General features: G+C 43.4%; 2 protein-coding genes across 2 annotated transcripts; both read left to right on the forward strand.

Annotated features, from left to right (window-relative positions):
- Positions 1-15,019: 15,019 nt before the first annotated feature.
- Positions 15,020-26,851, forward strand: Gpr33 (G protein-coupled receptor 33). The gene is given in 8 exon segments (XM_055608585.1): positions 15,020-15,071; positions 16,226-16,293; positions 26,020-26,118; positions 26,120-26,397; positions 26,399-26,469; positions 26,472-26,610; positions 26,612-26,661; positions 26,664-26,851. Coding segments are annotated over 8 exon segments (945 nt in total).
- An 18,127-nt stretch (positions 26,852-44,978) lies between these two features.
- Dtd2 (D-aminoacyl-tRNA deacylase 2) lies at positions 44,979-52,244 on the forward strand. Its single transcript, XM_055608622.1, has 3 exons — positions 44,979-45,110; positions 46,558-46,627; positions 51,518-52,244. The coding sequence occupies exons 1-3, from the start codon at positions 45,000-45,002 to the stop codon at positions 51,841-51,843; spliced, it is 507 nt and encodes a 168-aa protein (XP_055464597.1). The 5' UTR covers positions 44,979-44,999; the 3' UTR covers positions 51,844-52,244.
- The last annotated feature ends 19,845 nt before the right edge of the window (positions 52,245-72,089 follow it).

Genomic DNA, 72,089 nt, shown 5'->3' on the forward strand with positions numbered 1-72,089 from the left:
TGCACACCTGTAATCCCAGGAGGCAGAGGCAAGCGGAGCTCTATGAGTTTGAGGTCAGCCTGGCTACAAAGCGAGTCCAGGACAGCCAAGGCTACAACAGAGAAACCCTGTCTCAAAAAACTAAATATATATAATGAAAATTAGAAAAGAGCATAGTGATTTCCTAGAAAGCTCATAGTGTGTGTCTACATTCTGATACAATAGTTCTACACTATCTAAAAGTATAATTTTAATTTCATACAGATGAATAAATGTTTTTAATACGTAAAGGGGATGTTTCAAGGCTCAAATTTTCAATCAGCTTTCCAAAAGTATTTACATGAGAAAACACTGATTTCATATACAATGACATTGTCTTTGCCATGAGTTATTCTGAATCTAAATCAATTAGAGATTCCCCAGTATATTCATAAGAGGCTTCTAAAAATCAATGTTAATTAAAAACTATTTTATCATTTTAAAATTCACTCACTTTAATGTTAGATTGATTCATCTTGAACAGAACAGACACCCCAAAATAACTATATGGTAACCATAGTATATGTGTTCATTGCTAGTTACCTTATAAAAGAAGAAAGTTATTAAAAGGCCATTTGTTGATTATAACAACTGTGATTAACAGTTCCAGCTCACCATTTGAGTGAGCAGGAAAAATAATTTTACCTTCCTGCAAATGGAGTCCGTTTCTACTTTCAAGCTAATTCTGCCGTTGTTGACCTGGTACCACTTGTGCTCTTGGATAATGTGATCAGCCATCAGTTAAACATTCCCTTGACTATTAGTCCAAGGGGTGAGACAAAGAACCTTCCATGAAAGAGCCACCATTTCTTTCCTTGCTTCTTGCCTCTCTGACAACCCTGTGAAGGGAATCTATGAAAAATCCACAGCTAATGTAAACCAAGGGAGTGGAATGTAGACAACCACTTCCCCAGGATTGTGAACAAGAAAAAGAAATAAAAGTAATCTAGACCAAGGTGTGGTGGCTTGTAGCCCAGCACTCAAGAGGCTGAGGCAAGTGGACTGCAGTCCCTGAGTCTCAGACCAACAACAGCAACATAGTGACGCCCTGTCTCAAAAAGTGCCACTGTCATCCAGGTAATAATACCACACTATTATTCAGGATCACACTTGAAAATTCAGCGCCAGGAGGTTTACACTGGAGAATCACAAGTTCAAGGATAGCCTAACTTGTGTATGTGTGTGTTTGCATGTGTATGAATTAACACAAACTGTTATTTCCCTAAGATCAAGAGCAAGACCAGTAATAATTTCTACTGGGAAAAAAGTGAAATTATTTCCATTTGCAGATAGTATAAGCTCATAAGAAATCATAATAAATCCACTAAAAACTACCAGAGCTAGTCAAGCTTTTCAGCTGGGTATCAGCACGTAAGATCAATATAAAAAAATCAACAGCAGTGTTTGCCTAGCATGCACAAGCTCCCTCTTTGCAAGCCCTACACAAGATAAATAAATAAAGATAAAATGTAGCCTACATTCCGGGTATATGGAATGTGAGACAGAATGATTGTGAGATCAAGACCAGTCTGTGCCACAGAACAAGGCCTATTTCTAATCCATCAATCAATAATAAATAAATGAAAGTACTTTACGCTAACTATAAACAATCTAAAATGAAAATTTTACACTTCATTTCTAATAGCATCAAAACAAAATATTTGGACGAAATGTGTGTTTTAAATGTTGATAACGTCATGCATGTGTAATGCATGATGTTCGCGCTCACGCTCCATTGTCCCGCTGCTCCCATCCCCTGCAGGCGTGCTGCGGCCTACCATTGAGCTCCTCTCCCACTCTGACGCCCTGTGCAGGGAAACAGAGCCTATGTGTGTCCATGATTGCAACAACCAGGTCACATCCAAAAGACAGCACTTGCCAGTACTCTTGAAATCCACCAGCTCTTACAGTGTGTCGCCTTCTTCTCCACGTGTTTCGCTGGCCCTGGAGGGGATGATGTAAGTATTGCATTTTGGTTGAGCACAAACAGTCACTTGGTCTCAGAACTGTGACCAGTTCTGAATATTTGCAATAATAATCCACCGCAAAAAGAAGCTTCTCTGACAAGGGGAGGCTATGGGTATGAACATACACATTTGGAAAGCAGCTTGACAAGTCCCTTTAGCAAAGCATCCACAGTAAACTATCCGCTAGGGCCTGTGTCCTTCTTAACCACGGGACTTTGATTTTGTTTTAAGTAGGAGAAGCGTACTCCCTCCTATGAGGCGGGCCCCAAATGCACCCACCAACAAAGACGCCAGTGTTGCTCCAGGGAGCATATCTTGCCTGGCAGATTGGCATTGTAGTGGGAAGAGTCCACTGAGGGGTAGGACCACTGATGGCTTTTCTGCCCCACAGCCTGCAGGGCAGCTTCCAGCACTGTGAATACCAGCTGGGGGAGGGGCAGGCCTTCCAGCTCAGGTCCAGCTTGAATTCTCTGGGTCTCGTATCCAACACGTGTTGCGCCTTTAGCAATCGGGCTTTAGAATGATGGCAATAGCTTGTGCTCATCTGTAAGCCTCTGGCCTAACACATAGGGAAATAATCCAGATCTAGCACTGGGATTTCATTCAAAATACTCTGTCTTCATGGAGGACATTATTTAACCATACAGAATACCTCCAAGTCAAGCTTTAAAAAAAAAAAAGTCTAGTTAGCATATAAAGTAATACGCTTTGATAGGACTTTTTCACACATTCGTAGTTTTGATTAGCTTCCCCTAAACCTTCACCTTTCCTAGTCTCACAGTTCATTTTATTTAAGTATTTCTATACCTAATATTCTCTCACTTTCATATCACGGGTTGTTTTACATATATATATATCACTGTTTTTACATATATATCAGACAAAACTTAGCACTCTCCCCTCAATCATGGTGCCCTCCTCGCTTCTTGGCCTACAGAGACAATCATTCCAGTTGAGGTGCAGAAGTCTAAAATGTCAAAGCTAGGATCTGCATATGAGATAGAACAGATTGTCTTTATGTCACTGGGCCTGGCTGCAATTTCATTTTTATACAACTGAATAAAATTCCATTATGTATTTGTACCACATTTTTAAAATCCATCCACTAGCTGATGGGCATCTAGGCTAAGTCCATTTCCTTACTATTGTGAACATGGACATGCAAGCATCTCTGTAGTAGGATATGGAGTCCTTTGGATATATGGCAAGGGGTGGTATAGCTGGGTCATATTTTAAACTCTCTTAGTAACCTTCCCATAGTTCCACAGTGGCTACACCTGTTTCACCAAGGGTGGCTAAGGGTGCCTTCCGCAAATCCTCACCAACATTTGTTGTCATTTGTTTTCTTGATAGTAGCTGTTCTACATGGGGTCAGATGGAATCTCAAAGTAGTTTATTATGCATTTCCCTGGTGGTTAATAATGTTAAACACTCTTTTAAATGTTTACTATTTCTGTTTCTTCTTTGAGAACTCCCTATTCAGTTCCATAGCCCTTTTCTTTTTAAACTGGGTTGTTTTCTTGATATTTTGTTTTCTTCAGCTGTTTGTATTTCCTAGCTCTCATTCCTCTGTCAGATATTATAATCCTGATCAACTTGACTACATTAGGAATCAACTAAAACCCAAACTGCTGGGCACAGCTCTCAGGGATTTTCTTAATTATTTGAAGGAGAAAGGCCTATCCTAAATCTAGACCATACCTTCTGATGGCAGCAGATATAAAAGCAGTCTTTTTGTCTGTTTATTCCCACACTTGCTGGCAAGTTCACCTATTCTGTTGCTGCAGCTGGTATTAAATCCAGCTTTGTCAGGATTCCAATATAGACTGAAGACTGGCAACTCTCCAGGAATCCTCCAGGACTCTAGTACCAGAGTAAGACTGCAGAAACATCCAGCTAGGTGGACTGAGAAACTAGTGGATTCTTGGCCTTTGTCATAAGACAGCTGTTGTTGAATTACCCCAGATCACATCCTAGAAGCCACTCTGATAAATCCCATATATACATATATACATACAAATATACATATATACACACACATATATATGCATATATATTTTCCTATCAGTTCTGTTTCTTCAGAAAACCCTAACTAATACAAACATGTAGAGAAATTTCAATTGAGAACGTGGCTATTTTTGCAAGAAATCACATCCAAAGACCTTCTAGGTCTGTGTGATCCAGCTGGAGTACAAACACTCCTTTAATCCAGGATATAAAGGCAAGCAGATCTGAGTATAGAGCAAGTATCAGGTAAAGAAAAGTTTAGGTCCAGGTGTGGTGGTCCACATCTTTAATCCCAAACAATGAAGAAGAGAGGAAAGGGAGGCTACTTAAGGGGCATTGCAGAAAGAAAGAGAGGCAGGTTACAGAAAGAGAACTCAGGTGAAGACTGAGTGAGCTAAAGAATGAGGAGCTAGGAGATTAGAGCTGATTGCTGGAGTTAGTTGGAGGCCAACCAGAGCAAATTAAGAGGCCAAGAGAAAAGCCAGATTGTATCAATCAGCTGGCAAAGGAGTTTGAGCCAGAACGACTGAGTTGAACCAGCCCACCCAGCTCTCCGTAAAAACAAGAGTGAGCTTATTAAGCAGTAAGTCTCAGAGGCTGAAAATATTTTAGGCCTAGTTAGATTGTACAGAGGCCAGAAGTTTCCAGGCCTAGGCCTAGGTTAGCAGAAGGAGGCAGTAAGTCTCAGAACTGAAACAAGCAAATAAAAACTCCTTTTACACAAATACAGCTGAAAATTTGTTTTCTCCCCTTCTCTGGGATGCCTCTCCTCACTCTATTGATTCCCAGAAAATGTTTAATTTCCAAGATCCCATTTTCCACATGCTGGCCTTACTCTCTAGATGAAAGGTGTTCTATTTAGAAAGTCCGATGCCTGTGTGTTGCACTCCCTACGCTTATCTCTAGCGGTTTCAGGTTTTACGGTGGAGTCTTTTTATCAGCTTAGAGTTGGTTTTCGTGCGGAGCAAGAGATAAGAATGTAGGAGCACTCTTCTCCTTGCAGACAGTTTCCCAGCATCATCTGCTGAAGATGCTCTTTTCTTCAATGTAGCTGCTAGTGAGTCGCTCATGCTCGGAGGAATCCCTCCTTCATGTTCATGCCGTGGTGAGGGGACAGCGCCAAGTTGTCTGTGTGTGTGTGTCACAGCAAAAAGAAAATAACAACAACAAAGAGACTTAAAAGTAAGGTGGGCACCAGGAGGAAGAGAGAGGGGCTGGTGTCAGGGGAAGAAGAATAAAAGATGTTAGAGGGATAAGTGTGATCAGAATGCATTGGATCTACGTATAAGAGCAACTGTAGATCATGCCTGAGGTCTCTGGTTCAATTCTCAGTCCCACAAAATTGTCAAAGAATAAATTAGGTTAAAAAAAAAAGATGAATGGAGTTGCATTGGCTTCTACATGGGTTCTCTGAGCTATCTATGACACCGACCTCCATGTCTGCTGGGGAGCCAGTGCCATGCTGTTTATATTACCGTGTCTTTGTACGATAACTTGAAATCAGGTATGGTCATATCGCCAACATTTTTCTCTTTGCTTAGGGTTGCTTTGGCTATCTGGGGGATATTTTGTGCTTCTATATAAATTTAAAGATTGCTTTTACTAATTTTGTAAAGAACAGCTCTGAAATTTTGATCGGGATCGCATAGATCGATAGATTGCTTTAGGTAGCATAGCTGTTTTCACAATATTGATTTATATGAGCATTGGGGGGCCTTCCACGGTCTAGTGTCTTCCTTCATTTCTCTCATCGGTATTTTACAGTTTTCATCACGCTATAACCAAGCCAACTTACAGAAGAAGAAAGAGTTTGAGACAACGCTTGCAGAGGTGGCCATGGGCACCACAATGGGGCATGGAAGCAGGCAGGCATGGCGCTAGAGCAGCAGTTGAGAGCTTTGCGTCTCGGCACACAACAGGGAAAGAACTGGAAAATCATATGGGCTTTTGAAATCTCAAAGTCCACCCCCAGCGACATACCTCTTCACAAGGCTCTCACCTCCTCATCCTTTCCAAACAGTTCCACCAACTGGGGATCAAGTATTCAAATATATGATTCTATGGGAGCCATTCTCATTTAAACTACCAAGCAGAATACTTTAAGAAACCTTGGCTTTGGGCTGGAGAGATGGCTCAGAGGTTAAGAGCACTGGCCAAAGGTCCTGAGTTCAATTCCCAGGAACCACATGGTGGCTCACAACCATCTATAATAAGATCTGGTGCCCTCTTCTGGCATGTAGGCACACATGCAGATGAACAGTGTGTATATAAAAATAAATCTTAAAAAAAAAAAGAAAGAAAGAAACCTTGGTTTTATTTTTCCTTGAAGTTCTGGTAGAATTCTGCAGTGGCTCTAACTGTCCTGGGCATTTTAGTGGAAAGACTTCTTTTACTGTTATTATTGCTTCAATCCCATTGCTTGTTGTAGACCTGTTTAAACTTCTCATGAAGTTGTTATGGGTGTCAGTGACATTGGTAGGTAATAGCATTTACAGTTTCATCCATTTGCCCCTTTTAGAGTTTTCAGCTTGGAAAATCTGTTTTCAAGGTATGTCTTTAGGATTTTCTGAATATCAGTATCTCTTGAAGTCTCTGCCTCTTTTGTTCTTCATCTCTAATTATTACTTTTTGGGTCTCAGCTCTCTTTGTTTTGATTAATTTGTCTGAGAGTTGTCCACTCTGTTTATCTTTCCAAAGAACTAACTTCTTATTTCATTGACTCCTTTTGTTGTTTTCTTCATTCTCAGTTCCCTGATTTTATTTACTGCTTTGCATCTACTATTTTAGGGTATTATTTGTCTTTGTTTTTCCTAGTCATATGGTTCATCATAAAGTCTCTGATATTGTAATGTAGGCACTTGGAGCAATGACTCTTCCTCTCAGGAAGAGTGTCAGTGAGCTCTGTTGTATATTCATTGTCATCCAACTCAATTTCATTGCTCCTCAATTTCTTCAGTGACACACTCATCATTCAGTAATGAAGTGTTTAATCTCTGTGAGTTTGTGTGTTTTCTGTAGTTTCCCTGACTGTAGATTTCTGCCTTTATTTCATTGTTGTCATATAGAATAAAAGAAGTTTTTAATTTTCTTATATTTCTTGAGACTTATTTTGTGACCTAATTTGTGCTCTTTCGAAGTGTCTCCTGGACCACTGAGAAGAATGTGTGTTCTGTAGAGTTTGGGTGGAATGTTCTGTAGATATCTGTTAAACCCATTTGATCTATGGTGTCATTTAGCTCCAAAGTTTATTTATTTTTGTCCAGGAAACCTTATTAGGAGTAGAGTACTGTGCTGGAGAGATGGCTCAGAGGTTAAGAGCACTGGCTACTCTCTGGGGTCCTGAGTTCGATTCCCAGCAATCACATGGTGGCTCACAACCATCTAGATCTTCTGGCAGACAGGTGTACATGCAGACAGAACATTGTATGCATAATAAATAAATATTAAAAAGAAGAGTAGAGTGCTGAAATTATCCACTATCAGTGAATTGGAGCTGACCTGTAATAACTTGAAGTATTTGTTCTATGAGCTTGAGAGCACCTGTGTTTGGTGCATATACAAGAACTGTGTGTCTACTTGATAGATCTCCGCTTTTCAATAACTTTCTCTCTCCTGACTAGACAGAACAATCCTTGGGTTTTACACAGCAATGACCCCACTCTCCAAAGCAATTTCTTTTCCCATAGCTGTGGTAAAACACTTCAGCAGGGACAGGCATAGTGTCCAACGCCTTTAATCTCAACATACCAGAGGTAGATACTTTCTGTCTCTGTGAGCCAGCCTGGTCTACAAATTGAGTCCAGGCCAGGCAAGGCTTGTTAAACAGAGAAATGTGCTGTCTCAAAACAACAACAACAAAAATTAAACAAAAGCAACATTTACTTAACTGCCAGTTCAAGGTATAGTCCATCATGTCAGGGGAGTCAAGCCAGCAAGATCGTGAGGCAGCTGCTCATGTCACACCCACAGTCAGAAAGCATCGAAAGATGAATCTATGCATGCCTTTCTCCATCCGCACCAATGGGAGTCAGCGTGGCAGCTCGAGCAGAAACCACAGAGAAAGGCTCTTCACCAGCTTGCTGTGTCATGTCTGCTCTCTTGCACAGCTCAGGCCCCCCTCCTAGGGGTGGTGTCATCCACAGTGGGCTGGGCCCACATCCACGAATAAGCAGTGTGAGAGCGTACCCACAGACGTGCCCACAGCCAGTGTGATCAAGGCCTGTCCCCAGGTTAGACTCACCTAGATAACCCTGGGCTGTGTCGAGGTGACAACTGACAACTAGCCAGGGGACAAGGTCATCCTGATTCACCACTGATGGTTGTTCCAGAGACAAATATTACTGTGTTCGATTTGATCTGTGATGTCATAACTTGAAGTATTTGTTGTATGGAATTGAAAACACCTGTGCTTGGTGCATCTATGTTAAGAAGTGTAACGTCCACTTTTTAGATTTCCCCTTTGTCAATATGAGCTGACCTTTGTTATCTCTACAGACTAGACATAACAATTCTCAGGTTTCATTCATTGGACCTGAGCTGGACCAATGAAGAAATAAGGATTCCAGCCAAAAAAAAGTCCAAGCTCAGACTGGCTGTCATTTCTGTTACACAGATGAAAGAAGACGCTGATCTTCAGAAAGAAAGAAAGGCAATGCTCAGGAGACTGATTGCTGCCCGTCTGAGTCATCTGACCCAGCTGCACAGTCGCAATCCTGCACGGCTCCTTCGGCTTCTGCTGACCTAAAGGAGCTCTGCCACTTGCACCAGAAGCGCTGTGATTCAATCATATTTGCATTGTGGAGCATGAATTCTCCTCACAATGCAGAAGGACAGGCCAATGAAAGAAGAGAACAGAAGCTAACAAGGCTAGTCATGAGCTCATTGGAAGGATCCAGGAGTTAGAAGCTGAGTGTGCCTGGATATGAGCTGAGCTATGCACGTGGGTCATAGGAAGTAGCGCATAGATGTCTGTGTCCCAGATCCGCTCCCACCTCTGTGTCTGCCTCCAGTGTTCAGCCTAAGTGCCTAGGAGGAGAGTCCCATACTGCACTTCCCTTGCCCTCACGATGCCTGCTGTGCCGCCTCTGGTGCTGGAACACAGCGGCATTCAGTGTCTGTTGACTTGATGCACAATAGTTTGTTTTGATTGCTCGAAATAACACATCTTGTCAAACGGAACAATCAGAATACCATTGTATAGAACCACATTTTTAGACAAAGAACTGGAAGGATGCTTTCCCACTGTAATCTTGTTTGACTTTAAAGGAACTAAATCCTAATAAAAGATCATTCTCTTCCTGATAGGAAGAAATAAGTAGCATATAGGACCCAGAAAAATAAATATTCTTTTCATTTATAAATATATGTGAATCTGAAACTGCTCTGCAAATATCAGTACACAATACTCGAAAGATGTCTGTCTTTTGAAAGATAAACATCCAAACACATATCCTGACTCAAAAAAAAGACAAACTAATCAAAGCCAAGAATGGAGTCTTAGAAACTGCTCCTGCTGTTGAATGTAAATATGTGTTTTAAATATAACTATGAAGCTTGGGAGAAATTAATTCCTCCTCTCTACAAAAACTGTTTTCATTGACCATATGGTATTATTATCTTCATATATCCATAATATGTAATTATATGTAATTATTATATAATTATTATAATATGTACTATAAATCTAATATATTTATGTAAATATTGCTCATATTGTAAATATGTAAAATTGCACATATTAGAAAGTGCAGATGTGGTCATCATATTTTAATTAGATACTTTAAAACTTGCCCTAACAAATTCTATTGTTAAGCCTATGGTCCTCAAAGACTGCCAGGAGCTGGACCATATATGCAAGTGCAAAGAGCTTTATTTGGGCTTAAGCTCAGTCTCTCTATCCACTAACACAGTGGATCAGAAAGGAGAGCCCCGAGCAGCTACATAGCAGGGTTTTTATTGGGGCTTGAGCAAGAACCCGGATTTCCCAGCTTAGCAGTTACAGGAGTGGGTGACTTTCAGCAAGTACAAGCATGTTACAAAGTGATTGGCTAACTAACATAGCTAACATTGAGTGAGCAATCTATAGACTTCAGGAATGTCAGGTCGGTGGGCTGCGCAGCACAGATGCCCCACTCTGAGATACGATACCTTCCCATTCTAGTGGTTACCTCCAGGCTATTCCTGGAAATTTTATGGTTTTATTCCTGGAATTGATGACCTATGGCCTGGGACTGATGACTTTTTTTTGGGGAGGGCAAGGGGGTTCAGGCCTGGTCCTCTCACAATTGCTACTAGTTATAAACAACAACAACAAAATGGCCAAGCAGTTTTTATTAATCTTAACAAAAGAAAAAATTAACCACATTTCACGCATAGCTATCTGTGTTTATTCACAGACCTTTGGACATTAATCAAAGAGGAATAAACCTAAGAAGAAACCCTGTGTGAAAATGTAGGCCACACTTTGTAAAAATGTGATCTGAGAGACAAAAAACAAACAAACAAACAAACAAACAAAAAAACCTGCCAACCACAATGCCCATGGGTACATTTTTTGGAGTTAAGAATATGTCTAGGGGAGGTCTATTAAAATGCAGGCATGCATACTGGGTACTGTGGAATTGCTCAAGAGGTGATGCCAGAAGATTATGACTTCGAGGCCAGCCTGGACGACACAGCAAGACAAAAATGTAGACATCAAGGCTGGCCGTGGTAGCACACACCTTTAATCCCAACACTTGGGAGGCAAAAGCAGGAGACGTTCTGTAAATTCTAGCTCTATCTGGCTTACAGAATAGCCAGGGGTGAAGAGAAAGACCCTGTCTCGGAAAAAAAGCTGGTATCGACATCACTAAGAAGCGGTAACCTGTTGACCTGGTGACACTCACAAACAACGCTGTGTATCGTTGGTTGGTTTTAGTAGCTTCCTGTCAACTGATAGGGAGCCATGACTTGGCCCTCTCAGCCCTCCCCTCTCTTCTCAACCTCATTTCTTGCCATTCCCCTGCTCCCTAGAGGCCAACACCCTCCATCCACAGTGGGTACAGAGGAGTGAGCTCCTGCAGGGTGTCCTTTTATCACTCCTGCCCCCCCACCGAGCTGCCCCCCCTGCCCCCACCCTGCCCCACCCTTCCAGGCTGCCCCCAGAACAGCAAAACAAGCTCCCACCCTCTGCTGCTTCGTGTACTTGACCGTATACAGAACATGAGTTCCTTGCTGGAAGAGCCCTGGGCGTGTTGTTTCTCCCCTGACGTTAACACAGTGCCAAGCATATTGCCAAAAGGCAAGAATAAATACCTGCTAATAGGGTGGGTGAATGTTTAACACATCCGGAAGTTATTTGGGCGATATATGTCAAAATATTCACAAAGAAGAGGCAAACAATTTTAGGGATTTATCTTAAGGACATATCTAGGAATGTACAAATTCATGCACAATTTTTTTCACAGGCTTGCTTATAAAAAGTGTAACCAGAAATTACCTGATTGTCCAGAAGTATATATTAGATATATAAAGTATCTAACAGATGACATTAAAAAATACTTTGTGTCATAACAAAATGACCATGATTGAAAAGTTCAGATTAAAAAATTAGAGTTTACCTTCCCCAGGTGCTGGGGACTGAACTCAGGGTTTTGCATTTGCTGAGAAAATATCCTACTGCTAAGCTAAATCCCCAACCCTATATTTAGTCGTAAGTAAAAAGGGCAGGGAAGGGTGTCTATAGAGAAGAATCTCAATTTTACAAAAATGAAAAGGCATAGGCCCATCTCCTAAAATCCCCACCAACTACCCACAGGGCTCTGAGCTGGAGCCAAGCTGCAAAGCATGGACTTTGGGGGGAACATTTAAAATTCACACCATTAGACAGTTCTCCAGAGGTGCGTAACTTCTGAGATAAATAAATTTATTCTTAAACTCAGATGAAAGGCGGCAGTGAGAACTGTTGGCAAGCAAGAAGAGAAATGGATAAAGGCATACACAAGAGACAAGGCAGGGTGGGCACCACAGAGGAGGGGGAAAGTAAAGAGACGAGGCGGCCCCTAAGATAGACGTCGAGTGCCTGTCTATTCAGCAAATACTCACTGAGAACAGTAGGCCTGGTGGCTTGTTACGCCTCAGAGTAGCTAAGATGAACAAAATGTGTTGTGGCCTGCTTTTCACTACAGGGAGGCAGGCAGGGAGGAAAACATACCAGGACCCCGAGGTACAGTTATGGACATGTTCTAAGAACACAGACAAGGAGCGTGTAGGCCAGGTGAAATGAGGGTGGCCAGGAAACGCTTCGGAAAGAAGACGACTTTGTGTTGAATCCCGAAGGACAAAATCCAGAACTCTAGAGAAGTGAGAAAAAATAAGCACAAAATCACAACGTTACTAGGAAGCTTTCAGCTGCATATGGTCCTTACCAGGGCCTCAGGGATTGCCCAGACGGGAAATGTCACTTTCTCTAGGTTCTTTTTAAGTATGGTTGCCAAATAGCAAGTTTGCAAACTTTCATGAATACATTTTTATTGTGTAGGTCCAGGCACAATTAACATTTATCAGCTGAGGCACATGTCTCATGGGAACAAGTAAGCTTTTTCTCCGTCCCTGGGAGCACCAGCACACATGTCTGCAGCTGGACGGGAGCACCAAGGACGGAAGAGCTGCAGGTTCACAGCAGCCAGTTTCATGGTGCAACGAAGGGACTCAGACCTGATTTCACATCTTGGTACCTTATATCTTCCCTATATTACTAACTTTAGGTCTCAGTCTTCCACTCTTGCACACTCTCAAGCCTAAACTGGGGCCTTTCCCCGTCCCAATCAACTGAACAGTCAAGATCTTTGTTCTTAGTGGGGGACAGAAATGGGCAGTTGACTTGCTAAGTACCTTGACCGTCAGTGGGCAATTGGGAGGTCACAGATACAGAGAAAAAGAACATAAGGAGAGGACGCTGGTGAAGGGGAGGAATAATTGATAGGTCATCTCCCCCCACAAAATGAGCTAATTCGAGACACTTTACAGTATCTAAATGCAGGTTTATTGGAAGCGTCTCTCAGGGGGTCCATAGTCCCAGGGACCAGGGTCAGGTGGCTGGAGAGCCCCCAAAAGAGCAAGACACGGAAACCAAACATCTGGATTACCTAGTGAAGAGCCTCTGGAGGAGGGGCAGCCTCCCCCGGCCACTCCCACCTCACCCCTCCTCACCCCCACTCCCACCTCACCCCCACCCCACTCTGCCCCCACCCCGGACTGGAAAGCTCAGGGCAGGTACAGGTAGGGACTGAGGCATGCTGATAGAACCTGGCTAAAAAGCCACTTCAACCAGTTGTCCAGGTCCGAAACCCAGCAATAATCAAGTGCTTTCTGGGCTAAGCAGAGACTAGACGCTGTCTCCGTTAACTCGTTTCACAGTCTAGTGTTTCCAGGCTGGGGTTTCCTGCAGGAGGGAGTCGTCTGGGCGGCACCTCAGCGAGGCGTGTTTACCAGCACAGCGAGCAGCATCTGATCCCAACGTTGAAACAGCAACGAAGACAGAGAAACATGAACACAGAGAGACCACCACGCCTCTCGCCCTGCTTCAGTCACCCAGCAGGCATCTTCAGGCCCAACGGAGAAGCAGCTCTTCCGACAAAAGCAGCCTTTAAGTCCCGGAAAAGTGGCTAGGCAGCTGGTACCGCCAGGATCCAGGATTTTCCTTTCTCTCCATTTGTTTGTTTGTTTGTTTGTTTTTGGTTGTTGTTCTTTTTTTCGAGACAGGGTTTCTCTGTGTAGCCTTGGCCATCCTGAACTCACTTTGTAGACTAGGCTGGCCTTGAACTCAGATTCGCATGCCTCTGCCTCCCAGAGTGCTAGGATTACAGGCATGTGCCACTGTACTGGCCTCTCTCTCTCTCTCTCTCTCTCTCTCTCTCTCTCTCTCTCTCTCAAATTCACTTTGGGGAGAGGAGAGGAGTGTGATACCACACTCTCGGGGAATAGGTAACGCGGACCATTAGTGGGTGTCGCTGCATGAAGATGAAGAGTTGAGCCCCCCTAGCCAAAGTAATGAGACCCTGTCTCATAAGTAAATGAACGCTTGTGGCAGATAGGAGGGTACGGGCCAAACTGTGCTGTCATGACACGGTTTCTCACAAGGTGGCCCAGAGCTGCCTTTACACCGAAGCATGGGCGGAGATGGAGAATCTGCAGCTACTGCCTGTGTTCTCCAGAATCCCAAGACCTCATGTGGACCGCTAACAACTTACAAAATGATGGCTATAAACACGAACTGAATTAATATTTAGTAAATAAAAAAGTGATAAAATATTTATGTTGTTTGCCAAAAGGGCCTCGAGGCTTTTTTTTTTTCTGCTTCCAAGTCTAAGCCTTAATCTAAAAATCTAAATCCTGAATGTGCTTTTAAAACCTTATTTTGAATAATTCAGAAGCTTTGGAACAACCCATAATACCAGTCTACTAGTGTAAAAGCTGGAGAAGCTTTCTCATAGACTAATATAGTAAAATTGATTCAGTTAGCTTCCAGGAGGGATAATCTATATTACTACTCCATAATAAGTATGTGGTTGAGAGACAGCCACTGACTGAATTTATGCCTATCACTGTTGCTCACTGTGCCTAAGACCCTTAGGCTGTGTCTGCCTGACCAGGACTTGGCCTTCCCAAGCCTAGTGATGTTGGCGGGACTAGGAACCAACACCAAGTGTGTCCTTCCCCCAAGCCCGCTGGATGAGCACATCCAGGCTGGACAGCCTTCCTGGAACTGATGTATGCACACATACATAAGCGTTCACAGATATAGATATGTACAATATTATTATATTCATTAACTGTTAATACACACTTATATATTTCCCCTGACATTGGGCCGATGTATGCCTGGAATTCCTTCAGGGTCAACATGTCCAGTTGCATGTATAGAATATGGGAGAGCAGAGGTCAACTCAAATTGGAGAGCAAAGAGGATACAAAGAAATGGAAAGTGGGGGGGGGGGGAGAAGGGAGGACACCACCTACTCCAAAAGCTGTTGAGCAAAGTCCAAATGCGGCTCCCGTCTCCCTCCAGCACGTTGCTCAGCACGTTTCCTCTGCCAGGTAAGCTGCTTAGGGTAAGCATTAATGCCGGGCAATCAAGAGCACAAGCACCCGCCCGTGCACTCCTTCTAGATTTCTGTTCTGTTTAAAGCTGCAAGAAAAACGCTCCTACCCGCAGTCATGGAGTAGGAAGGGGGGAAAGATAAAAAAGGGAGATGCCAGCTGACCTGGGGTATGTGTCTGTGTGTCTGCCTGAATGCATGTGTACACATTCATTTATCTGTTGAGACGTGTGCATGCGTTTTGTAAAGACCAGAGACTGACACCAGGTGACTTCCTCAGTTGCTTACTGCGTTGTTTTTGAAATGGGTCTTTTACTGGACCTGGAATTCAACAGTGTGCTAGACTAGCTGGGCAGCAAGCCTCTGGGATCCTTCTCTCTCTGCCCTAGCGACATTGCGGGTACAGACACCTGCCAGCATACCCACATTTTATGTGGGTGCTGGGGACCTGAGCTTAGGTCCTCGTGTTCACACCACAAACAAAGTTTACTGACTGAGCCATGTCATTGTCCCCTTATTCTTCTTTCCTTCCTTCCTTCCTTCCTTCCTTCCTTCCTTCCTTCCTTCCTTCCTTCCTTTCTTCTTTCCTTCCTTCCTCCCTTCTTTCCCTTCCTTCTCGGTAAACCAGTGAATGTAAGCTAGGATTTTTTACAGGAGCGTGGACAACACCCCTACCTACATTGATGAACAGATGGCTCTCGACCCGAAACCATTAACTGCCTGCAGAGCCTGAGGAAGAGGTGGAGCCTTGTGAGTTACTCCTACCTCAATGAGGGGATGTTGATAGGCCCCATCTTGTTCAGGACTTGTACAGGAAGTCTTTGTTACTGGGAGCTCAAGAAGGCAAGGGCTATGGCATGCCCGGAAGACAGAGCCCCACAGCACTCTACCCCCTCCCCCGCACTGGCTCTTCCATCTTTCCAGCCCATCTTCCGTGATGTTCCCTGAACCTTGAGGAGGTAATACAGATATTCCATTTAGGACAAAGCATTTAACAGCCACTTATTCTCAGCACTAATTAAGTATGAGTCCTATACTAACCACCATCCGATACGAAAAGCTCTGACCAAGGCTGACAGCAATATTAATAATCCATGAGCACAGACATAAGTATTTAGAAGACAATTTAACAGATGCATCGTACCCATTTAGCAATCAACAGCAGTAGCTGCACGCTAGGGCCTGTGACCCCACCGCCCCCATCACTGGCTTTCACCCAGGTACGTAGTGTGTGAAGTCTCCACTGTGAAGCCAGACTCAAATAGCTGGTTAGCATCATAGCAGTCAGGCCCATGCTCCCCCAATGGGCACACCATGGTAGTGAAGTAAACATGGTCTACAGCCCATTCGGACTGCTGAGGACCATTCTCACCCTTCCTGCACTGTGAAAACTAGACAGCTGGCAAGAGTCCAGTAAACTCTGCTTGATTTACCCATGACCTGCAAGAAAAAAATCACGTGGTATCGTTAGCAATAGAATGTTACCAACTAGTTCTAGAGCAACAAACAGTAGTGGCAATAGCCCATGTTTTCTTGGTGGCCTCTGAGGCACCTATTCTTCTTAATTACTTGGAGGAGCTAAGAATGGTGGCACCTGTTTATAATCCTAGCATTCAGGAGGCAGAGGCAGGAGTACCAGGAGTTTAAGGCCAACCTGAGCTACACGAGCCTCTTTATCAAAAAGCAAACAAAGCCATTTTAAAAAGCATTTCTAGAAACTGAACAGAGATCCGCTGTGGTCATAACTCAGCCATCTGGACAGGCACAACTGGGCAAGCCCAACTGCAAGGACACGTGGGGAGGTGAGGCTCCCACCAGTCACATTCCCGCCCAAGGCTCTCCTACTAGGAGGGGTGACATAGATATGAGGCGGCAAAGACAGAGTTTATCTTGTGACCCTATAAATCAGCTCATTTATGAAAAGCACCTTAAACTTAAGATGAAAATGTTTGTATTTGATTACCTAATGCTTCTTTCGTCAATTTGTTCTAAAATACGTCAAAATATGAAATATTTATAATAACCAAGATATATCCAGCAAAAGCTGAAAAGCAGGAAGAAGAGCTGTGAAATGCCAGTTCCTAAACAAGGCACAGCCATTGCAGTCATGAAACTCATAGCAGCTGTAGGTGCTGCATTGAGCCTGGCAGTAGCTACATAGGGTTAGAGTGCAGGCTGAGGGGACCAGCCCTACCCTCACCACTGAACTACTGATAGCTGTCTGCTTAGGGGGAGGAGAATGCATTACTACTTGTGGCCTCACCAAGCTCAAATGGAGACCTTATGGCCTTGGTTAAATCAAGTGGGTCACAAAATAAGGTGAAAAGTCATGAATCTTGGGAAAATACTGGTAGGGTCGAGGGGAAGATAATAAATTCCTATTACATAGGGATAGAAAAGAGATAAGAGAGGGTTGGAGGTAAGTGGTTGAGATGTGTTATATAACATGAATGCAACTGTCAAAGAACTAAATTAATAACCAAAGGAAGATAACTGGAGGCTGGGAATATAGCTCAGTGGTGGAGCTAAGAACCCTGGGTTCCAGTTTACTCTGGACTCCTGCATTTCCCTGAACTAATAATGTTTAAGTGATCACATCCATGACCGAACACTTAGAGGTCTCCAAGCACTCTAAGCTGGCCTGTCTACTTTCTAATTTCTAAACAACCTGTCATTCAGCTCCTGCAACAGAGGTATGACATGTCTCTGACTCCAGAAGCAAGCACAGACACCATTCCTCATCCAGCAGAAGGCCACTGAGATACCACAGTGACATACAGCACAAGCCAAGACAATGGGCTGTATTGTAAGAGGAATTTTTATTCGCCTGCTTCGGCCTACAATGGTTTCAGCCTCTGAGACTTAATACGCTCAGCCTTTCTTGTTCTTACTGAGCTCTGGCTGGCTGGCTCCAGCTCCTCTCCCAGCTGACTTATTCGATCTGGCTTCTCTCTCAGCCCCTGAATTGCTCTGCTTGGCCTCCAACTAACTCCAGCAATCTTGTCTAATCTTCTGGCTTCTTCTCATTCTCTGGCATGTTTGTAATCCAGACAGACCACACAGACCTAGAAGGTCTTTGTATGTGATCACTTGCCAGAGCAGCCATGTTCTAAACTAACATTCCTCTACACTGTATGCTGAAAAAAAATTATTTTAGCTTGACTCTGACACGGAACCAAGAGTTCCAACTTTCTCTCATCTACTTGACACCTTCCCACAGTTAACATGTGCGCTGGATAAAAAATAAAATGCATCTCCTATGTAGATGCATTCAAGAAACTATTCTATGTTTAGATATAACTTTTAATGCCCCAAAGTAGATACAAATGTAATTACAAGTACATAAATAAATAGATAAACTGTAGAAAGGAGGGAAGGTGGGAAGGAAGGAACAAAGGAGGAAGGGAGAGAAGAAAGAAAGGAAAGAGGGAGGGAAGGAAGAAAATAAGGGAGGAGGGAAGGAAGGAAGAAGACAGAAGGAAAGGGCAGTGTGGACATTCTAGTTGGTGGCATGAACCTGGGAACTTGGGGTCTAAAGATGAGTTGGACTAAAGTCTTATGCAATAGTCAACTTTATTCAGAGCATCAGACAATTCTTACTCTGAGGGTTAAAAAGAATCACATGAGTAAGGTGTTCAGTCACAAGGACAAACCACATGTGGCAAAAACGTTTTTTCCATAAGGGTGGATGCATAACAGCAGTTGAAGCAAATCGCTCCTGTCCACTACACCTGAGAGGAGCGTGAAAACACATTCAAAGAACAATTGTGTTTCGAAGAAACTGAGGTCACAGGACTCTTGTCTTGTTTCCATGGAGTGTTCTCACAAGCACTCAGAAGTCCCCTCGTGTGGCTCCATTCCTGGACTGTGTTCTAACAGGAGGTGGAGAGAAGAAGAGGGAGGGGAGGGGAAGGCAGTGAAGGGAAAGGAAGTAGATGGGAGGGAATTGGAGGGGAGTAGAGGGGATGAGAATGAAGAAAACAGGAGGAGGAGGGAAGAGAACAGAAGGGAATGGAAGGGAAAGGAAGGGAATGGGAAGGAACGCAAGGGAATGGAAGAGAAGGGGAAAGAAAGGAAAGGGCAGATAACTAACAAAAACTGGTCCAGCAATGAAGCTCAGTAGTAGAGTATCTGCAAAACATGTGCAAAGTCCTAGCTTCAGTCTCCACCATCACCAAAAAAGTGAGTCCATTTCATATACACTAAAGTTATATGCACATCAAATACTACAAAGGAGAAACAGGATGGTAGCACATGCCTATAGTCTCAGCAACTAGAAGATGGAGGCAGGAAGATCAAGAGTTCTAGGCCAGCCTCAGCTATAGAGCAAGTTGAAGGTTAGCCTAGCCACATGAGACCCAATCTAAAAACAAAAACAAAACAGAACAGAACAAAACAGAGCTATTTTATAAAATTACAGAGAGGAAATAAATGCATGACAGTGCACGCCTGTAATCCCAGTATTTGAGAGGTGGAGACACGGGGGTCAAGAGGTCAGGGTTATGCTATCTACATAACAAATTCAAGACCAGACTGCGCTACTTGACACCTGTCTCCATCATTACACCAAAATGCTGCCAGTGCGTTTGACTACTGGAACTGTAATTTGTTTTCCTCCTTTTCTCCAACTTATAATCCTAATTATTTCCCTCACTTTAATAAATTACTAAAGTAAGACATGTTAAATCATTAGCATTGGCTTGTATCCTTCTTTAAAACAGCACTCAAATTTATTCACATTCTCCATAAAATTGCACCATTCTAATCGGTTTTTCATTGCTTAGCACGACACTAGGATCAGAATGGTACCTAGTGTTTGTTGGTAGATTATTTTAATTAGTATTAAAATAAAGTTACCAATATCAAGGTTCTCCAGAAACACTGAATTGATAGGATGTATAAATAGATGAATAGCTGCATAGACAGGAGTTATTTCCAGGATTAGGAGGCAGGTGAATTAAGACTCTGAAGAGGTAACGCCATAGTCCACATTTTAAGATCAACATGCTGAGGCAGAGTCACGAAAAGGTGATGTTGGTTCAAAGGCACACATGCTCATGATGTGGGAGCCAGGGGGATGCATTCCAGGGTGCACATATGGAGGCCAGAGAACAAATCTGTGGACTTGGTTCTCTCCTTCCACCTTTACGTGGGTTCCAGGGCTCAAACTCCGGATGCCAGGCTTTCAACAGGAAGCCCTACCATCTGAGCGATCTCAATAACCCAGCCAACTCCTTCTGAAGAAAACATTCACGTGCAAACAGTCTAGCACCTCCCTACTTCCTTGCATTAAGCACATTTTGCAGCATTTATCTGTTGAAATAATATATTTTATGTTTTTCTTACAACTAAAGCAGTCAGTATGTTCTTGAATACAAGGCAGTCAGGGAACTTTTGAACCGTGTTGGGTTATTGAAGACTGGGAGAGTCCCAGAGATGCTCTTCATGCAACCTGAAGCAAGGGGTGATGGGATGAAATGAGACATTAGGAGGCAGCGGGGGGGGGGTGTTATGAAGTGTAGTGGAAGTTTTGTTTCTTTAACAAATCAGTTATGTTATGTAAGCATGATTTTGTTTTAATCCCAAGTGTGGATCTTTGTCCACAGCTGATAACTGCCTCGTGTCGAGGCATGTGGCCTTTGCCAGCTGGAGTTAGTTGAATTCTGAGGACTTTGAGGGGTATAAATATGAGAACCCAGACAGAAAGAAGGCTCAGCAGCTTGGAGGAGACAGAACTGCTTGCTGTGTTTGCTGGTTACCTGGACTACTTGATATCCTGTATCCTTGTATCTATGCCACAGATATCCTGGGCCAATAGGCTGAAGATTGGATCCCCCTACAACACAGAGAAACCTCTGATGACTGTCCAGGCGGCAGCAGCCTTCCTCTTTCTATCCTGTGCCGTCCCCTTCACTCTCCAAAGTCCTCAGAATTCAATTATCTCCAGCTGGCAAAGACCATGCTCCTGCACGAGGCAATTAACAGCTGTGGACAAAGGAAAGGACAAACCAAAATCAACACTTGGGATTAAAACAAAAAAAAAAAAACATGTTTACATAACATAAATGAGTTTTTAAAGACACCAAAACTTCCACTGCAATAAAATGATGGTTTGAGGGTCAAATCGACAAGGGGTTATTAATTGTGATGTGATGGTAGACCTTATGACTTCATGGGATGGAGAGTTGCCATGGAAACAGACTCTTAGCAAGACTTTGAGGAAGCTTCTAGATTGAGCTCATGAAGAGAAGAAGACTTAACTGGGAATGTGGATGGCCCCACTCCCTCCAGTAGGGTCCTGGGCTGAATACAGAGGAGAAAAGGAGCTAGTGTCAGTATTGCTCTCTGCTTCCTGACTGTGGATGCAATCTGATCAAACACTTCACGCTCAGGCTGCTATCACTCCCCTGTAGTGGTCTGTCAGAATAAACCTTTTCTAAAAAGTTCCAAAGACATTTTCTAACTAAAGAAAGATAAAGGTTCAAGTAGTTAGGCCCTGGGGATAGTGACTCATGCCTTTAATCCCAGGCAGGCAGATCTCTGTAAATTCAAGGCCAGCCTGGTCTACAGAGAGAGTTCCAGGAAAGCCAGGCTGTAGCACAGAGAAACCCTGTCTCTAAAAACAAAAACAAACAAACAGAAAACAAAGAGTTCAAGGAACTGAGTCTTCATAAATTCACATACTGATTAGCTTAAGATGAAATGAACTTGCAAATAGTTAGAATTCTCATCACTTTTAGCACCTCTATATATTTATGATATTAAGTATTTAATCATCAAATGCACTTACTGTGAAGTATAGGGAAATTGCTTTGTGTTTGTTTTCAACTAAGTGCCACTGTCCCCACCTTTCAAATCTTGAGCATTTAACTCTGTCTTCAGTCATCCAATTACACAGGTTGAGATTTTGTATTTGCTCTTTAGTCAAAGGCACAGATTAGACCAAACTATAATTTAGCCAATCAGCCATGCAATATGTTCCTGTCTTTTTAGAGAAGCCACAGTCTATTACATTATTTCCACAGGATCCAACCAGCACTGTGTGCTAATGCCACCCTTGGAGCTATATTCCACAATCAGCACATTTCATTGCTAGCATTTAAATCACCTGTTGTATTTATGAAATTTTGCAAATCCTTTCTTGTTTCTCCCTCTAGTGGTCAGTAACTTTCATTAAAATGGAAAAACCATGTACACTCAATTTTATCATAAATAAATGTGGACCATGTCTGAAGTTATGTCTAATAATCTGGAAGCTGATTTATTTAGGTGCCATACATACCCTCTCGTCTAATCCTCTTTGTTGTTATATTAGTAATTGTTTAGGCATATGCTACATCATTAATTCCTTGCTCAGAAAAATATTGCTTTAGGGGCTGGAGAGGTGGACCAGCAGTTTGGAGCATGTTTTACTCTTGCAGAGGACCCGGGTTCCATTCCCAGCAGCCACATAGTAACTCACAACCGTCAATAACTTTAGTTCCAGGCTATCTGATGCCCTCTTCTGACCTCCAAGGGCACCAGGCATACATGTGGTACACAAATGTACATTGGAGGTAAAACATTCATACGCATAAAATGATATACATATATATATAAAAAAATTAATGTGGCTTTCATGCCTACATGAGACTCTGGCAAAAAGAAAATGAATGTTTTCCTTAATTGGGTAATTCTTAATTCTCCCTCCACCTTCCACTTAATTTAATTGGTGTTGGTTCTCGGCTCTTATGTAATAATCCTCTTTCAACTTCTGGTTTTATTGCCTATTAACACTTATGAAAAATTGTTTAAATTTTTAGAAGTAAAATTAAAAATTCCATGATGGTTCATCAAATAGTGAGATGGTCAGGAATGAAGATACTGAGGGAGTGCTGAGGGTCTGTGACATGTTCTGGCTGCATAAGTGATGACCAAGCGCCTCTGCATGGAAGACCGTTTTAATCTTATCTGTTAAACATGGTAAGCAGAGAATCATCTCAAAAACAAAAACATGAAACTCGGGAAATAAAGATTGGCATGCTTTGCCAAGATCAAAACACAGTACTTTTGTTTAAGAATTGGAAAGATGATCGTATTAAGGGCAGAATGAGTGTCTTAGTTTGCCTTCTATTGCTGTGATAAAACACTATGACAAAAAGCAACCTGGGAAGGAAAGGGCTTCTTTCAGTTTTTGTCTTGAAATTCCCCAAATCACACTCCAGTGCTGAGTGAACGCAGGCCAGGAACCTGGATGCAGGGACTGAAGCAGAGACCACATGCTCTTACTGGCTTGTTCTGGGTGGCCTGCTCAGCCTGCTTTCTTATATCACCAGGACCACAGACCCCTTCCCCACTGCAGGCTTGGCCCCCACATAAATCATTAATCAAGAAAATGTCCTGCAGGCAATCTTACAGACACCTTCTCTCAATTGTTACACCCCTTTCTCAGATAATTCTAGCTTGTGTTAAGTCAAAACACACACATATGCACATACACACACTCACACACACACAAAACCAGAACGGTGATCTTCCAATTTGTCATCCCTTCTAAGACCAAAGAGGACATCATTAACAACAATGTATAGTGTGATCACTCTAATAATATCTGATTATGAAAATAATAATTTATGTGCTTTATTAAGAAATAAAGCAAATTACAGTAGCTCCTTTATTAAGGAAGCTATGACAAATCACAGACACATTTACTTCCTGTAGGTTGAGGTTTGTTCAGGGACCAGTGAAGAACTGAGGACCTACCTAAATTCTTCAGATTCTTCCAATAGGGTGACAAGGTTGTTTCTGTTTTTGTTTCTGTGGGGACTTGCAAGTTTTAAAATTGAAATTCAGGTATTTAGGAACCCATCAGCCCCAGGACAACTAGTCACCCTTGACACATAAGTAATGTGAGGACTCACAGCAGTCCTCTGTATTTCACCAAAACTAACCCTGCTCTTCCCTGACTCACTTCTGGCCCAGCTCACCAGCCCCGATGGCCAGGGCAGTGCCTTCACCCCAAGCCCACAGTGACCGTAAACTCATGGCCACAGAACAGTCTGCCCCCTCCACTGTTTCTCTTTCCCATCTGTCAGTCACAAAGAGTTCACCAAGTCCACAGCCCCTGCCTGGGCTTTGTTTTGGCACAGGAAGATGCCAGCATCTTTACGATCTATAACAGACATTTATAGATTTCATTTTTAGTTTGAGGCTTCCTCTCTTACTAGACATTTAGGAAGAAAAAAAAAAAAAAAACAGTGACTACATCCTCAAAACCTAACTGAGTTGTTAAAGAAACCAAAACTTCCGCTACAGACACGGCCATTCAAGAAGTGGCTAAGATCAAGTTTCTAAACAATAAAATGCAATATAATTAATATGGCTCTAAAGCCTTAGATGACTTGACCCTATGAGCCATACACCTGTAATCTCTTCCCTCCCATCTGTACTGAGCATCTCTCCATTCTCAAACATAGCTGGGGCCTTGCCACAGGGTATTTTGTTGGCCAGGAAGTACCTCTGCCATTTGTAAAGTATCTGACATCGCACATAAACATGGGTCCTATTGACTGACAAACAATGCTCAAGGTAAGAGTCTGGGGAGCATGAGTGAGATAAACATGAGGGTCCTGAGGAGCCTGAAGTGGCCTCAACCTACAATTAACACAAAAGCACCGGGCTATTAGCCACACCCACACCTAGCCTTCTGGGAGGAAAACAGAGACAGCTCGAGGGTCTAACACTCCTGCTGGGAGCACAAGAACCTCTGTGCCTCCCACACCATCTCTTCAGCTCTCTTTTCCTGTGGGATCACCTGGAGTCCCATGTCTTAGATCTAGACAGCAGGCCTTGTGTTTCTCTAAAGTGCTTCAATATTCTGCTTCCTACCATGACAGAATCTGTTTCCACCATCAGCTTTGCAGACCGCTCACCCGCCTGCTCTCCAGTAACTATGGTGATGTCACAGACACAGGATTTCTGGTCCTGCTGTATCACTCACTGCTGTAAGTAGGGCTCTGACATCCAGCAGTGAGTTTTTGAATTCAAATTCGGCATGGTTATATATTAAGGAGTGAGCTGCCTTAATCTTTGATCTGGCTTAATTTTATTTTATGTATATGAGTGTTTTTATCGTTTGCATGCCTGTGCATCGCTGGCATGCCTGTTCTCTCAAAGCCAGAAAAAGGTGTGGGATGTCCTACGGCTGGAGTTACAGATGGCTGTGAGTCACAGTTGAATTGAACCTGGGCCCTCTGGAAGAGCAGTGCCTGCTGCTCTCCTGCCCCCTTGCCTTAGTTCTTATACTGTCTCTGTAAACCAACAGTTAGAAGGTCATAGATGGTCACCCCTCTCGTTGGCAGTGTGAGCCTGGAAGAGCTGGCTCTGAAAACGAGGTGGACTAGCTAAAGTTTCATGCACTAGCCAACTTCATCAGAGCGTCAGACAAGTTATATTATGAGGGTTAAGCAAGGGCATATGAGCAAAGGCCACATAGGTTAGGATTTACAGTCTGAGGACAAAAATCAGGAGGCTCAGGTTTCAAGGTCATCCTTGACTACATCTCAAATTTGAGGCCAGACTGGGCTGTCTAAGACCCTGTCTCAACAAAACAGAACAAAGGAGGAAAAAAAAAAAAAAGATTTGCCTTATAGAATTTATGAAAAAAATCAAAGAAAATATTTTTATAATAATTTTTATTTTTTTATTTTAATCACAGGTTATTTACTTTGTATCCCATCCCTCATTCCCTCCCAATCCCACCATCCCTCCCTCATCTCCTCCCTGCCCCTTTCCAAGCTCCTCCTCCCTTTCCATCTGACCCTAGCCTATCAGGTATCTTCAGGACTGGCTGCAAAGTCCTCTTCTGTGGCCTAGCAGGGCTGCTCCTCTCTCGGGGGTGGGGGTGGGGGGGGTTGGGGGGGTGGGGGTAGTGAAGCTCAATGAGCCAGACATTGAGTTCATGTCAGAAGACTGTCAATACTCTCTTATTTTTTCATTTCTTTCTCTCCTATTTTACTTCTGTATCGATTCTGCCATTTCTAGCCACTCCCACCTTCAGTATAGGCCTTAGGGTGGGCCTTTGGAACTGTCTTGTGCAAAGTCTTCAGCCAGCACTTGTCTGTGAGCATGCTTGCCTCTGTTTTCTTCCTCTCCGCCATCAGTGTTGGTCATTATCTTCTCACTCTTCACCCAGAAGAGTGGTCCCAGAAGCACCGAAACCCACACTGGGCTTCCTGAACTGTCTTAGGAATCTGGATTTCTGCCATTACCCTCAGCATGCCCTATTTGGTTTTCAGGGAGACATGTGATGACCATAAAGGGATAATGGTATGCCAAAATAACCACAGTGGTCTACTACCAGGACAGCAAAGGGAAGCAGGCATCAAGACAATGGATTCACACAGCCTGTGTCATAGGCTGTTCTTGCTGGGTTTCCTTCTGTGCTTCCTCCTCCTCATCTTTCCCTACAAAAGAGTAGCCGCCAAGATGGAAGAGAAGGGACTCTTTAAATCCAGCAAGCCCTTCAAAGTCACCCTGACTGTTGCCGTTCTGCTCTGGATGCTGGGTGTCTCGCTGTGGACATGGAGGCGTGGTCCTCACTAAGAACCAATCACTACTTTGGGGCTTACAGAGGTCACTGTTATTTTCAATACTGTCTTTTCTCCCATTCCCTATCTATTCACTGCGGAGAATTGCAAGGAATTCGAGAAATCTACTCCTGCTCTACTTCAGTCAACATTCAGTGAGGATTCTTCCACAGAAGGAACACAAACCCTAAACACGGAAACTGGAATTTAAATTCTGGATCCTTGGGCAGGAAAGATGGCTCAATGGTTAAGAATCCTTACAGCCAGGCACGGTGATGCACGCCTTTAATCACAGCACTCAGGAAGCAGAGACAGGTGAATCTCTGTGAGTTTGAGGCCAGCCTGGCCTACAAAGAGAGTCCAGGACAACCAGGGCTACACAGAGAAACCCTGTTTCAGAAAAAACAACAACAACAACAACAACAAAAAAAGACAAAAAAAACCTTGCTGCTCTTCAATTGGAAATTAGTTCCCAACACTCATATCTGTCTATAATCCCAAATTCCTGGGAATTTAGCATCTTCTTCTGCCTTCATGGGCACCCACATGCACACAGAAACACACACTCATACACAGAAATAATACAATTTATATGTTTAAAAATAAATTGTGGACTCTGTCAATTATACCAATAGAGTTATATCCTCTGACTTTGTATTCTATATACCCTATAGTTAAGCACCTTCTAGTCTGTTCTAATTAAATATGTAAAAATTAAAACAGTGCCAATAGGCTGGCAAGGTAACACAGTGGGTAAAGGCACTTGCTGGCAAGCCTGAGAATCTGAGTTTGATTCCTGGGACCCATCACACACACACAGGCATGCACGCACACAGTGAAATGTAACTTAAAATTTTAATTAAAAAACAGTAATAAAGCAAGCCCAAGGAAAGAAGCACCTGGCCCCGGTGGAAGTGTGGTTTGAGTCTTTCCTTTCTTTCTTTTTAAACTCTTCTTTATTTGTAGTGAAAAGGCCTGCAGCATAAAACCTGGCATTGTCACTATTTACTTTGTAAATGGCTGCATTTCATTTACAGTGTTACAAAACCATTACCACTATCTGTTGCCAAAAACTTTCTGTTTCTCCAAAGGGAATTCTGTGTTCCCTAAGTAACTTCTCTCCCTCCTCCTACCCCAGGCCCAGAACAGCTTGCCATTCTCTGAGCTCTCCTACTGCAGATGGACAGCACACCTAAGGAACTCATGTCTGTCCTCTTGTATTGGGCTCATTTCACTTAGCATAATGCTTCCAGTGCTCAGCTACATAATAAAGTCTTTCACAACTTCCTTCTCTTCTACGTCTGAATTATATTTCATTGTGCATAGATGCACATTTTAAAAATCTATTCTCATCTTTTGACTATTATAACTAATGCTACTTACAAACATTTGTGTGCGATTATCTGCACTTTTTTTTTTTCGTTTATTGCAGGTACATACCATAAGAGAGGAATTACTAGCTCCAGTGGTAATTCAGTGTTTAATCTTTTTAGGAATCATTTACAATTTATACCATGTTACATTCCCTCTTGAACTCTCAGAGAGTTTGTTTCTGCACACCATCATCACCACTCAGTAATCTCTGAAACTATTGTCCTCCGAGGTTGAAGCAGTCCGCACTTGATTCTTAACCTTTTCTTAAGGTTTGTTCATTTGCATTTTATGTGTAAGCATGTCTGCCTGCACTTATGTGAGTGCACCACACACGTGCAACTGTCTGTGGAAGGCAGGAGAGAGTGTCAGACCTCCAGGGCCTGGAGTGACAGACAGTTAGAAGCCACCATGCAGAGGGTGCAGACTGACTCAGGGAGATGCTTGAAACGTGTTCACAGAACTTAACCTAAACGTGACCACTTCGGGGAGCCAGGCTAACCAGCACCCGGTTGAGGAGACGAAAACGTGAGCCTGCCAACTCTCCAGAGCATCAGCTCTCAAACACAGAAAATTAGGCAATGATTCCTCTCCTTCTCTTCCCATGAAAACTAATTTACACATTCTGTCAATTAGAAATTAATTTGTGCTAAAGGGCTGCTATTAAAATGCTAATACACCTTTTAAGAAGGGTGAGTTTCATTCACAGGTTGATGGGAGTTCCTTTAATCAGCCTTACACCCAGCAGAATGTGGCTCAACACAGCATTTGAAATAGTTGACATTTTTATTGTGGCCTAAATAAAAGAAGATACAACTATAGTTGGAGGTCAAGCCTGAAGTAGCGTTTGTAGGCCCCAAAGGCAATATATCATCTGTCTAAAAGAGAGCTATGAAAGCAAGAGAGGAGGGGGTGTTTGCAAGAAAAACTCACCTGCTGACTAAGAAAAAATTTACCCAGAGGTGATAGGACCCTGGGAAGCCGTCCTGTGACAAATCTGGGGTGCTGCACACCTTGTCTTTTCTCCCTAAATTAGGGAGCAGCCCCCAGGCTAGTTTAGCTCAAGCTTCCCAAGCAATGGCACATCCCTCCACCGAGAGGCAGGCAGGCAAGAGTATAGCGGCTTGGAAAGAAGTAAGCTTCTCTAATGAGCCTCCTTGTTTTTGTCTTTTCGGTAATTCTGAGCTTTGTAAGAAAATGAGCACACGTGTCCACAGCTGGCTCAGCACCTGATACAAATGTTTAGTAGCCACTGAAGAAACATGAGCATGCATGCAGCTCTTAACTAAGCCTGGAATAGATGCTTTCTGTAGGATCTTGGGAGTGCCCTCTCTTAGGCCTGTTAAGTGCTGTGAGCATGCAGCATCAGAGACACAGGTGAACACATTTGTGTCTTTCCACAGTGTCAGGATGTGTTGAGTCATAATAAATTCACCAGACGTGGTGGCCGGAAATATTCTCATTTTCTTTAAGTAAACACAGGTTCCCTTATTAATGTTTTAACTTTTTGCTCTCAAATCGCATAATATATATCACAGTGAAAGACAGAGACAAAGACAGGGAGACAGAATAACCGCAAATGGTTGAAAACGCAAGGAAGCATAAGATGTGAATGAAAGGGGGTCAGGTGGGCCATAGAGAGCCTGAGATCACCAACCAACTGGAGGTCTCTGGAGCAATGCAGCTGCTGCTCTAGGCTGGAGGTTCAGAAATGAGCTTTAGTCCAGGTTCAGAAGACAAAAGAAAGGACAAGGACAGACAAGCAAATGGTAATATAGATGAACAACGGGTTCAGAAGAGCCAACAGGAGAATGAGCAGATGGCAATTTGAATAGGCCATGCAGGCCCCAAGGACAGTCCAGTGTTTTCTGCCTGTCAGTCCCTTGTTTCATACACCAGGTGGCCAGATGACAGATGAGTGGGGGGTCATTGCTATGGCAATATTAGCTCCAAGAGTCCAGGTGAGAGTATAGCACACTTTCTTTGTACTTACATGGGGTTTGTTTTGCTTTGTTTTGTTTGTTTTTGTTTGTGTTTGTTTTTTGTTTTTTTCAAGACAGGGTTTCTCTGTGTAGCCTTGGCTGTCCAAGACTCACTTTGTGCATCAGGCTGGCCTCGAACTCTCAGAGATCCGCCTGACTGCCTCCCTGAGTGCTGGGATTAAAAGCATGCACCACTACACCTGGCTTCTTATAGGTTCTTGACCCTAGCTTTGCAGCTATTATTTTAAATATGCCCATGTTTCTCTACAGTCCCAATTCATACGGATAGATTTATGGTGGCACCCTTTCTGCTCCCAGGAATAAGTCAGATGAATAGTGCAATTTCACGTCCCCATTCTGGTGCATAGTCATCTTCTGAGCTAAAACTGAGTCAAAGCTGCTTGTCAAAGGAGCTTACCAGAGCAAGGCACACACTGAAACATCACAGTTTACACAGTGATAGGCACAGCCTGTGCAGCGGGGCACAAGCTGACATCGACATTGAAGACCTGTCTCTCGCTTCCTTTACCAATGTGGCCAACAAGCAGGGAGTGTGATAACATTGCTCTCGCCCTCCAACTCAGCAAATGCCACTGAGATTTAGGTGTGGGTGAACATGCCACAAGTTTACTTTATTATAAGACTCAAAGAAGATTTTTAAAGTGTTCATTAGAGGCTAGTGGTTAAGAGCACTGAATATTCCTACAAGGACCCAGGTTCAGATCCCAGGACCCACGTGGTAGCTCACAACCACTGGAAACTCCAGTCCTAGGAGACCCAGTACCTTTTCTGATCTCTGTAGGCTCCTGCATGCATGCGGTGCACACACTCAGGAACACACACATTTACGTATGAAATAAAGAAATGTGTTTTTTAAATTGTCCATTATCTTTTTTTCTGCATATTAAATCAAATGTGATTCTAAGTGCCCCTCCATCCAGAGGATTCCAGGAGTCCCTAAAGCTCTGGGTTCTTGGTGGACCCCACTAATATGCCTATTCAAGCCTTCATGATCTGTGGAAGGCAGCAGTTCCACCCCATTGTGCCATACCTCACTGGGCATATAAGGGACTTGACTCCTAGGCTCAGATTCCAGCAGCCATTCCTCTTGAATGTCTTGCCATATCCCCAGTGGTTGGAAATTGAGGGAAGCAAGAAGGAAAATCAAAGACTTTGACTCATCTTACCACGGTAACTTACTAAGCCAGACTTCAATTCCCTGAGCTCTTGGAGAAACTAAGGAAATGTTAACGGTAGTTAGCTCTGTCTTCCTAGCTGTCATCTTCCAACACTAACAAGTCAAAAATGCTCACTGTGGCTTTTAAGACCGCTTAAGTCAGTGTGCCAGACATATCTTAACCACCTTCCAAACCCTCACACAAGCATCCATCACCTTGCTCTCTGTCCTGACAGACTGGCCTCTTACCATCTCATCAGAGTTCCCATGTTTCCTGAGTTCTGTAGATTTTTCTAAGAAGGAACATTGGCAGGAAACAATGGGAAGATGAAGAATAAGTCAAATACATCTTTTGCTCTCTCTTAGAGGGGTCATCTGGACATGGCTTCACTTTGTGGGGAGCAAAGGGAGCCCTGAGGGAGCGTAGTTATGAGTAAATGTGGACTGTTAACATGGGCACAGTGATGTCAGGGACTAGCCACAGATCTATGGGAAAGTGGCAAAGCCTTCCCTTCCTTTTAACACCTCCGGACCAGAGCAAGGCTCAAAGGGACAGCAAAGCCTTCTTCTGGTCCATGTGCGATGTTCCCCCACAACCCAGATGTGCGCAGCCGGAAGACTGCTCCCTAGCATAGGTTGCTCCTACCAAGATTAGCTAGACCTGCCTATCTGTTCAGCTATACACCACAAGCCCCGCCTTCTTGTTAATCTGTAAGCAAAAACCCCTTCTCTCTGCTCAACTCTATGTAATAAACATGCTCGACTTCCAGGGTGCTGCCATCTCTCCAGCCAAAGCCTTGTCCACACAACCCATGCTTTTCTATGTGTCTGTGTATCTGTCTTTTCATTATTCCCTCTCTGGAGGCGTAGATTTTTCACCAAACCTACTTTATTTTGGGTTCTTATGTACCTTTACCTCCCCTCCACCCTTCTCCCCCCACAACCTTAGGTAGTAGATTAATAGGGAAAAGGGCTATAGTTTTTTTTAATCTACTTTTTGCTAGTCAGGGTCAATGGGTCGTTAGGGGATTACCAGACTCTGTGATCAGGATACCAGTCCAAAGGCCAACATGGAGTTAGCAACACAGTGTCAGCCAAACTGCAAGACCAAGTTGGATTTGCCCAGTGAAGCTCTCTGCAAAGTTAGGTGTTGAAGCACTAAGATCAGTGCAGCAATGTCAATCCAAAAAGTGATGTTTCACTCTGCCTGGGCCTCTATATATGTCCTCTCCTCTAAGTCTACCTATGGATGTTCTCAGCTGGCCAAAGTCACGCCCTCACACATGAGGGGTCACAGCAAAACATTACATGTCCTCTCACAAACCAGCCTGGGCAAAACATCATGTGCTCAGCTTGTAGCAAAACATCACATGACAAAACTCAGTCTTCTAAGAGACCAGAAATTTCTGCTTCACCTTCTGCACCAATCAGGCCTTCCCTGAAGAGGTGCAAGGACATGACACACATCAACCCCTTAGCTTAAATGTCTATGTAAGTCTCTACCTCCGGACTTGAGATTCCCTCCCCTCATCCCATCAGGCTAAGGCATGTGTAACATTGCAGCTACTAGCATACTCTGGGGCACAATGCCACCCTCTGCAGCTCACCTGTACAGTCACCTTAAAAAATAATCTTTTGAGGATAGCAACAAACTCCGTAAAGTTGTTCCCTGACCTCCATGGGCATGCTGTGGCAGGTACACAAATAAACAGACAGTGTTCATTAATCTGAAAAGAATTTCCTTTCTCAGAGTGGGATACATAAGAACATTTTGATGGTTGGTGCTGTCCTGAATGGAGATTTGGTTTAAGCTGCTGTTGTACCTACTTTAAGCTTGGCCTTAAGCTCTTCTTTGTACACAGCGAAGTGTGGCCTGTCTTGATGTATGAGCACGCTGTAAGCTACTCTTGTAAGAGGCAGATGAGTGACCAGCTATGCCAGGCCTGTTTAAATGAGACAGATGTGAGCTACACTGCCCTCTGGCAGTACCATAACTTACCCAGGTAGTGGATCAAGACATTCTGAAACATTTTTTACCTGAATTCCTGCTAAATTCTAAAATCCATGACAATTAATATCTGCAAAACTACTGATAATAAATGATTGCTGGGGTCATTTTCTTCACTGGTGCAACTGGTAAATTACACCACTGGTCTCCATTGGTGAACTGCCCAGGTTCCAGTAATATAACCTTACCCTCATGATCGTAAAAGCAGCCCTGAGTATGCTCAGTCGTTCATAAAAATTAAAAAATAAGAGAAGTTATTGGGAAGAAAGTTTTCTGCTTGGAGAAGGATCTTTGCTCTCCTCACCTTGGGTTTCAAGCACTTCTGAGTTTATTAAGCATGTCAAAGGCAAAGGTTGAGAAATACAAAAGCAGAAAGAAGGAAAACCATCAGATTGGGTGCTTACAACACCCAGCAGAAATGAGTCAGGTAGCCCGATTGAGAGAGCAAGCAAAAGTAAATGAGAAATTAGCAAGCCACATAGCTGCATATAGACAACATCAACAAAACGTTCCCACTGAACGTGCGTTTTTAAAAAAGACTTATTTTTGTTTTATGTATGAATGCTTGCCTACATGTATATCTGTGTACCACACGTGTGCCTGGTACCCTCAGAGGCCAGAAGAAGGCATTGGTTCACCCGGAACTGAAAGTTGCCAGCCACCCTGTGCACACTGGGAACTAAACCCAGATCCTCTGCAAGAAGAGCAAGTGCTCGTTACTTCTGAGCAGTCTTTCCAGGCCCTGTAGACACTTTTGTACCATGGAATAGAACATGGCTACCTCGGCTGGAAATTGTTTGCTTTCTTCTGTTCTTAAGAGTAATATTGCTAATGCTTCTACGTTGTTGATTATTAATATTTATCATTGATTTACCTTTTAGTTAAGCAGTGGTTATTCCTAAACCATCTGTATACCCACACCACACAGAGACTAGGATTTATTTAAGTAACCTAACAATGCTGCGCAATAGTTACTCCATCCTAAACCTCCAAGCCTGCATAGCTTCCTCCCATTAGAATTTCCAATATTATACTTGCTTTTAGTCATAACGTAGGTCCTGTTCATCTTTCCTCCTGGTTCCAAGTCCTGTCCTGCCAATCTCTGCTCTCCTACTCCTCCAACTGGCTTCCTTCTCCTCCCCTCCAGACCTGGATGTCCCACCCTATTCTCTCCATTGCACAGCATTGGGGCTGGTTGTTTTATTGACAACAGAGAACAAATGGTGGCATGTTTATGCAAACTTGAGACAGGTGATGCTTAGAATAAGCATCACAATGCAATATCAAGGTTGAAACCAGATAATGGGAGAGAGAAATCAGCATTGAATGAACAAGGGTAAATTGTATACATTTTATAAGAACATTACAGAACCAGGGGTCAGACTGACCCAGGACAGGGCAGACACTGGCCAATAGGCCTGTCTAATGAAGGCACTTTCTCAGTTGAAGTTCCCTTTCCCCGATGCTTGTGTCAAGTTGACAAAAAAAAAATTGACCAATAAGAAGAAACAGAAAGATCCTTGACGCTCACTGTTAAACCAGTCTGTCCTAATTGACAAGCCCCCTGTCTGAAAGATGTTGGATGGTGTTTCTAAGGATGACAGCTGAAGTAGTCCTTCAGCCTCCATGTGCATGCAACTCTCCATGCACATGCTCACCCAGATATATGCAAACATGCATTAAAAAAGAAGATCTGAGGATAGAGAGAGATGACTCAGTAGTTAAGAGCACTTGCTGCTCTTCCAGAGTACCTGGGTTCGACTCTCTGCATCCACATAGCAGCTCACAAATATCTCTAACTCCAGTTCTAGGGAATCTGATACCCTCTCCTGGCCTCCTCAGGCAGTAGGCATGAACATGGTATTGTTGGTAACAAACAAAAGAAGCTTATTCTAAGCTCTACCGTTTTGTTTTCAGATTCCATTTAGTCATAGGGAAAAACTAAATTTAAGGTCCCTAGGGGAGCTGGTGACTTCCCAACACCTGAACAGTTTCTGTTGTAAGGAAATGTTATGCCCAGTTCGTGAGACCCCCCCACCCAAAAAAAAAAAAAAAACCCACCAGGAATCAACTCTGCTGCAAACACATGAGAGTTTATTCAATACAAGCTCAAGCCCAGGTCACAAAACTTCCTGTGGTGGGGAGTCTAGGAGAACAAGGTTTTTAAAGGGAAAAATCACAACCACAAGCAGGGAGTTACATGCCTTGGCGTTACATGATTGGGTAAGGGAAATTGACTTTTGAAATTGACTTTTGGTTTACTTTAGGTGCCATAAACGGTTCTGGCCTGGTCATCTGGGTGGGTTGCCAGGGGATGGTATCTCTTACGTGGTTCTGATCAGGAAAAGAATGCAGTAAGGCTGATTCCTCCCTGCAGGTGACTGGACATTTGTTCATGCTTGTGCTTTAAACTTTAATTCAATAACCCCTAAAAAATAAAACTAATTTTTAATTCTTTCATCTTTCAAAAACAGTTGTCTGAGTCCAGACATCTTAGGAACAAGTTGTAAGAAAAAAATTGTCTGAGTCCAGTCATCTCAGGGGCAACTTGTTTATTATTGTTGTTGTTGTTTATTATAATGTATTCACTTTGTATCCTGGCTGTAGCCCCATCCCTTATCTCTTCTCGGTTCCACCCTCCCTCTCACTTCTCTCCCTATGTCCCTCCCCTTGTCCACTAATAGGGGAAGTCCTCCTCCCCCACTGTCTGACCCTAACCTATCAGGTCTCATCAGGACTGTCTGGATCCCCTTTCTCTGTGGCCTAATTAGGCCACCTTGCCAGGAAAGAGGTGATCAAAGAGCAGACAATCGAGTTCATGCCAGAGACTGCCCTTGCTCCTCTTACTAGGGAGTCCCCATGGAGACTGAGCTGCCTGTGGACCACATCTGAGCAAAGAGGCCCTCTCCATGCATGGTCCTTCGTTGATTCATTAGTCTCTGCAGGCCCCCTGGGCCCAGATTTTTTTGGTTCTGTTGCTTTCCTTGTGGAATTCCTATCCCCTCCAGATCTTTCTATCTCCCCCTTCTTCTATAAGATTCCCTGCACTCTGCCCAAAGTTTGGCTATAAGTCTCAGCATCTGCTTCAATACCCTGCAGGGTAGAATCTTTCAGAGGCCCTCTGTGATAGACCCCTGTCCTGTTCCCTGTCTTCTCCCACTTCCGATGTCTATGCTGTTTGCCCTTCTGAATAAGGATTAAGCATCTTCCCTAGGGTCCTCATTGCTAGTCAGGGACAACTTGTAAGGAGACAACTGTCTGAGTCCAGCCATCTCAGGGACAACTTGGAAGGAGACAGCTCTTGGGGATAAAAGGTGTGTACCTGGACCAAAGGTTTTTTGTTGTTGTTGTTGTTGTTTATTTTACCTGATACTTGCTTTATACCAGGCTGGCCTTGAACTCAGATCTGCTTGCCTCTGACTCCTGGACTAAAGGCGTGTTTGTATTCCAGCCAGATCACACAGACCTAGAAAGTCTTAGGATGTGATCTATTGCTGGAATAGCCATGTTCTCAATAAAAATTTCTCTGAGATAGAATCAAGGTTTACTGTCTACAGTCAGGAAAAGAATGCTGAAATGAATTTACAAATAGATCTAAAAAACAACAAAAAAAAAATTTAAAAAGCCACCAGTCACTCCCCACAGGGTAGCATTCCAATAAAAAAGTTTTACATGCAGATAGGAACAATTTGAAGATAGATGTTAGTAATCTCTACCAAACTGGAAGGTATTCTGGTTACAAAGTCTATACTGCTCTATAGAATTTAGAACTACTCAGAGCTCCATCAGCCACTGAACACGTAGGTGGCAATCTCTTTGGCCTAGTTTATAGCCTTTCATAATTTTATTTCTGAAAGAGTTACATCTGCCAAGATTGTAAAACAAGCTAGCTTAGCTTGAGAAAAGGCTGACAGATGTATGCAAATGTTCTAAAAGTCCTGACACGCTTTACTAAGTTATCACAGCACAATAAACTGAAAAGCCAAAGAGCAAGGTAATTTATCAGCCCACCTTAGGGAAAACTTACAGATTGCCAGAGATATACATCATTGCCTTAGAATTAAAATCATTTCTATATTATGCTACCTAGGCCGCACATCAGCAAATAAATGCAGTAATAAAGCAGGTATTTAAGCCAAAAACTAAACAACAGAAAAAGTAAATATCTAAACTAAAATCTATGCCCCACCTGGTTTTACAAGGACTTTCTTCTCTAAAGTAGGAGCTGCTGTTTTTCTAGACCTGTCTTTCCACACAGAGGGGCTTTAACTGGACACACACAAACATTCCCACACACTCACACATGCCTCAGTCTCTGCCTGGAGTAAGAAATGGCCCTGCAGCAGAATACTCGGCTGCCCTTGGACTTCTGCTTAGAGATTCTCGTTACTCGCTTCAAGCTGAGGGAGTGGCTCAGCAGGCAGAACCCTTGCTTAGCCAGGGCCAAGGCGGGTTGGGTCCCTAGCAGTAAGACTACAAATAAATAAAAATCTGTTTCCTCTTCCTCAGAGTCTTCTTGTGGATTGCAAATGTCAAGGGGTCAGAATTTACACGGGCCCTCCACAGCTCACTTCCAGGTGTGCTGGTGAACTACCTTCCAATAACCCAATTCATAATAACCAAACATGGTGAAATTTGCATGGGCCAAGGCAGACTGTCCAGAGCATCTCTTCAATGCTCACATGATGCCAAATTGACAAAAACTTCTAATTGCCGCTTTTATAAACATGGTTTCGTTAGCATTATCTGATTGACCTCACTGGATAGTTGTCCTGTATCACTAAACTAAAATAGTTACATTTCATAGCCATTTTGTGATTAAAGATCTGGGTATCTAAGAGTGATGGGTATATTTTGCAAGGAGATGTAAGGTAAATGTGGAAATAAATATGGCGGGGGCAGCTGGCTCTCTGGGTCTTCTCCTTACGCCTTTTCAGAGCCACTTGCTTCTTTCTGCATAGTTTTCTGTAATCCAGCTCTATCCACTCCTACCTTCTGCCTTCCGGTTGGCTTCAGTAGCAGGAGAAATGACAGAAAGTCAAAGGAGCGCACACTTATGTGAAGGTCCCAGGCCCGTCAGATGTCCTCCAGCTATAGCTCCAGCTGGCTTTGAAGAAATTGTCCTGAGGGCTCTGCCTCTGAGTCCTTCAGAATGGTAACTGCTTCCTCCTATTGCTAGCTCTGTCCTCCATTAACCCGCACTGGTTTGATCTAACCTTTCAGTTGACTGCTTACTGGTCCATCATTCAGTTCCCTTTGGCCACCCTCTAAACTGTGCCATCTGCTTCCTGTCAAGACAGCTGCTTTGAGGTTTTTTTGTTTGTTTGTTTTTGTTTGTTTGTTTTTTCCCAAGCCAAGATTTCTTCAGTCATTAAATACAGTTTTAGGAATCTGGTTTTACATTTATAAACATAGAACTGCTTCTTCCAAAGTCATTAAAGTGTGTGTAGAACCTTCATAGTTAGTTAACCAAGCAAAGCCCTGATTTGGCCTTTCACTGTTTTTTGTTTTGTTTTGTTTTGGTTTGGTTTGGGTTGGTTTGGTTTGGGTTAGGTTGAGTGTTTTTGTTTTTAAAGACAGGGTTTCTCTGTGTAGTCCTGGCTGTCCTGGACTCACTTTGTAGACCAGGATGGCCACGAACTCATAGAGATCTGCCTGCTTCTGCCTCCCAAATGCCAGGATTAAAGGCGTGCCTCACCATTTGCACTTTTGATCTCTAAATAATAGCATCCCAGACTAATAACATAGAATTGACATAAACTACCCCTGGAGTTATCCTGTTATTCAACACTGCTCAAAAGTCCAGGTGCTAGAATTCCTTAGGACCAAGTGAAGTGTGCCGAGGTGAGGTGTGCCGAGGTGAAGTATGCTATGGTGAAGGGTGCAGAGATGAGGTGTTTCGAGGTGAGGTGTGCCGAGGTGAAGGGTGCCGAGGTGAAGGGTGCCGAGGTGAAGGGTGCCCGGGTGAAGTGTGCCCAGGTGAAGTGTGCTATGGTGAAGGGTGCCACCCTAAACCTCAGCAGAGTACAATTGTCCAGGACTCATTTTCATTTCAAGGTTGTACTGAGACATTCTTGTTTTTTTGAGGGACAATTTAAGAAATCACCCTGAACAATCTGAGTCCACATTTTCTGCAAATGATGTGGTTCAGTGGTTCTTGTATTTCATTGTTTAGACTTAGGATCATATTTAAGTGTCCACCATAGAAATAGACTTTCTCCCTCCTTTGTTGAGAATTCTTCATTCACCAGGCAGCATTCTAACTGCTGTGTCACTCTGCCCATGTGGAAAGAAATTACACTGACCTTTGAGTACTTACAGCAAGCTAATACACTCCAGTATCCTTGCTCTAAGCGGGAATGCGCTAGTCATGCCCTATGTGAGATTTGCCATGTGTTAGCAGTTCTTCTTACTATTCATGGCTAAATTAGAATTCTGGTCCTACTCCAGTGTTCTATGTATTTTAGTTCATGTAAGCCAGTTTCTCATAACCAAATCTTCCTAAGCACTGAAAAAGAAAAAAATTCTCTAGGTTTTGAAGTGGGAGGGGATTTCCTCTGCTTTCTGTAAGATGAGATCCACTTCTCCCAGCTGCACCTCTATTAGCACAGCCCTCTGTAAGTGTCAGGTCAGAGGCTCAGTCGCTGTGGAGATAAGTGACTGGAAGCTTTTGGATTACCCTGAGGACTACGGAGTAGACTCCTTCCTGTCCGTGCCTTTCCCTCTGCCACGCCATCTTTTAGAAGTGCTTCCCAAACTTCTCATGTTGTAAACTACTTTTGAATAATAGAATGTGGGACAACCAAACTCAATGAATTAAGCAACTGAAAAGAAGACTCATTCAAATATTATGTCATCACAGGGATATAGAATTCACAGACAATTAACTTACTATGCATATGAACCCTTTTATTGTTGTAGCTGTTTGAAAATTATTTTTCCCAAAAAGTAATTTCTTCCTTCTTTTTAAAAAATACTTATTTTTAAAAATTAAATATATTATATACATGTATACATATATATATATGTGTGTGTGTGTGTATATATATATAGATAGATACAAGTGTTTGCCCACATGTATGTACATTCACTAAATGTATGCTGTGTTTATAGCAGCCAAAGTGGGCATTAGATTCCTGGAACTGGAGTTACAAACAGCTGTTAGTCACCGTGTGAGTACAGAGAGACAACCCTGGTCCTCTCCAAAAGCAGCAAGTGCTCTTAACAGCTGAACCCCCTCCCAAGGACTCAAAAGTAAGTTCTTGTATACTCACAAGGCAAAGCTGGCCCGCAGGCCGGTGTACCAGAGTGTAGCTTCCTCCAAAGCTGGCCTGCTGCTATGTTCTCCCTTTATCTCTGGAGCAAACTGTACAACCTGCTTCACCTTGACATCACATGTGACGTACGTGACTGTTTGACTTTGGAGAATCCAAAGGAAGGACTGGGATGAAGCTCAGTTGGTAGAGCGATTACCCAGAATGTACAGAGCCCTGGGTTCAGTCCTCCACACCACAGAAGCTCGGTGTGGTCATGCGTGCCTGTAATCCCAACACGCAGGAGGTGGAGGCAGGAGGATCAGGAATACGATCGAGAGTTCAGTATTATCCTCAGGTACTTAGTGAGTTGAGGTCAGCCTGGAATATGAGATCTTGACCCCGCCCCAAAAAAATTTTAAATATACTATATCAGAATTCCAGTCAAAACTATCATCTTAACTAGTAAATGTAATCTACTTTGAGTTACTAGTGCAATTTAATTTTCTTTACTCTTCTTTGCTTTATTCAAATTTTGCTATACTATTGCCTGCATGACCTACTTAAATGAATTCTTTGTGAGAACAGTCTTCATAAAACAAAACACAGAAAGAAAATGCTTTCTTTAAGCATAAAGATATACATGGTATATACTCACTTATAAGTGGATATTAGACATACAATATAGGATAATCATACTAAAATCTGTACACTAAAAAAGCTAAGCAAGAAGGAGGACCCTGGGTAAGATGATCAATCCTCATTCAGAAAGGCAAATTGGAAGATGGAGAAAACAGGGAACAGGACAGGAGCCTATCACGGAGGGCCTCTGAAAGACTACCCAGCAGTATATCAAAGCAGATGCTGAGCCTCAGAGCCCAACTTTGGGCAGAGTTCAGGGAATCTTATGAAAGAAGGGGGAGATAGAAATATCTGGAGGGGACAGGAGCTCCACAAGGAGAGCAACAGAACAAAAAAATCTGGGTCCAGGGGTCTTTTCTGAGACTGATACTCCAAACAAGGACCATTCATAGAGATGACCTAGAACCCTGCTCAGATGTAGCTCAAGGCAGCTCAGTGTCCAAGTGGGTTCTTTAGTAATGGGAACAGGGACTGTCTTTGACATGAACTCAGTGGCTGGCTCTTTGTTCACCTCCCTCGAGTAGGGAGGGGGTAGGCAGCCTTACCAGGACACAGAGGAAGACAATGCAGCCAGTCCTGATGAGACCTGATAGGCTAGGGTTAGATGGAAGGGGAGGAGGTCCTCCCCTATCAGTGGACTGGGGAAGAGGCATGGGAGGAGAAAAGGAAGGGAGGGAGGGAATGAGGGAGTGGGCTACAGCTGGGATACAAAGTGAATAAATTGTAATAAATAAAAATAATAATGGAATTTTAAAAAGAAACAAAAAAAAAGGGAAAATGCTTTCTTTACTGTCTACTCTTTACTGCCCCCTGCAGGCAGAAGGGAAGAATAACTAGATAATTTCTTGCAACTATTCCTAGCCCTAGAATTCTCACCCAATGGGAAAGTTAAAAGTAATCGGTGATTTTTTTTTTTAAGACACTAACCATTAACAACTAAACACTGAATAATCACAGAAAGGGCTTCCTATTGTTACTTGTTGTGTAAAGACCCCTGGGAACCAGATCCTATTGGCAATAGTTGCCTCTTTCACTCACCCAGGAATGGACAATAAAGTCTTCACTTATCCCCCCATGGCTTGGGTCTCTATAACAATATTCCTTTCTATTTGTAAAGTTGGAGTCTGAGTGCCAGAATGCAGACTCAATCGTTGCAGTGACATACAGGTGCAGGCACAAGAACTTCAGCTTGTGAATGCTATGCCAACAAAGGACAACCAATGTGGGAGCCCCCGTAAGGCAGCCATCAGAGATAATGTGAGATTTCTTCATTTTCTTTTAACTAGAAATATGGGGGGGGGCTTCAAGATAACCAGCCAACAAGCAGCTTCAGTTTGTGTACAAAGGGCTACTGATTCTGCATGGGTTATTTTCTCCAGTCCTACTACTTGGTATGGACAGCGGCACTGTCAGTGATGTCATCTTCTAAAACAACAGACATGGCTATATTGTGCCAACTGAGCCCAAATCAATGACCTGAGTAATGCAATCAGAGGGCTGCTATTATTTCCCCGCTAAACCCTCCCCGTCTGTGGAAAATAAATGCTAATCCTATGCACACTCAAGGAATAGAGTTCGTGGGAAAGAAAACCAAGCCCTGTTTACTTTTATTTACATTCTAATAAGTGCTTAACGAAAATGGATCACAGGACTTAATGTCATTGTGCACATCAGAATATGTTGTAGGATTGTATACGTATCAAGTTCAGTAGCAGGTGAGCAATCATACCCTGGGACAAGAATATTCTTACCAAAGTTGTTTTCTAAAGAATTGCTCTTCTCCATTAGCCTGGTAGTGAGGGGTTTGTGAGTCAGTGGCTCTTGTGGGGAGCATCGTGAGCCCAAGTGGCATAACTGTCTTTAAGATATGTGTGTATGCAGTTGAGTTTATTGTGTATGATTTTAGGCAAATGTAAAATAATAAAATCAGGGTAGTCCAAGGACTTCCAAAACAACATAAAGTAATGTTTCCTGGATACCTCTCAAAGGCGGAAGGCAAGTCCCTATCGCTGAAGACACCATCCACTTAGGACTCGGGGCTCAGACTGTTGCAGCTGTATCTAACCTGAGAGGCTGCTTTCTGTGTCTAGCTCGTGTGCTACCAGACAACGCTATGCCGGCTGCCGAAGGAGGGAGGCAGTTAACAGGGCAGCCCAGCAGCCACCCCTATGAACTACAACAACGACCATCATGGCAAGATGGTCAATAAATCTGTGGCAACCAGCAGCTGTCCAACTCGACTTGAGCTGAAGAGGGAAAGCTTTTGTGGTGCTAGAACCCACTTACCAGGGGCAGTGCAGGCTCAAAAGAGAGTCTGCTACACACCGTAACTTCACTAGAGGGACATAATTCCTTACCACATTCTAAGTCTCATCCCTGTGCCCGCAGTGTAACTGTCACCACTCATCACAGAAGCTTCTCTTTGCAGCAAGAGGGAATCATCACAGACGACCACAACTGGACACAGTGCAGAGATCAAAAAGTTATGGGAAGGCCAGCCCCGATGGCTACATCTATATCACATCACATTTGCATTATAGATGTTCCTGTGTCTATGGCTCAAGGAACAGCTTAGAAGAGGAAGCAGAGAGTGTGAGAGTCAGAGCACCGGGAAGTCTGCTGTAGAGCAAGCTCTCATAGAATCTCTCATAGGCATAAATGAAGCCTGAACAAAAGCAACAGGCATCTGACCAGATTCTACCCCTAGAAAAAGAACAACACAGAGAGAGAATTAACCTCTTGTAGAATGAGCCCCCTAACTGTTCACCCAAAGGGATCATCTCTGAAACCATATACACACACACAACAAAAACAGACTCAGCAGGTTGGATTTATGTGTTTGTGCATACATAAACATGTAACCATGATAACTGGAGAAAAAAGAGGTTATTAAAGTAAGTGGGGGAATGGAAGAAGCAGGAGGGAAGCGACTTGAGAGGGGCTGGGGAGAAAAGTAATATAATTATATTTTAATTAAAATGTATAAAAATAAATGAAAATAAAATAATAAAGAATAATAAGAAAGAATTGTTCTCCAAAAGTGCATTCACATAGCTTATAAACACCCTTCTGCAACTACGGAATCAAAATGATTTGTATTGATTTGCATTCCTGATATAGGAGACAGCGCTGATTTATTGAGTGAGCAAGAAATATTTTGAAAGGTTTCTAGCTCTTAGTGCAGTGGTTCTCAACCTCCCTAATGCTGCAGCCCTTTAATACAATTCCTCGTTTCCTGGTGACCCCAACCGTAAGATTATTTTTGTTGCTACTTTATAACTGTGATTTTGCTAATGTTCGATGAATTGTAACATACATATTTGTGTTTTCTGATGGCTTTCGGCGACCCCTGTGAAAGGATCGTTCAACCCCCAAGGGGCTGCGACCCATAGATTGAGAACTGGTGTTTTTGTTTAATTTCAGCCTGCTCTGAGATCAATTGATTTCATTTTAGCCATTTGTCTTTACAGTGAGCATGGACTTAATTCTGGCTTACATTTTTTTCAACGTCTGGAAGCCTAAGCTTTCTGAAGTGAAAAATGTTTTTTCAAGAGATGAAGCAGGTAGCACAGCCGGTTGAGGTGGGGTGGGGGTGCACCCTTGTAAACCCTCCTATTGGGAGGAGGCAGGAGTTCAAGGTCAGCCTCAGCCTCAGGGCTACGGCTACTCACCCCGGCTCTGTGAGACCCTACCTCCAAAAACAAAACCCAAAACAAGGTATTTGAGGATGAGATTAAGTGAAAAAGAAAAAGAAAAAATTCTCTCTGAACACGAATCCTCCACTCCTACACGTCATTCATTCTCCTAGGGAAACCAACTGCACATCCGGGACTCCGGGGAGCCAGGCAGAGGCCCCGCCCTCCTGGGGGTGGAGACACGAGCAGTGGGCGGGGCCGGGCGGAGCCTGCGCCCTGCGGACCGGAGCCATGGCGGACGGCGGCCACGCCGGCCAGGCTCGCGCGCTGCTGCAGCAATGCCTGCACGCTCGCCTGCAAGTGCGCCCGGCCGAGGGGGACGCCGCGGCGCAGTGGGTGGAGGTAACGCCCGGCTCTTCCCGCGGAACCGTGCTGGTCCTGCTCTCCTGTCCCGTGGGAGGACGAGCGTGTTCCCTTCTGTCTGCCCATCCTACCGGGTGGCCTAGTTGTCTCCTCTTTGGACTTGCTTCTGTGGCTATGCCCGACTGGCCCAATCTGTAGCCCTCACCGTGAGGGTGCTCCTTCTGCCTAAGTATCTCAGGTGTGGGGTGACGGCGTAAGCGACCCCGCCGAACGGTTCTCAGAATTGTTAGGGAACCTCACTCTCCTCCATTAGATTAGATTTCCTATCCAGCGTTCTCCAGCTCAGCCCTGCCGTCATAGTAAAGATCACCCGTGAGCCATGTATGTGGGTGACCTTAAACCAGAGTTAAAAATTCTGAAACACTGAGTGTGGTGGTGCATGCGATTAAGCCCAGCCCTGGGGAGGCAGAGGCAGGCGGAGTTCTTGAGTTCAAGGCCATCCAGCTCTACCCACTGAATTTCAGGCCAGCCAGGGCTGCGTAGGCAAACCCTGCCTTTTAATAAATACAACTTCTGGTATCCTCACCATCTCCCTTCTCTTAAATTATTTTTCTTCCTATCATATTTGTGTTAGGACTTTTCCTTGAGATTTTGAAGTTTTGTTTATATCCAAAAAACCACTATTTTCATTGCTGCCGTCTGGAATAGTAAGTTACAACCTCGGTAATTTAGAGTCCATCCTTTATCATTTTTGGTTTCCCACGACATTTCCTGTAACAGAATCACATTTTATTGCAGCCTTCCAAACTATCCCTTCGTGTTTATAAAATTTAAAAGCTATTTCAAAGGCTTTTCCTTCCCTCCCACAGAGTAGCCATCCTTTACTCTGTTCTTTTGTCAAGGTTGTGGGGTTTTTTGTTTTGTTTTGTTTTATTTTATGAAACAGCATTTTGTTTGAAAGTTATCTCCCTTCTTAGTTCTTTTAGTTCTATTCATGTAGCGTTGTCAGCCTGACCTGGTATGGATGAGGCTATCTGAAAGCTCTGCTGACTTAGGAGAAATAAATGAAGGTGAGATTTGTGGTCTTCACTGCTCTTGATTATATTATAATCTTAATTTTTGAAGTAAATAATCATGATTAAGACTTGAGAAGGAGCTGGGTACAGGGCATACACCTGTAATCCCAGCACTCAGGGAGGCAGAGGCAGGCAGATCTCTATGAGTTTGAGGCCAGCCTGGTCTACAAAGCCAGTCCAGAACAGCCAGGGCTACACAGAGAAACCCTGTCTTAAAAAAACAAAAACAAACAAAAAAGACTTGGGAAAGATTTTGTTCCCCGTAACTTACTTAGAACTGAAGACTATTCTTACTTCTCTTCCTTGGTTTTCAGGCCCCATGCTTGTAAGCTCTGTGAAATGTTCCCCCATTGAGCTACTTCTCTGTAGACTTCTTCCTAATCTGAGATTCCTGTGGTGATTTCTCACAGATTCGGAGAGGACTGGTGATCTATGTGTGTTTCTTCAAGGGAGCTGACACAGACCTTCTTCCCAAAATGGGTATGTGTTTTCTTTCTCCTCGCTGTGAGAGGGGCATGAGAACGTTGTGCTAGAGTTCGTTATGATGTAAGGTGAATAAAGCTGCAAACTTGACTATCTGTTAGCAAATGAACCATTGGCTTCAGTGGGATCTTACTTTGTTTCTGAGGGGTATGGGTTGGACTTAGGGCCTTTAAATGCTAAGCAAGTACTCTGCCGATGAGTATAACTTTAGCCAAGAAGCATCATTTTGTCTTTACTTCTTCATTTTGTTTTGGTGTAGTGCTAGGGTTTGAAGCCAGGGCCTCGAGCATGACAGGAAAGTACTCTACCACTGCACTGTATCCTAGCCCTTTTTAGCAATTAACATCCAAACAAAAACATTCTGAATGAAAAAAAAATGGCATAATGATACCTAATTCTTTATAAACGAATAGTTTTTTTAATTAAAAAAACCTCTTAGATCAAGGTCTTGACAGTTTACCTGGTGACCGTCAAGTCCTTCTGCATCCCTGGGAGGCATTGAGTACACAGTTTTTATGCTACAGCCTCTGGAGTAGCTGGGATTGCAGGCCTAGCTCGGGGAGCTTGGGGGGTTGCTTGCTTTGTTCTCTCTTTTCTGTTTTAAATGTGTATTGGTGCTTTGCCTGCAGGTATATCTGTTTACCACATACATGCTTGATGCCCTCAGAGGCCAGAAGAGGGCACCAGATCTCCTGAAACCCGAGTTATAGAGGGTTGGGAATTGCCATGTGTCTGTTGGGAATGGAACCCAGGGTCCCTGGAAGAGCAGCAGCAGCTCTTAACTGCTGAGCCACCTCTGCAGCCCCGATAAGCATGATTCAACATTGTGCCAATGTTTTAGTTATAATATATAGTTTATTGTAAAGTGGAAACAGTGTGCCTGTGGTGGAACTCCTTTAAAATTCCCAGTACTGCAGCTGGTTTGTAGACTGATTTAGAAAACAGACATGTGAGCCCATATGTACAGCATAGTTCTGCCCAGGGTATGGAAGGTTGTGAGAGTTCAGTAGCCACGGAGATCCAAGCAGATGTTTCCTTGCTTTATTTGCCACACTCCCCAAGTGTGCATGCGTACATGCATGTATGCGTTTATACTCATTTTACAAAATGACAGGTTCAATAGAGTTATACCATATACTTTGACCATATATGGTAATACCCTTTCTTGTCCCCTGTCCCTTCCCTCTCCCCATCGGATAAGAGCATCCCTAATGGGCAGTAGATGACAATGTATGTACAGCATGTGTGTTCAATCAAATCTGAACAACTCAGCCTTATCTCACTGATAGCGAATTTATAGCAACCATTTATGGAGGGTTTTTTGTATAAGCATATAAATATAGTTCTGGTTCTTGAACCAGACTTAGTGTTATCACAACCATATGTCCTATGAGGATAGAAAACAGAGCAAATGCTCCAAGGTCACAAAATAGTACCTTACCCACTACAGCTTTCCAGGACTGTATACAGTCCACGGCCCTGCCCGTTCCTCATGAGAGATAGACCATGGGTTCAGATGTACTGAACCAAATCACACTGTAACAAGGCAGCATTTGGTTTCAAATTATGCTCAGAAAAAAAAAATATATATATAACAATGCAGCTATCTCTAAGCGTGGAGGCAGCTTATATGCCCCTCATTAGGAAAATACAACACAGCTTCGTTAAATTAATAAATTTAAGCAGAGCACAATAGCATGTGCCTAGAGTTCTAGCTACACATGAGGCTGAGGCAGGGGTATTCCTTGATCCTGGGGTTGGAGACCAGCCTGAACAAGAGAACGAGACATGTCACAAAAGAAAAAGCAGTGCTGGCAGATAGTTACAGAAGTTAGCCTAAATGAGATTAGAGTAAGGAAGCAAAACTCATGGACAGATAGCCATTGGTGACACCTTAGCCAAAAAGTCAAAACTAACAGGAAATTTTACCCTGATATTTGAAACTTGCTTGACAGCTTTGTCAAATCATGACAACTGTACTTAAGAAAGAACTGGGACAGGTAAGGAGAGAGAGAGAGAGCTAGGAACTCTAATAGTTTGAACCTAGAGGATAACGAGGAACCCTTGAAAGCTTAAGAAAATGAGATGAAGCTGCTTCTGTTACAGACGGTGTTTGTGAGGTCCTGGTGCTGCCGTGTCAGGCACTCTGCTCGTTTTACTAAGTGTTTTACCTTGGTCATCTTTGCTGTCCATAAGATGTAGTAAGATTCTTCAAATATAAAAATAAAATATACTGTCTCTGACATGAACTCAGTGGCTGTCTCTTTGACCTCCCCGTCTCCCCCAAGGAAGGAGCAGCCTTGCTGGGCCACAGAGGAGGACATGGCAGCCAGTCCTAAAAAGACCTGATAAGCTAGGGTCAGATGGAAGGGGAGGAGGACCTCCACTATCAGTGGACTTAGAGAGGGGCAGGAAGGAGATGAGGGAAGAAGGGTGGGATTGGGAGGGAATGAGGGAGGGGGCTACAGCTGGGATACAAAGTAAATAAACTATAATTAATATAAAAAATAAAGATGAAAAAAATAAAATGTTGGTCATTTGTAGCTGTGCACAGTGGTGCACGCCTTTAATCCCAGCACTCAGTAGGCAGAGGCGGGTAGATCTCTGAGTTCAAGGCCAGCCTGGTCTACAGAGTGAGTTCTAGGACAACCAGGACTACACAGAGAAACCCTGTCTTAAAAAAACAAAGATTGTCTTTTCAGGGCTGCCTCGTGATGTCCTAATCATAAGGAGTTAAAATAAGGCCACCGAATCCAAGCTGCATTCTGTTTTGTAGTGGCTAAACCTGTGTGCATCTGTCTTTTCTTATGAGTTCACTCTAAATACATGTGCAAGACTGTAGTGAATTGAAAACACAGAAGAAAGCACCTTAATTCTTTTAATGAATAGTTAACCTAGTTTATCATTCTTAGTAAAGGACTTACTGGCTAAGAATTACATTCAGCAGGTTGAAGTACAAGCAAAATAAACATTTATTATTGAGGGATTCGTGTGTCCTTCCCTGTGTTCCATGAGTGAGATCATATGATAAGGTTCTCTTAAAGCCCACCCCATACTTATTCATGGATTCAGACCTTTCCAGTAAAACCTTACATAAATGGGAGTGTGACCAGTTGTGACCATGACGTCTGAAATGCCGTAGCTAAAATGGAGATGTATAGACTCTACCTCAGTTCATCTTCAGTGTAATTGCACTGAGATCAGCGATCTGTCAAAGACTGACCTCCTGCCTGTGTTATTGTGGTATTTGATTGATAATGGATCTTACAATCTAAGTTTCTAACATGCTATTAATGATCATCTCATTTCAGTTCAACTTTCTTCTGTTTCTCTTTGTAACTGTATTCACTTCTACACAGAGATATGTGAGCTCTCAGTTACAGCCAGTAGAGGGAGAAATATGAAAGTCTAATGACATGGTATTACCACTCGTAGCCTGTTAATCCAGAACTGCTAACTTCTGTCATGAGCCTAGACAGCTAACTAGTGATTTCCATTTGTGAGGGCTGCTGGCCGCAAGGCAGAGACCAGTTCACAACAGAATTACAAAGCTGCTTGAGAGAGATGTTAGTTAATGAATGAGGTGAGGCTTGCAGCATGGGTTATGACTCGGTTTTTACCAGGTTAAATGCTTTTGTAGAGTAGGATAATCGTACAAAGTCCTTACTGATGCTTACTACAGAGTTTGTAGGGACTGAAATCAGCCAAACTAGAAAGCACATCTTTAAAACTTTAAAAAAAAAAAAAAGTCTGTGTAGCACTGGCTGGGCTGGAACTCACAGAGGTCTGCCTGCCCTGCCTCTCCCTCATACTGAGATTGAAGGCGTGTTCCACCATGCCTGGCAATGAAAGTACGCCGTTCAAAGCATGGTTTGATGATGGCAGGGTAAGAATGTCTTTACTGCTTGTTCTGTTCTTCGTAAGAATTCATTTTTGCCCTTGTAGAGGGAGAGAGAACCTAAGTATAAATATATACCTCTCAGTTTATTACTTCAAAGTGGTTAAGATATAAAGGCTAAGTTTAGCTTTCTAAGAACACATAGATGCTTATGGTGATTTGTATAAACAGTCTCATAATACTGTAAAAACAATAGCATGGATTTTTTGTTTGGGGTTTTGGGGGAGGGTGAGATTTTATTTCTGTTTATGTGTATGGCTGTTTTGCCTGCACCGAGGTCTGTACCACGTGTGAGCGTTGCCCCCAGAGGCCAGAAAAGGGCAGGAGGTGATCTGGTCCTGGAGGCAGGGACAGCTGCCCTGTGGATGCTGAGAACCACATCTCTGTCCTCCGGAAGACTACCCAATACTTTTAGCAACCAAGTCTTCTCTCCAGCCTCCTACATATACATAGACACGCACATGTCCGTATATATCATATTCATATAGCCCTGTATCATTTGTTTGCTTTTTTGTTTGTAATGATAAACTTTACCTTTGCATTTTCCCAAGAGGCCTTATTTATAAAACGTTAGTCCATGTTAATATTGCCTTAAATTGTGAAACTACGAGTCATCTGGCTTATAGTGGAATTGAACCAGTGGGTTTGCTTATGAAGTAAAAGGAGCAGAGGAGCAAACATTCACGTGGCCCCCCAGTATGCGACAGTATTTGAGGTTCCAGGGTGCAGCTAATTCTTTTTGGATTAACTTTGTATAGGTGAGCCTAGCTGCCAGGTCAGATTTGAAGTACCTTGGTATTTTCTATATGAAATTCAAAATTTTGTGTATTTTTTGTGCTTGGGCTGTTTCATAAAGGCCTTTTTAACATCTAGAGACTAGATTTTAAAACTAGGCTTTATATATGAAACTTGATAAGCAAATAAAAGATTGATCGTTTTCTTCGTGTTTGTTTTTCCCTTCAAAATGTTTCACCTTTTTCTTCGCCTAGCTAATACGTTATTGAATGTGAAACTAAGTGAGACAGAAAGCGGCAAGCGTGTGTCCATCCTGGAACTGCCTGGCGACGTTCTGATCATCCCTCAGGCCACCCTCGGGGGCAGGGCGAAAGGGAGGAGCGTGCAGTACCACTCCAACTGTGGAAAGGAGGAGGGCTTCGCCCTGTACTCGCAGTTTGTCAGCCTGTGCGAGGAAGCCGTGGCCGCCAGCAGCAAGTGTGCGGAAGCCGGGGTCGCGGTGCTGCATGGCACATACGGGAACAGGCAGGTGCTGCAGCTGGACACCAATGGGCCGTACACGCACCTAATTGAGTTCTGAAAGCCTCCTCTCCACAGCCGCTTCCTGGCGTAAAAGGACCGGCCTGGCCTGTTGGTCGGGCGTTTTGTTTTATTCTGTTTGTACCTTTATTCTGCTCTGTTTTTTACCCCTTCGTCTTAAAGACACAGATCTGCAATGTATGTAGCAAGAGAATCCTGGATCCAAGCCAGGCACATCGGCACATTCCTTTAACCCCAGTGTTCGCGAGGCAGACGCTAGCACATATCTGGGCGTTCGAGGCCAGGCTGGTCTACATGGTGAGTTCTAGGGCGGCCAGAACTACATGATGAGACCCTGCCTCGAAAATCCAAAAATAAATAAGTAAATACAAATAAAAATAAATATTAACAACTTACGGATATTTTTTTAAGTGCAAAATAAATTACCAGAAATAGACATTTGAGGTGGCTGCTGGAATCTTTCCTTACTCTATGTTTTGACGCTTTAAATTCCTATTGCACACAGACACCCAAATCCTTTTTTATAGCTTTCCTCTACTGTTCTATTTTGAAACTTAAGAATCAATAACTTGAGCTCATTGTCCTTAGCTTTTGTTTTATTGATTCACAGTACAGTTGTTGAAATGTAATAAACTATTCATAAGCTTAGAAACCCCAATTTTTCTTAAAGCTTCTCCAAGGACATGTGTATGTCTTTCAAAAAAAGATTACATTGCTTACTTTAAATCGTTTTAATTTTATACTTAGGTAAAATGCTGTCTCACCAATTGCCTGAACTACTTGTGGAGAATAGCACTCCAGGGGCATGAAAGGTTGTTAACAGAGATGGGGACAGATCGGGGGAGAGCAAAAAAAGCAACAGATTGGAAAGGAACTTTACTTTAGCTTTTAAGGGGCTCAAAAACCCATCAGTACAGGCATTTATTTTACTTTCATATTTGTGATGAGGAAAGCACTGTAGAGAGAAAGACAGTGATTTGCCGCAAGTCATCCAGTACAGAGGACTCTGCTCCATCCTCTGACTTTGATAGTGAGACTTGTTGAGAGTAACCTTGGCGAAAGCTCTGTTTCTCTCGTTGCCAGTTAATTGGTTCACTCACTAAATTAGGCAGAAGCAGAACTGCCCCTAACTTAGATGCCTCAGTTTTTCTAGGATTTTAGAATCTTTCAAACAATATACTTCCTAAATATTTTTAAAGACTTATTTCATTTTTTTAAGATGTATTTAATTTTTAATCCTGTCTGTCTGTCTGTCTGTGAGTGTGTCCGCATGGTTGCAGGGATCCTTGCAGGCTAGAGGCTCCCAGGAGCTGACTTGGGTGGCTGTGCCTGAAGTGGATGCTGGACACGCAGCTGAGGTCCTCTAAACAAGCAGCACATGCTCTTCACCCTGAGCCTTCTCTCCAGCCACCCCTCAACGGTTTTAATTTTCCAGTTCAGGACCTGGGGGCCACTTGTAAAAAACGTTCTATGTAAGCCGCAACCTGTGGCTTTAGTGTCTGAACATACGCATATAAGGTAACATGCGCGAACCGGAGAGGGGTTAAGAGCACACACTACCTTCAGAGAACCGGAGCTCAGCACTCAGCACCCACGTCTGGCAATTCACATACCCTGTAGCTCCAGCTCCAGGACTCTGCCCTGAACATATGCACACCTCTGCACACACATACTACATTAAAGTAAAATGAATCACACCTTTATCATTCCTTCATTGCTTCCAGTCACAAAAGGGCATGCTGCCACACCAGCAGGAGGCAGGAGCCATCCGCTAGCCGTGGGCAGTACCTTCCGTAAACTGCTCAGAGCCCTGAGCTGGTGGGATAGGAGGATTAGCTCCCTAAATTACAGCCCTACGGAGGACTTTTCCAGGTCTGCTGAGCCCAGAGACCCCTCCCTTCCTCTCTAAAGTCCATAAATGTCGGAATTCCCTTTGTTCTGCCAGTCTCTTGTCCTAGCTTCCCCCACCATGAACGGCAGCTTTACTACAGGCTGTTTCACCCGAAAGAAAAAAGACACCATTTATGAATGATATCTCTACTAATGATGTGTTGGCTCCTGGTGGAGGAGTAAATGTTACCAAATATCAATAGCAAATACTACGGCATTCTGTGCCACTTGGAGAGACAACCTCACTGCTGTTACAAGAGAAAAGGTCAGGTTATTGCTCTCAGCCACCAACAGTGCAGAGGACTGATCCATGCCACATAACACAAACATGCCAGAATGGCGGTGGTCTCTGAGTCGGGTGAGCAGAGATGGTTTAGCTTGGCACCCCATTTGGACCGCCATGCACACCACCCTCTTATAAAGCACTTTGCGGCCTCATGGCTTCACCTGCATGTCCTGTGCTCACACAGCCTTCTCCAGTTCCTACAGCAACCTCAGAACGCCCTCAAGCTGCCACCTGCATCAGGCTGCCGTCCCCCATCTCGGGGCAATAGCATTCACTTCCCTTAGAAACAACTGAAGCTAGATGACTTCTAGTCCAGGTTATCCTCAAAGTAGCAGAGTAGCAAGAATAGGATGTAGCCTGAACTAATTGTGGGTGCATACCCAGACGGGCAAGACTGCTGTCTGGTAAACTTTTAGAGGAACCCCCTATTACCAGCTTCTGCTTGTGCTTAATCGGGCTTACCAATTATTAAAATCAGATGCAGTGCAGAAGGGCTAGGCACAGGAGGGAAAATAAGTACATGGCCTCCAACTGAAATAGAGAGCCACCCGAATCACTCTTCCTTCTCTTGAACCCCGTAGAAAGAAGCCCCAAGCAAGAACCTACAGCCTTGAGCCCTCCGACCCGTGTGGCCAGCTGTCAATCTTGACAGCATGTCTTCTACAATCTGTACCACTGCCTGATTCAAACAGAGTTAACTTGCTTCTTTAGCAACTCTGGAGCCCTTATTTTCAGTTCTTTGTATGAGAGGCCAAGAACCTGGCCTGGACCCTAGCCACCAGCCCAGGATATAAATTGTATTTAATTATTTATTTATGAGATTTTTTTTTTTCCACATGTGGGCATTTTGCCTATGGTATGACTACGCCACATGCACACAGTGCGCACACAGGCCACCTAATAACATCAGATCCCTGAGAATTAAGGATTACAGTTACCAGCTGGCAGTGAGCCACCGTGTGGTGCTGGGAATTGAGCCACGCCCCGTAGAAGGGCAGCCAGTGCTCTGCGCCACTGAGCCATCTCTGCAGCCCCACCCCCTGGTGATTTGTTGAAATGCAAGTGGTTTCTGAAGGGGTAGAGTCACTGGAAAAGTTTTCCTTCTGAACACACACCTCGATAATGACTTTACATTTGTCCTTTTGATGGCTCGTATGTCCTTCGCAAACTGTCTTCAAGGCAGCATTTCTAGAACGTGTCTTTATCTACAGTACTGCAGTGCTTAGATGCTGTTGTACCTTGTTATCTGCAGGACAAAGTGCACCCATCGGAGGGTGGACTCAAAGCTCCCAGGACGTTCAGCCAACTACAGTGAGTTCTGGTCAACAAGAGGAAAAATCTAACATAACCTTCTCTTGTGATAACAGTGTGGTGGTTATTCAGCAGAAGAAGTACATAGAGTCCTGTGGTATTTGGCTTTGATATTTGATAACTTTTATTCTGTTACTATGGAGCCAACAGGTCATTAATGTAGACACTATTCATAAGTCAGAACCTTGGGAAATAATTTCCAAAGAAAGAGCAATGTCCAAGAGGCCAACAACTCTGAAGATAGCAGAGAGATAGAGACAAGAAACACTGTTAAGCAACAGTACTTTTTTTGTTCCAATTGTCTTTAATGTCTGTGTCATATGTATTTATAGATATTTTTAATTTATTTCTTTTTATTAATTACAGTTTATTCACTCTGTATTGCAGCTGTGGCCCCTTCCCTCGGCCCCTCCCAATCCCATCCTCCTTTCCTCTTCTCCACCCATGTCCCTTTCCCAGTCCACTGATAGGGGAGGTCCTCCTCCCCTTCCATCTGATCCTAGCCTATCAGGTCTCATCAGGACTGGCTGCATTGTCTTCATGGTAAGGCTGCTCCCCCTCAGGGGGAGGTGATCAGAGCCAGCCACTGAATTCATGTCAGAGACTGTACCTGTTCCCATTACCAAAGAACCCACTTGGATACTGAGCTGCCATGGACTACATCTGAACAAGGGTTCTAGGTTATTTCCATGTATGGTCCTTGGTGGAATATCTCAGAAAAGACCGCTGGACCCAGATTTCTTAGTTCTGTTGTTCTCCTTGTGGAGCTCTAGTCCCCTCCAGGTCTTTCTACCTCCCCCTTCTTTCATAAGATTCCCTGCACTCTACCCAAAGTTGGGCCCTGAGCCTCAGCATCTGCTTTGATACCTACTGGGTAGAGTCTTTCAGAGGCCCTCTGTGGTAGGCTCCTGTCCTGTTCCCTGTTTTCTCCATCTTCTGATGTCCATCCTCTTTGCCTTTCTGAATGAGGTTTGATCATCTTACCCAGGATCCTCCTTCTTAACTAGCTTCTTTAGGTGTACAGATTTTAGTATGATTGTCCTATATTATATGTCTAATGTCCACTTATAAATGAGTATATACCATGTGTGTCTTTCTGCTTCTGGGTTACCTCACTCAGGATGATCTTTTCTAGTTCCCACCATTTGCCTGCAAATTTCATGATTTCCTTGTTTTTAATTGCTGAGTAGTATTCCATTGTGTAAAAATACCACTATTTCTGTATCCATTCCTCAACTGAGGGACATCTGGGTTGTTTCCAGCTTCTGGCTATTACGAATAGAGCTGCTACAAACATGGTTAAGCAAATGTCCTTGTTGTGTACTTGAGCATCTTTTGAATATATGCCTAGGAGTGGTATGGCTGGATCTTGAGGTGGCACTATTCCTAGTTGTCTGAGAAAGTGCCAGATTGATTTCCAGAGTGGTTGTACAAGTTTACATTCCCATTAGCAATGGAGGAAGGTTCCCCTTTCTCCACATCCTCTCCAGCATGTGTTGTTCAATACATTAACAAGAGGCCAGCAAACTGGCTCAGAGGTAAAGGTAGGTGCCTGCTACAAGCTTAATGATCTGAGTTGAATTCCTGGGACCCATTTCTCAGGAGAGGGGCAACTGCCACAGGCATCCACTGACCTCCACACGCATAATGTTATGCTTGTTTTCCATACACAAAAATCAGTCAATAAATAAAATATGAGAAACAAATACTAAAGAAAGTACAAAGAAATATTAAATACTAAAGAAAAATTAAATAACACAAGGTCGGAGGAGAGACCTACAGACCTAAAAGTTAAGAGTTTTCAGAGCTTATAGAACAACTGAAATCTGTCTTAGTTACTTTTTTTATTGTTGTGAAGAGCCACCATGACCAAGGGAGACTTCAGAATAGTTTATTGGGGACTTTATTTTTACCCTTTCAGAGGATTATCCCATAGCCATCATGGTGGGAGCACGGGAGCAGGCAGCAGAGCGTTGGAGCACTGAGAGCCCATAATAATGAGACCATAACCACAAAGCAGAAAAAGCGCCGACAAGAATGGTGTGGGCCTTTGAAACCTCAAAGCTACGCAGTAACAGCTCCGCCAATGAGGCCTAATCCTTTCCAAACACTTCCACTGACTGGAGTTCAAGCATTCGAACATATGAGCATATTGAGATATTTTTCATTCAAACCACCACAGACTTTGCCATGTAAGGAATTCTTAAATTTTTGTAAAAGACAATAACTCAGCTCGTGCCAAACTCACCAAGGGACTCTCTTTAAATGCAGTTCTAAATTACAACCTTAGGAGTCAAAATTTTTCTAATCACCTGTGGGGCACATAGGCACGTAGACTGGGGAAAACAGGCGTGGGGCTAGAGTGAGGTCAGAGATGTGTCCAAACCCCAGAAATCTCAAACCTAAAACCAAAAATCTCATCCTGAGACCCATCGGAGTAGGCTGCCACCTCCCTGCTTCAGTACCTGCAAGCCCAGGGGCACGAAGGCTGGCAACCCCCAACTCTCAATGCAGCTGGCACCTAGATGCAAATAGGGCATCACCAGCATCCCAGCCATAGCCAATGAAATGCATCACCCCAAAACCCCCTTCCCACTCCCCAAGGTTCATACAGTACTTGTTCACGGTGGAATAAACACACATAAGTTGTTTCATTGGGATAGCTCTGAGCTAGGAGAGCTATAATGTTAAAATCCTTGGAGGAGGCCTTCTCCCCCCTGGCACCCTCAGCTGGACTGGAATCCTACAGATCTCACTGGTGCCAGATGCTGCTAGATTTTTTTTCCGGGATTGGTATCAGCTCACCCAGCAAGCAGAAGCAGAACCAGGAAGCACAATAATCAATCTTCCCTCCAGGTGATTCTTCTTTTTTCTATTTTTTTATTGTATTATTAGTTACAGTTTATTCACTTTGTATTCCAGCTGTAGCCTTCTCCCTGACCCCCTCCCAATCCCACTCTCCCTCCCTCTTTTCATCCCATGCCCCTCCCCTAGTCCACTGATAGGAGAGGTCCTCCTTCCCTTCCATCTGACCCTAGCCTATCAGGACTGTAAGCCTGATAAGCCTGTTTCCCCCTCAGGGGGAGGTCATCAAAGAGCCAGCCACTGAGTTCATGTCAGAGACAGTCCCTGTTCCCCTTACTAGGGCACCCACGTGGACACTGAGCTGCCATTGGCTATATCTGTGCAGGGTTTCTGGTTATTTCCATGCATGGTCCTTGTTTAGAGTATCAGTCTCAGAAAAGACCCCTGGGCCCAGATTTTTTGTTCTGTTGCTCTCCTTGTGGAGCTCCTGTACCCTCCAGATTTTTCTATCTCCCCCTTCTTTCATAAGATTCCCTGCACTCTACCCAGAGTTTGGCTATGTGTCTCAGCATCTGCTTTGATATACTGCTGGGTATAGCCTTTCAGAGCCCCTCTGTGATAGGCTCCTGTCCTGTTCCCTGTTTTCTCCATCTTCTGAAGTCTATCCTGTTTGCCTTTCTGAATGGGGGTTGAGCATCCTAGCCAGAGTTCTTCTTGCTTACCTTCTTTAGGTATACAGATTTTAGTATGTTTATCCTATATTATATGTCTAATATCCATATATAAGTGAGTATATACCATGTGTGTCTTTCTGCTTCTGGGATACTCATTCAGAATGATCTTTTCTAGTTCCCACCATTTGCCTGCAAATTTCATGATTTCCTTGTTTTTAATTGCTAAGTAGTATTCCAGGTGATTCTTTTACATACCAGAATTCCAGACCCATCATCACTCCGAACAAGTCCAGACTTCCAAAGCTGCTATCAAGGGTTTTTGTTTTGTTTTTTTCCAATTATTTATAGTGGGGAGAGGTGCACCACAAAGCCAATGTGGAGGTCAAAGGACATCTTGCATGGATTTGCATCTTTCCTTCCACCATGTGGGTCCTGGGTACTGAATTCAGGTAGCCAGGCCTGGCAGCAGGCGCCTTTACCATGAAATATCTCACCTGCCCTGGTCTGTTGTAACTTGGCTCCAGCTCCCCTTTCAAAACTTTTCTTCCACAACTGCCTTCAGAGCTTCTTCGGTATGCATTTTCTGGTGATACCCTTACTTTATTACCTTCTTTTCTCCTCCAAATCCATCACCATTTGTTCTGTAGCTTCATCCCCTCTGTAAGTTCCTTCATGTTATACATGTACCCTTCTTGAAATCAGTGACGTGTTGTGAGACTGAGTACTTTATATTTCCGGACGGTAAGAGTATAGTAGTGTGGAGAGACAGAATAATCGCGGGCAGACGGCATGAAATCTACATATCTTATCTCCTGCAGCCCTCACATAGTGCTGTGCCTGCAGCCATGCTTCGTAGTTCTCGGTGAACTTTATCAGAGGCGAGAGTGGAGGTGTGCCTATGGCTGAGACACCCCTGATGCCTTAGTGATGAGGGAATGAAGGTGGGAGCTACAAGAAGCAAGTTAGCATAGCAGCACCTGCTCTGCCATAGCAGATGACTCCAGAAGAATGCTATGCAACAAAAGCGAAGGATTTGTGTATTTTCTCAATTTTCACTCTGTAATATCTTTCTATTATAGCACAGCTGTATTTGTATGAAAGCTTTGTCTATAAAAAAAGTATTCATAGAGACATAGATTTGAGCCTTCTATAAAATTATGAAACAAAAAATCTTTGTAAATTATGTTTACAAAGATGAGTTTTGATGCAACAAGCTTTATTAGCACCACCCCCATCTAACCTCAGAATAAAGCAGTTCTGTGGTATACAACACAAACAGCAAATGCTGAGATAAAAATCCTCCTTTTTGTTTTAGATAAGGTCTCACTCTGTAGTCCTGGCTGGCCTGGACCCCACTATGTAGATCAGGCTGCCTGTGAACTCACAGATATGTTCCTTCTCCATCTCTCAAGTGAGGCTAATAATAATGCCTTAATAAAGGCGTGCATTACCACAACGACACGGCTTTACTTTTAACTGCTTGTTGTTTTTTGTTTTGTTAAGAAATTTGTTTCAAAGGGACTTGGGAAAAGAAGGGATTCACCAAGAAAGAAGGTCCCCATGCCAGGTGAGCCACAAGCCAGGACAGGACACCTTGAGGGCATCAGAGACCAAGAATACAGGAGCCTGGACACCTGGAGAGATAAGGTAGCCAAACAACTGGAAGGTGGAGAGGGTAGACTTGCTCCCTGCTGGGGAGTCTTTCCAGACCCCTGATTATTGCATGAAGCCTCAGAACCGCTAGAGTGGAGGAGAGACACTTGGACCCCAAAAGGCTTCTTACGAGCTCGAAAGAACCTTCTTCAGCTGCCTGCCGTGAGTGTCAGAGGGACCAGGGGCAGCAAACTCTGCCTACCCCACCAGGGCCTGTGAACTGGAGTCTCCAGGCAGTCCTTCCAGATAGCAGTAAAAGCTGGTTGTACAATAGCCATAGCATCTGTGTCTCAGACTTCATGGGGGTGGGACAGGACTGAGCAGCAATCCCAGCTGGAAGGCGGGCACTGGGTGTCCAAGCTCTAGGTGAGAGTCTGAGCCTCAAGGAAAGGATCCCCACTGAGCTCTGAAAGCAGCATGATCACCGGTGGTGGGCAAGGTCTTCCGGCGGGTGTTAGTACGAGACACTGGTCATGTTCAAAGGGGTTTTGATGGACACTAAAAGCCTAGGCTTCAAAAGGCCTGAGTGAGCAGGGACTTGGTAAGAGAAAAGAGGGTTCATAACAACATGGAGTCAGAAAGGGGACAGAAAAAAAAGAAGGTGACAGCAGGACTCCAGGAAGTTAGTGTGTCCCTTAAAGCTCTGGGGAACACAAGATGGTCTTCTAGAGCAGGGCGTGGTGGTGCAAGCCTTCTTTCTCAGCACTTCGGAGACATGCAGATCTCCCTGAGTTCAAGGTCAGCCTGGTCTACAGAGTTCCAGGCAAGCCGCAGTTACACAGTGAGACTGTGAATCAAACAAAGAAATGTGGGGCACTTAAATTTAAATACAGGTTAAGTATGTCATAAGCAAGAAAATCCACAAAGGTCATGTCATTAAAGAAAGAGAAGGAGAAGAAGGAGGAGGAGAAGGAGGAGGAGGAGGAATAAGAAGGAAAGAAAGAAAGAAAGAAAGAAAGAAAGAAAGAAAGAAAGAAAGAAAGAAAGAAAGAAAGAAAGAAAGAAAGAAAGAAAGAAAACATGGCTGAAAGCTGTGCGTGGTAGCGCAGGCATTAAATTCCAGCATGGGGGGGGGTGACCCCTTGTGACCCATCACTTACGTAGAGTGGATTGGATAGGCCTGGGTCCAGCTTGAACTTCTCTTTCAGCCACTGGCTTCCGTCACTGTCTTCCCATCCCCTGTGCTGATCTCTTCTCATAGCTTAAGCCTATAGGGGCTGAGGCAGCCCCCACAGTGCCCCAGAAATCCGCCACCATGGGCTGATTCTGGTGCTGTGGACTGAGTGTACCCTTTACCTGATTTTTCAGTATAGACTGTCTGCACTGTGTTAGCCAGTATTTTACTCTGAAGAAGTTTAATACAGTTTGACCTGCTTAGCCTTTCACCTGAAAACAAAAAGAACTAATATATTACATCCTATGTAGCAAAATTTATATATTATATCCTATGTAGTGGAACTTAAGAGCCATGCCTGTTGAGGAGTGGGAAAGAAATTGTGAAGTTTTCTGATTTTCATGGTTTTGATGTTGTTGTTTGTTGTTTTGTTTCTTTTTTTTTTTTTTTTTTTTTTTTTTTTTTTTTTTTTTTTTTTTTTTTGTTTTTTTTTTTTTTTTTTTTTTTTTTTTTTTTTTTTTTTTTTTTTTTTGAGAAGTTTCTTTTTAAGGATGTGTCTGACCATGCTAGCAAAATTTAATTCTTGGGACCAGATTTGAGGTCCTATTTATTTAAACTTTGTATGACTGGATAGATTATGGTTCACTTCCTATTTCTGGCATTCTTTTGATATACTCTGCAGTCCTAATGTAAGCCTTTTTGTGAGAAAACATGGTCATCTTCAGAGCTCACTTCCCTCCACGCCTCCTCGGGGCATCGAACCCTTCCTGCAGGGACTTGCCTTTGGAACCGGCGGTGCTGAGAATGCTCTTCTAGCTTTTGTTTAATTCTACTTCATGAACAGTTTCTTGTGACTTACAAATCACAGTTCTGGATCTGTCTGTCAGCTAAGGAGCTGGAGCTGGGGCTGTGGGAAATGGTTTCACACGTGATCTTCAGCCAGGACTTTCCGTCTATGAGGGGTAGGTGAGACACAGATGCCCACAACGTAGTATGTAGTCTGTGGTGTCTGGACAAGGCTGTCTACGGAATGTAGAATAACAGAATACTTCTTGCTCTGGTGGTAAATCTGCATATTTAAAAAAAATGTAAAAAAGCCAAAGAAGATGGCTCAGCCGGTAAAGGCACTTGCTACACAAGCCTGGTGGCCTGAGTTTGACCCCTGGAACCCACATAATGGTGGAAGAAGAGAACCAACTTGACAAAGTTGTCCTCTGGCCTGCATATCTCTCTCTCTCTCTCTCTCTCTCTCTCTCTCTCTCTCTCTCACACACACACACACACACACACACACACACACACACTTTAAGTCATGACAATCTGGCCAACCTTTGAAGAATTAGAAGGCCTTCTGTCAGGACTAGAGATGATCAAGAAATTTCAAGCTTTGGACTAGTAGGTAATAAGTAATAAGCACCGGGGGCTTTGAGAGAAAGGGACATGGTTAGAAGTGGTTCCAGGGATGGCTCAGGGCAAAATTCTTGCTGTGCAAGTATGAGTGCCTGAGCTCAGAGTGCCAGCACCATGTAAAAGCCAGTGGCTGCAGCATGCACAGCCCCAACACTGCCGGGCAGAGCCGAGTGGGTCTTGCTGGCCTGACAGGTACCCCAAGGGTGAGCTCCAGGTGCAGGGAGAGACCCTGCCTGAAAAATAAAAACAAAAAACAAAACAAACATATAAACAAAAAAAAAAGAAAAAAGAAAAAGAAAGGGTAGAGAGGAAATTGAAGAGCATGGGTGAGCACACATACACACATACACTAAATGAATAACATTTAAAGACTTAGAAGGATTACCCAGGTTGCAGTACCTAGGAGTACAGAGAAAAGAGAATTCACTGGCAGAGTGACATGCTCTTTGGAGTCATGGGACAAGGAGATTAAAGCTCATTTATAATAGTCTGGTGGCTTTCTGTAAGTATAGTGATGAGTGTAATTAGGTAGTGCCTGATATTTCAAGGACAAAACATACTTTAGAGCAGCTGGTTGGTTCTGAAACTACATTAAAAAAAGGATTTTTTAAAAACCTCTAAAATGTAATGTGTGTGTTGCTGGAAAGATGGATTCAAACTGTAATTCATTGAGTTTGGAGGTAGCTGAAGATTTCCACCTAGAAAAGTACAGCAGTATCAGTGGGAAATTAAAGATGAAACTAAGACAGATTTTATCACCCAGTCTTCACTGACGGCATGCTCTGACGAGTGTAAAGATGCACTCTAAAACCAGGTTCAGTCTCAAGAAGGTCCTAACACTGGGATACCAAAACAGTGTGGCATCCAGAGAAACTAGCTGTGTAGAGATGGAAGGGAGAGTTAACCTCCTGGAAGCAGGACAATCTTGTTCTTGGGAGGGAATGATGAGTACACAGTAGAGAAGCAAATATAGCAAGATGCTAATTGTAAAACCTAGGTGGTAGAGATATGGGAGCCAACTACGCATAGCATCTTACCTTTTCTCAGAGACTCGGGTTCTTTGTGATCCTGCTGCCTCTGCTGTAGTTTAAAAGACTCCTGGGACAGCATACACTTGCTTTGTGGGAAAGCCTGTCTGCTCAGGGGGACCCTTCTACCTGTAAAGTCCCCAGTTGAGCCTAATGGCACAGATGGCACAGATCTGTAATCTTAGCTACTGGGAAGACTGAAGCATCAAAATAGCAAATGCAAGGCCAGTCTGGATAATTTAGTGAAAGCTTCTCTTGGAAATTACAAAGAGGGCAGAGCTTGGGACACAGCTCAATGGAGGTTTACCTGACATATGCAGTGCTCTGGGTTCCATCTCTAAGAATACCACCTCACCCCAAAAATGTCCCAAATGATAGTCAACAGGACAAACAGCTCCTCCACCCCAGCAAAGGTTAGTTTGTTGTCACTGGAAGTCTGACCCTGCAGAGAGCAGCCTTGTTCTAAGGAAACTCATGATTTCTACAGCTTTCCAGCATTCTATCAAAATATGATCTGAAGATGACCTGAATTAGAAGATCTTTGAAAACGTGTTAAAGTGTAAAGTCCTGAGAGAGGGCAGGATTCATATTTTGTTTGTTTTATCGAGTGCTGGGAATTAAGCCTATGATTTCACATAAATTAGGCAAAGGCGCTCTAGCTTTTTAAAAATAGTTTTCTCATGTATTTATTTGTTTGGGAACAGGACGTGTGCATGCTATGATGGGTGAGTGGAGGTCGGAAGACAGCTTGTAGGAGGTGTGTCTTTCTCCTCACCGTGCGGGTTCTAGGTGTCGAACTCAGGTTGTCAGACTTGGTGGTGAATAGCTTCACCAACTTTTCCACCCCGTCCGGCCCAGAGTCGACATTTCACCTGGTCCTTACACAGACTCAGCTGTGAGAACTGACTGTAGACGGGGTGCACTCTAAGAGTCGGGGCCTCTAACCTCAGAGTCTCAGCTTTCCTGTAAACTCTAGGCTGCTTGGTGTCTCTTGAATTCATCATGACAAGGAGGAACTTGTACTTGATAAATTATACGATCCCTTTCCGTCTTAACACTTTTTGGGTATTATGAAAACTGAATCGTTTCTATTAGGAATTAGTTGATCTTTAATCAAACGAACTGAAAAAAAATGTTAAAGTTTGCATTCATTTAATTCGGCTAGAATGTGAGTTACCTGTAACTTGTGTTTGTTTGGCCTTTAAGGTTTAGCCGCAGAAAGAGCTGCAAACATTACCCACAGACCTTTGATGCTTCATAGATCTGTTTCCCTGGTGCTTCAGCGCTCAGACAAGCCAGGCCCACTACAAGTGCTAGCTACTCAGCATTCTTTGTCCACTGTTAATGAGCTCATTCTCTTCTCCTTCCTTCTACTAAAAAAAACAAACAAACAAACATGAAAGCTGGCCTCTTTGCTCTGTATCTCAGCAGAAGTCATGACAAGTTTGAAAGTTCTGTGTATAAGTGAAAAATGAAATATCTAGGCTGGAGGTGGGGCTGCATAGCCTATTCATCTGAGCACTTGAGAGCAGGGTCAGCGGCTCTCTATGTGCTGGAGGAAAAGCTGGTCTAATGTAAGTTCCAGACCAGCTAAGCTATGGTTACATAGTGAGACTGTGTCTATAAAAGGAGGAGAGAAGAAGAAGAAAGAATTATAAGAAGAGGAGGAGGAGGATGTCTGGTATTTTGTTTTGTTTTGTTTTGAGATAGGGCTTCTCTGTGTGTAGGCTTGGCTGTTCTGTAACTCTCTTTGTAGACTAGGCTAACCGTGAACTCATAGAGATTCATCTGCCTCTGCTCCCCAAGTGCTGGGATTAACAGTGTGAGTCACACCTGGCTGATGTCTGGTATTTTTAAGCAATTATTAAACTTTGTAATATCTGCCCATTTTTTCATTAGATAGCTTTTATCCTCCATTGTAAGTCAGGGCTAGTTTTGGTCTCAATATAATTTTAGAATATTGTTTAAATTACTACTCAGGGAGATTGCTCAGTCTGTAAGGTGCTTAAGGATTTACATTCCATCCCTGGAAACCACATTTTTTTTTTAAATGTGGACATCATGATGACCTTGTAAGTGGAGCTCTGGAGAGCTGGAGATAGGTGGATCTGTGATGTTCGTGACTAAGCAAGCTCCAGGCCAATGAGAGAACCTGTCTCAAAAAATAAGGTGGATGCTCTCATACGGTTCGTCAAACGGCCTACCTACTTCTGCAGAAGCGTCCTAAAATCTAAACATATATGTAAGGACTCTACCCCCAAATAATAGGGGATAGAATGCCCCAACTGGACACTTTATGCCGAGGAAAACCCCCAGTGCCAGGAATGGGATGCAGTTTGCTGAGTCATTGTCCAAAGGAGCCCCACAGAAACCCCAAACAGCACAGGTATTGCCAAGGCTGCTGGTTACTCTCCACAACCTGATGATAAGGCCCTATTGTGGAAAACACCACTTATGTATGCCAGAGGACACAGAAGTTGAGCTGGTGCCTGACTAGGAGCTTCATGCCTGCTAATTGGAGTCCACGGTACTGGAAGGTACTTTGCATTCTACTGAAGAAAAGTAATCGTCAGTGTCTCCCAGCTACAATCCTGTGACTGCGACAGTGAGCCTGCAAGCAAAATAAACCAGCGTGATAGAGGCACAAATGCTATGGGAGTAAGCAGTCACTTTTTGATTAGATTTGTGACCCACTCCGAGAGATAGAACTCAGACCTGTTACCACCAACGTGGCCAAGAACCTGAGACTAGATTGGTCATGGGCCTCAAGGAAAGCTTACCACTGTTATTCTGGTAAAGGCATGTAGCAATAAAATGACTCCTAATGACATGCTCCTCTGCCTGTATATCAGCACAGTGCTTAGCTCACACAGAGAAGCTTCATACAGGGGGTGGGATCACAAACCCACAGCTGGACAGTGTGCAGACTGAGAGGCTTTGGAACACTCAGCACTAAATGGGATGTCTTCATCAAAGCCCTCCAGTCAGGAAGGAACATATAACCACAAATATAAGTTAAGAAATAGAATAAGTAGAAAACCTTTAAGAAAAAGCTAAAAGACAGTATCAAGAGAATGACAAAAAAAAAAAAAAAAAAAATTGAAGGAGAAAATTTCCAAGAGAGTAACTTCATGGACTCCAGAGAAGAAAATATCCAGTCATGCCAGGTGGTGGCACACGCCTTTAATCCCAGCATTAGGGAGGCAGAGGCAGGCAGATCTCTGAGTTTGAGGGCAGCCTGATCTACAAAGCAAGTTTCAGGACAACCAAAGCTACAGAGAAACCCTGTTGAGGGCGGGGAGGAAGAAAAAAATATCCAATCCGCTGGAGAGTCAAATAAGAAAATAATGTTGTTTGTTTGGTTTTTGTTTGTTTGTTTGTTTGTTTGTTTTGGAAAAAAAGGTTTTAAAAAAAAGTCCTGGTGGGGGCAAAGTCAGTGGTATAGCACCTGCCTTGTATGGGGAAAGTCCTGGGTTCACTGTCTAGCATTAAAGAAAGACAGAAGGGAGAGGGAAGAGGAGATGGAAAGGGAAAACCAAATATTTGGGTTGATAATTAGGAAGTCATTATGAACATTATTTGAGTGCAAGTTTCTTAGAGTTACGGAAGACAAATATCTTCACAATTAAATGGAAATTGAAATTTTTCATAAATACAGATAACTTTGAAGAAGGTAGAAATAAAAGAAGGAAGTGAAGGATAGCCTTGAGGAAGACAGTACTAAGAGGCTGTACTTTAAAATTTAGAGGATGTAGGGCTGGAGAGATGGATCAGTGGTTAAGGGCACTGGCTGCTCTTCCAGGACCTGGCTCAGTTCAGTCCTGGCACCTACATGGCAGCTTACTGTGTGTAACTCCTGCTCCAGGGATCAACACCTTCTTCTTGCACCAGATGTGTACACAGAGCACAGAAATACAGCAGACAAAACATCCGTACACATAGAACAAAATAATTAAAGTTCAGAAAACAGACTCATCCTTCCACAGGCAGGGTAAGTAAAGAGCAATATAAAGAGAGGCAATGTAGATCAAAACCCCTGTCAAATCACAGATGAAAGGATGATTTTGGAAAACTTGGAGCATCCTTTGAGAAGGGAGAAAAAGATGATCAGTGTAGGCTGAAGAGGGAGCTCTTAATAACAAGCTCAGACATCAAACCCTCTACTTTAAGAAACAAACAAATCCTCACTCCTGTGTGGAACAGGAAGGTGGAGTAGGGGATGGCGGGAGGTCAGGGGGGAATGTCTGGTATAGCTACTGTGAGATACAAGTAGGTGAGCCAACCAGCTGAGGCCATGCTATAAATAGTGCAGGGGCTTTCTTGGCAGTCTTTGCCAGCCTTGGAGCAGATTGACAAAAGCAGATGGCTGTGCTGATCCCAACTCAGGGATTGGCAGAGATGCAGTGTGTTAAGGTCACAGAGTAGAAGAAGCTGGACACTAGTAAAACAGCCCAGACTGCACAAGGAAAAATAAAACCAGCAAGGAGCTAACAGGCTACAGAGAAGAGGTCAAAAAGCCTATTGCATTTCACAGGTTAGAAAGGGTTTGTTGGCAGGAGGAGAGGAAGCAGAAGCTTTATCTAGAAAGTATGCCAGATGCCCCTCTTCACAAAGCTAGCGTGCATCCCTCGAAAGCCTCAAGTCTAACGTCAAGTGTTGGTTGAGACAGCCATTCCTCTGGAGACAAGTTAGCAGTGCAGAGGAATCCAGTTTTGTCATCCAGTATGACTCAGCAGGCAGTGGCCAGTTACCATTCTGAAAGGGTACCTATTTGCTTAAAACTGACCCGCACTGGGAAAGAAAACAGAAGACGGCTATGAGTCAGGGAGCCTAGATTAACTTCCTGAGGCCTGGGGTGAGAGCCAGTGTTGCAGATCAGGTTGCCTTCAAAACTGAAAAGCCAAAAAATATAGGCAGCAAGATATTCGGTCCAGGCAATGAAATGTGTAGAGAATGACAGCTCCATCTTTGATGACTGGGAACAGGTCTCATAAACTGAGAATGACTCAGGAGTTTGATATGCCTGAGCCTGGATGAACCTCCAGAGCCAGCTCTCTGACGTAGATCAGAAGCACCAGTGGCTTATACGTCCTCCCATCGGGTGATTAACACTCAGGAGATCTTGAAAGGAGGAATACAAGTCTTCTCTGCAGACCACACTTGCAATGCATTTGAGAGACATCTCTACCACACCACAAACTCTCCTAGAATTAACCACATCACCCCATACCATCTGGAGAGACCTGAGAGGTGTAGGGACTTCCCAGCCTGGACTGCAAAGCTGAATGTGTCCAGCAGAGGCTCCTGGCTCCCATAGAAGGTAAGAAGATAAACCCATAAAGAGAAGACAGCTCTGGTGTGTGTCAGACAATTGTTCACAGCAGGCTCAACAGCATCATAAACCATAGGAATGACTCACCAGTTCAACTGTCCTCGCCAAGTGCTGCTAGTGGACAGTCTCCAATTTCCAAGGACTCAGTGGTTTGGCACAGTGGGTAAAATACTATATTCAAACATCATAAAGAAAAAAAAAGGAAAGAAAAAAGAAAAAGAAAAACAAGTCTACAATATTCAAGAACCCTAGGATACTACCAAACCTAAGAATCCACAGGATTCAAAGAACAGCAATAAAAACTAAAGGCAAAGAGAATCTATCAATGAAATTATGACAGAAAAGTTTCTTATACAAGAGGCATTAAGAATTTTCAACAGACATGACCAGAAAACAAACAAACAAACAAACAAACTCTTGGCATATTAAAGACAAGATGTCAAAACACAGCGAAGAAACAGTTTTGAAAGCTACAAGGAGAAAATGCCAATTTACCAATGAAGAAACATTAGCCATCCCTTCAGTAATCTGCAAGGCTTAGAAAGCATGGAGTGATATATTTCAAGTGTTTAAAGTAAGTGTGCTGACAAGAACGGTTATCTACAGTGAAGCTGTCTTTCAAAATTGGTGGAGAAATACACATCTGGGTGTGGTGGCACACGGCTGTAATCCCAGCGCTCAGGGAGGCAGAGGCAGGCAGATTTCTGTGAGTTCAAGGCTAGCCTGGTCTACAAAGTGAGTCCAGGACAGCCACGGTTAAACAGAAAACCCAAAACAAACAAAAAAGAACATTTCAAAGCAAGCACAAACTTAACACACTTTGTGACCACCAAGCTAGCACAGAAGAAGACAGTTAAAGAATACTGCATACAGGAAGAAGAAAGATGGTCTCAATCCCAAGAGCATGGGAAAGAGTAATTTTCCAGAGAGAAATAGACTCACAAAGGAGAACAGGGAAAGTCCAGTAACCAGTAACCAATAAATTCTTGACCCTAACAGAGAAGAAGAAACAACCAAACAGCCAACAAAAGCTTAGGAGTCGGCAAGCACCCCTCAATAACAACCTTACATTTAAACAGCCTCAACTCACCAACAAAAAGACTCCACATAGCTGATTAGATTAAGAAAACTAGATCTAGCTATTTCTTCCTGGGTACTCACAGAGAGTGGAAAGATAATAAATAAAAGCAAGTGAAGAGAAACTGAAAACAAGCTAGCATAGCTACTCTGAGACCTAATAAAGTACATGTCAAGCCAACATTAGTGAGGTGACATAAAGAAGGCTGTTTGCATTAATTAAAAAAAAGAAATTCATGAAGATGTAATAATTTTAAATACATATGTGCTGTTGGAACTCTCAATTTATGTCAACACTAATAAAAGACACATAGGTCCTAATATAAAAGTAGGTGGTTTCAATATCCTACTCTCATCTAAATACTAAAAACAAACAAACAAAAACCTTCCACTAAACTACAGTCTAGATCAAGCACACTTAACTTACAGCTATTGCACAGCTGACACATTCAACAGATATAGAAAATGGAACTAAAAGTGCTGGCCCAGGACCACCAAGACCAAGTTCTCAGCACAAAAGAGATTTATTTGCCTCTGAGGGACACAGGGCGGGGAATAAGAGACAAGACAGGAGATAGAGGATGAGGGAGAATGGGACGGCAACAAGAAAGAGGGGGGACATGTATTTGTCTCAGAGGACAGAGGAGACAGACATGGCACATAGGAAAATGGCAGTTTATAAAGGGACAAGGGGAAACCTCATGTTGGGATAAGGTGTTTAAGTTCAACTGGGCATGTCAACTAAGTGAGCCAAAGGGGGCTTTTGATTGATGGACTTCAATACTTTGATAGCTGGACCTTGGTGGTCAGCCGCAGGAGGAGGAAATGGCCAAATAAGGGAATAGACCATGGTGGCTAGCTTTCGGAATGAAGTCTAACGGTTTTAGCGAGGCAGAGAGGATGGGGGAAGGGCACGACCTACCAGAGTCACATGTGAGCTGACCAGAGTCCCTTCAGAGAACAATCCCATGATCCATGAATTCTAGTCCACAAAGTAAGCTTTAACAAACATGAAGGAATAAAAATAAGTTCTTGTATCTTATTAGATTACAATGGAATAAACTAGAAATCAATAACAAGAAAAGCTACAGGAACTCCATAAATACTTGGAGACTGAATATACTCTTGAATTGAGTGGGTCATTGGAGAAATCAGGAAGTTAAATTTTCCTGGAATCAGTGAAAATGAAAGAAGAGCATACTAGAACCTTTGGAATATGACTAAGGTTGTTCTAAGAATAAAGTTTATGCCGGGGTTGATGGTGGACACCTTTAATCTCAGCACCCACTCCAGTTAGTGTTGTTGTGTATAGACAAGAAGCCGAGCAACAGCCGCTTCTTCCTTCCCCAGCAACTATCCATTGTCAGTAGCTCCAGTAAGGGGTGGGGCAGGAGATCAGCTGTTTCATCTATGCTAGAATTTTGGCTGGCTTGATTTTGTGTAGGTCTCTCTGATTTTGTCCTTTTTTTTTTTTGAAGACAGGGTTTCTCTGTGTTGCCCTGACTGTCCTGGACTCCCTTTGTAGACCAGGCTGGCCTCAAACTCACAACAGAGATCCATCTGCCTCTGCCTCCCGAGTGCTAGGATTAGATGAGTGTACCACCACCGCCCTAAAAATGTGGTTCTTTGAAAAAGAATAAGACTGATAAGCCCCAACACAAGTTAAATAAAGGAAAAAGAAGTCCCCAACAAATAAAATTTGATAT

Source organism: Psammomys obesus, unplaced genomic scaffold (genome assembly GCF_907164565.1).
Source record: "Psammomys obesus unplaced genomic scaffold, mPsaObe1.curated_primary_1811, whole genome shotgun sequence".
In the NCBI taxonomy this organism is placed as follows: Eukaryota; Metazoa; Chordata; class Mammalia; order Rodentia; family Muridae; genus Psammomys; species Psammomys obesus.

Bases quoted from the DNA above. Each gene is read 5' to 3' on its own strand.
- Dtd2 (XM_055608622.1), top strand. From the start codon at position 45,000: ATGGCGGACGGCGGCCACGCCGGCCAGGCTCGCGCGCTGCTGCAGCAA. The intron at 45,111-46,557 runs GTAACGCCCGGC...GATTTCTCACAG, and splicing joins CCGCGGCGCAGTGGGTGGAG to ATTCGGAGAGGACTGGTGAT. The intron at 46,628-51,517 runs GTATGTGTTTTC...TTCTTCGCCTAG, and splicing joins AGACCTTCTTCCCAAAATGG to CTAATACGTTATTGAATGTG.